At 36.3% G+C, this 72,089-nt stretch overlaps 5 protein-coding genes across 5 annotated transcripts in view; 3 read left to right on the forward strand and 2 right to left on the reverse strand.

Moving 5' to 3' along the window:
* The first annotated feature begins 12,198 nt into the window (after nt 1-12,198).
* On the forward strand, nt 12,199-13,559 carry LOC131650558 (uncharacterized). The gene is made up of 2 exons (XM_058920262.1): nt 12,199-13,324; nt 13,429-13,559. Exons 1-2 carry the CDS (start codon nt 12,199-12,201, stop codon nt 13,557-13,559), a joined length of 1,257 nt encoding a protein of 418 aa, XP_058776245.1.
* Nucleotides 13,560-17,316: 3,757 nt separating this feature from the next.
* LOC131650559 (uncharacterized) lies at nt 17,317-18,765 on the forward strand. The gene has a single exon (XM_058920264.1). The coding sequence runs from the start codon at nt 17,317-17,319 to the stop codon at nt 18,763-18,765; it is 1,449 nt and encodes a 482-aa protein (XP_058776247.1).
* Nucleotides 18,766-21,044: 2,279 nt separating this feature from the next.
* LOC131647325 (uncharacterized protein At5g39865-like) lies at nt 21,045-23,098 on the forward strand. The gene has a single exon (XM_058917229.1). The coding sequence runs from the start codon at nt 21,580-21,582 to the stop codon at nt 22,861-22,863; it is 1,284 nt and encodes a 427-aa protein (XP_058773212.1). The 5' UTR covers nt 21,045-21,579; the 3' UTR covers nt 22,864-23,098.
* A 40,384-nt stretch (nt 23,099-63,482) lies between these two features.
* On the reverse strand, nt 63,483-66,345 carry LOC131650560 (uncharacterized). The gene is made up of 4 exons (XM_058920265.1): nt 65,553-66,345; nt 65,147-65,350; nt 64,141-64,998; nt 63,483-64,060 (listed from the first exon to the last, which is right to left on the reverse strand). The coding sequence occupies exons 1-4, from the start codon at nt 66,343-66,345 to the stop codon at nt 63,483-63,485; spliced, it is 2,433 nt and encodes an 810-aa protein (XP_058776248.1).
* A 3,546-nt stretch (nt 66,346-69,891) lies between these two features.
* LOC131650561 (uncharacterized) overlaps nt 69,892-72,089 on the reverse strand; it is a 2,423-nt gene continuing 225 nt past the window's right edge. Inside the window, exons 2-11 of the mRNA XM_058920266.1 lie at nt 71,829-72,089; nt 71,649-71,739; nt 71,438-71,565; nt 71,269-71,359; nt 71,033-71,189; nt 70,770-70,933; nt 70,545-70,665; nt 70,293-70,463; nt 70,117-70,191; nt 69,892-70,041 (exon numbers count right to left, since the gene is read on the reverse strand). The exon at nt 71,829-72,089 is cut by the window's right edge and continues 7 nt beyond it. Of these exons, the coding sequence (XP_058776249.1) occupies nt 69,892-70,041; nt 70,117-70,191; nt 70,293-70,463; nt 70,545-70,665; nt 70,770-70,933; nt 71,033-71,189; nt 71,269-71,359; nt 71,438-71,565; nt 71,649-71,739; nt 71,829-72,089 (1,409 nt within the window). The remainder of the gene's footprint in view (nt 70,042-70,116; nt 70,192-70,292; nt 70,464-70,544; nt 70,666-70,769; nt 70,934-71,032; nt 71,190-71,268; nt 71,360-71,437; nt 71,566-71,648; nt 71,740-71,828) is intronic.

Consider the following 72,089-nt stretch of genomic DNA (forward strand, 5'->3'; position numbering starts at 1 on the left):
TAAAGAAATGAAACATGAAACTAGCAAGAAGGAAAGACAAAACTTATTTCTTTGACTTCTTCATCATATTTTCGGTACGTGAAACATTTCAACCTTTCATGTTACAGGTTGTTGTTGTTGAGATTGAGATTGAAGTTTTTATGTTGTCATTTTTGTTGTTAAGATGAGATTAAAAGTTTTATGATGTTGTTTTTTATATATGTAAAAGGTTTAGTATTATTGTTGTTATTGATATTAAAGGTTTTATGTTGTTGTTTAGATTGAGCTTGAAGGTAATTTTATGTTGTTGTTGTTGTTGAGATTGAAGGTTTAATGTGTGTATAATTTAATATAGGTGTAGATTTATTACAATGTGACTTAGCAATGTTTTTATTTTATAATGTAACTTGGCAAAGTTTTGGACTTCGTAAAATTTTCATTCAAAATTCATCAATTTTCAATGATTTTTCTTTATTTATCAAAGATAATAGATTAAGTGTGGGGTATGAGAATGAATTGGTTGAATTTCTTGAGTATTCTGATAGAAAACTTCATAAAAATAATTTTTTTTTTTTTGCCATTTTGGTTTTATGTTGGAATACAATTTTTTTTTAAATAAATTAATAGTCAATTATATATGTTGTAATGGAATTAGTCAAAATTATATAATATGAACATGGCATGCTGAAGTGGATAAAAATCAAACAGCGTCACATAGAGATGAAGTTGATGTAGATCTGGATGATCAACTAAAAGATATCATTTGTGATGTTGGAGAAGATTCTCATAGGAAAGCTCGTCTGTATGATATTTATGTATTGACAATGAAGAGTCGTTATATATGGGATGCAAAAAATTATACAATTGTCAGGTGTGTTAATACTTTTTATTCTAAAGGTAAAAAGTTGTGTGCATGTAAAAATTTCACTAAAGTGTTTAAATTTTCGAAAGAAATGCTTCTACATTGCTACTATTGGATCATAAATATCATCTTTTCTATATAAAAATATTTAAATTAATAATAAATTTTTTTTCATATACAAATATTATTTTTATTTATGCATCATTTAGAAAAATATCTGGATCAATAATAAATTTTTTAATATAAAAATATTTAAATCAGACTGTGCCTCTGGATCTCGTTCTTGTAGTTGTCTTCCTATTATGTCTCCATTTGAAGGTGTATGCACACAGGGACTTAGAGTTGACATGAAGACTATTGAGGAACACTCTAACTTATGTAAATCTCATGCTGATTGCACCAAGAAGGGAAGTGGAAACTTTTGTGCTCGTTATACTAATCCTAATATTGAATATGGATGGTGTTTTGCCTCTAAATTTGAAGCCGAAGACGTTTTCTTAAAGATGTCCTCAACCTATAAATTCACAAAAGATTTCTTGAAGAATGTTGTCACTGCTTGATATTAAAATTTCACTAAAAAAATTCCACCAAATCAATGCTGTTGATACCCTTGTTGGAAAAAAAAAAAAAAAAGCATAGAGAAAAAAGAGCACCATTATAATTACACAAAAAATTAACGTGAAAACTCTTAAATTAGATAAAAAACCACGACCGTTTTCAAATGACAACTAGAAAACAACACTATGTGAAAATTATTATAACAAATAGACTATTCTCAACCACCCCAAAGTCTCAATACACCTGCACTCTCTAAAACAAATATTTAACTACCCCTCACAACACTCTAAAACAAGAATATACAGAAAAATATAAAAATTCAAATACAATTTTAAAATGCTTTTGATTATTCTATCTTGTAATAAAAAATTTAAATCTTATATATAGCTTCTACTCACTCTTCTTTCATAAAACGAAATGGTGTAGAACTTTTTCAATATATATATTTTCAACAAATCTCAATAATTTAATATTTTTTTCACTACATTGCGTGTCATCGATAGAATTAACGTTTTGTCGAGTTTATAATGATTTATATCCGAAGACAGAAAGTTGTTTTGAATCCAAATAATTTAAGAATTTTGAGGAGAAACTTTCAATCAATTGTGGATTTTTTTACCACTATGCCACATATATGAAATTCAAATACAAGAATGCCACGAACTGGAAAAAAAATACAAAAATGCCACACTTCCAGTTCAGGTCCGGCCAGGCCTTGGACGGACTGGAAAAAGTTTTTTTTTGTTAGTTGGGGTACGGCCAGGGGTGGGCCGGACGCAAACTAGACCCTTTTTTTTTGTTTTATTTTAATTGATTTAAATGAATTATTAATTACAATAATTTTTTTTTATTATATTTAATGATTAAAATACAATAAAAAATTAAAATAAATAATATAATCAATAAAAAGATAATTATTTGCTAATATTTATTTTATTTCAATACATAAACGGGTACAAGGAAAAAAAACCTATTTTTTTTTGCTTTCGTTGGACCATATGACCCCCTGTGAGACACTTGGTGGGTTTCGTTGCTCTTGTACTCTTGCGTAACGGTTGGTCATTGTTTGGTGGAGGTTGCCTTTGTGGAGAATCGTCGCTTGAAAGATCATCGTTTTGATGCGACGGACCATCATCCATAAACCTAGCCAGTTGTTCTTCAGTTATTGGTGGTAAATTAAGTATTTCCTCATCGGTCATTTCAACGATTGGTTGATTTAACGCCACAAAGGTTTGTGGCATTTGTGCTTGAAAGGGTGGATAGTAGGCATTTGCAGTGTCAAAAGTATATTGTGGTTGGGAGAGTGAAGGGGCGGAGGAAAGCGGTTGAGATTGGGAGTATGACTGGTCGAAGTCGGGTTGAGGGATTGGGGTGTGATGTAGTGGTGGTCGAAGTGTTGATTGTTGTTGATATTGTTCTTGGTGATAGTAGTAGTTTGTTTGGGGGGTTGAGGTGTAAGGACTTGGAATTTGAGATGGTGTGGCAAAAAATGTGTGTTGTTGTGTGGTTTGAGTGTGTTAGTATGTTTGTGGAAATGAAGATGTTTGTTGTTGGAATTGTGTTTGTTGGAATTGTGTTTGTTGGAATTGTGTTGTTGGTTGAAATTGTGGTGTTGGTTGGAATTGTGGTGTTGGTTGGAATGATTGTGGGTTTTCTTGATGTTGATGAAAGGTGGTGTGTGGGCCTGTTTCTTGTGTTGATGAAGAGGAGGCATAATGACGCGGGTCTGCCAAATACGATTCTTTCGACAAATATATTAATGGAATATTTCTTAACCATTGCATATATTCATCGGTGTGGCGTAAAGTAGTACTCATGTCACCTGTCATTATTAAGTTTTTTCTATCTTTCCACTCGTTGTTCTCATGAATGTTCAAATCAGTATAAGCAGCATCCCTTACATCCTTCTTCGTTATTGCGTGGTGATCTTCAAGACATCTCGGGGGTTGAGGGATGTCTTGAGTAAATCCAAATTGAAGCCTAACCCTGTCAGCATGATGCATTTCCACCATATGAAAACAAATAATATAGGTAGTTGCACTCCACGCCCGAGCTTCTCGTTGAACACAACGTGGATATTTTGCGTAAGGCCTCCACAAAAACTGTAAGACATAAATAAATATAAGAGTCGTATTCATGTAGAGGAAAAATTTAATATATGGTTTGGTAAAAAACTTACATCTCCAACGACCATGTGATCCAAAATGAAACGATATCCATCTAGATAAGTATTCGGAGATGCGAAATACTCCATACCTCGTTGTGCAAATCTTGCATATTTAAAAAGTAAAATTAGAAATATGCGTTAATTTAGTGGTAAAATAAATATATGGAATAAAGAATTTACCTAACGGCGTATGGATAAGATGGAGCAATTTCACTCCTTGGAGCAAGTCGTGGAATGCGATAGTAGGCCCACACAGCGAGAAGGAGTGGGCAGCCTGCAACACTCTTGACGTCTACACGACATGCTTTGCACATCTCCCTGTAAAGGTAACACAAACACGCAGACCCCCAACTATATTTGCCGCATTCATTAAGATCTTTGACAAATTTGAACCAAGAAGAATGCAACACATTATGAGATTTGTCAGGAAATAAAACTGCAATCATGCTTAAGATATATAATTTTGCATGTAAAATATTTTGCTCCTCGGTTGGTTGAGGAATTTTTTCTAACTCATCCAACTCGTCGTGGATCCATGTCAATTTTACCGAACCCTTCACCCTATCAGGTCCATCAAAAGGTTCTATGCCTAAAGCATCGACACACGCATAATTAGGTCCTTCAGTTTCACCTATTACAGCCCTCCCATCTATGCGGAGGCCAAACAACATACTTACATCCTCTAGCGTTATTGTACATTCACCGGTTGGCAAATGGAACATGTGTGTCTCGGGCCTCCATCTCTCAAGCATCGCAACTACGAGTTTGGAATCGACACTTCGAAAGTTGATTTTGGCGACAACTCCAAAACCGGCTCTATCCAAGTAAGGCTTGATAAATTCACTTGGCTCCCTATCGAATAGATGATTATGTAGTCTAAACCTTTTAGAATCATCCTATAAAAAATGTATCCTTTTGTTAGTATACAAAAATAATAAATTGTGTAACTTACGTATAACAAATACTAGTAAAAAAACTTACATATGCAGCCACATTCGCCCTTGTTCCTCTATGTGTTTCTCCCAAAGTAAGCAAATCAGACATGTTGTGTGATTGTGATACTGGTAAGCAAATTGTGTGTTTCAGATGAATATGCAACTCTTAAATTTGGAAGAAGTGATGACTTTGGAGTGACAATGAGAGGTTGAATTTATAGTAAAAGTGGATGCATTGTATAGACCAATGGATTAACAAGTGTAGTGCATGCAAAGAAGGTGCAATCTATTATCCAACTTTCATAATGACTCATGCATGCTACTACTCTATTGATGGGATAGAACAATGGCTGAAGTGACAATTGCATGCATGCATGCAGCAAAAAACGAGCCACGTTTGGGTCCGGCCACCCCTTGGACGGACGTGAACTAGTCACGTTGGGGTCCGGCCACCCCTTGGACGGACGTGAACTATGTTTCGTCCTTTGCCTGGACCACTCCCCCACGTGTCCACTTTTGCCATGCATGGTTTAAATACCCCTTTAACTGAAACATGTAATTCAAACACACATTCAAACACACATAGAAAAATTATAGTTTCATTGAATGGCTCAGAGAAACATAATCGTTTCAGTGCACTACAACGGTGTTATCAGTAACGATCTAACCAACGGTTTTTCGTTTAGCAACACAGAAACAAAACGTTTCAAAGTGCATTGTAGGTCCGATTTTATGCATTTGAAGGAACGAATCGAAACAAAATTGCAACTTCCTGTAAGTGAAATTATTTATCGACTTCCGTTGTTTAATGGAGACAACGGTATCATTTTTTACGTCATGAAACCAATAGAGGACGACGATGGCGTTAAAGTGATGTTCGAATGTCACAATTCGTTTGCTCCTCTTCACGATGTCGAGCTATATGTTCATATTGTTAGTCCTCCCATTAACCAATCGCAAGAGTCGCATTCGCATCAATACGGTATGAGCCAACCCACTGATGAAGAGCCAACACAAAACAACGAACCGTTTATACCTAACGAAGATGTGGATGAGTACAGTGACGATGAAATACAAGAAGTGCGATGATCGCGACTTTGCGTGTCTATTAGTCGGGATAACTGCAAGTGCACAGTCGTGTCGTGTAGTTTTAAAAGATATCGAATCCACAGGGACTATAAATCGACCTACCGTTATCTAAAGTTACTATGTAAAGCTAAGGCTAATGATATTTGGGGTTTTTTATTAAATGGGGAAACTAAAATCTTAAATCTAGGTAAAATATAATAACAAACGGATATCAGTATGTATTTCATCTAACTTAGGTGATCCGAAGTTCCATTGGCCAGATTCTAATTAAATCAAAGATCTTTACTAACTATGTTATTTAAAAATCCTCCTCTCAAACTTTCGCTCTATTGATTCAGACTACGATCCTAACTCTTAATGTACGCTTTCGCCATCCCACCAGATTTAGAAACGCTTTTTGGAAATAACGTAATTAATAAAATGCTTATTTTATGAAGTCGTTATCTACTTAAATCTCCTAATCTCAAACTCTCGCTCTGTTGACTCGGAACATGCTAATATCCCTAACGTATGCTTTCGCCATCCCGCTCGGGTGTAAAAACACTTTTTGGAAATAAATAAGTTCTAATTAGTTTTAATACGCTTTCGCCATCCTTAAAACTAATGTCCTATGTCTACTATCCAGTTAAAGATCTCAAACTTTCGCTCTATTGATTTTAACCTTTGACCGTCTTAACCCCTCAAACTTTCGCTCTATTGGTTTTAAGACTTACTAATTAAATTAGACATACAAACCAAAAACAAGTGATATTTAATCAACCATAATTAAGCCAATTTATTTCGGATCCCTACGGTTAAATTATTTTACATACTGACATCTAAATAAATTAGCCAGACATATTAATATGGTTAAACATGCATAAATAAATTTGGTTCATAATGATAGGCATATTAATTGGCATATAATATATCATGCAAATAAATATGAATGAAGGCGGTAAATAATAAACCTGAATAATGTAAATTGCAATTGAATCTTCGAGTACTGAACTTCCACCACAAGTTGGCTGGATCGTTCTTCAGAATTTAAACGGTAATTAAAACAAGGAAGTAAAAGCGATAAATCTAACGTAAGGGTAGATTTATAAAAGGTTCACAACAATTTCCGGTGTAGAAATTGTTGTGAGAAAATAAACTATTTGAATGAAAGCAGGAAGAAAATAATAAGCACGGTACAATTCCGGCAGCACTTCGTTGGCCGGAAATTGCACACCCAGAACTGATGTGACTGCTTCTATTTATAGGGGAGCTTCTGCCGTTGGAATGCGTGGAAATAGGGAACTCCTTGGAGACGTGCGTCTCCACTTCTTCAGGGCGACCCAGCACACGACTTGAGACGTGCGTCTCAAGTGGAGGAAATGTAGGAGGGCTTGGAGACGTGCGTCTCCTCATTGGTGACGTGGCATAGATCGTTGGAGACGTGCGTCTCCACTTGCTTGTGTGATTTGGGCCACGCACAATTTATTACTTCGTGGGCTGACTTTGTGTCTTTGGGCCTTTGGGTCTCCTTTAGCATGGTTGAGCCTTATTTGCACCCCCTTTTCATTTCAGCACTATTTTTCATCTTTTAGGCACAAATAGTAGTGATTTTAGCTCCATTTCTTTCCTTTTCACAAATAGTCCTCAAAACGAACATAAAACCTAAAACAATGAAAATACCAGCATAATACCAACATAAAGCAACATAATTAAGATAAAATAGGGAAATAATGTATGTAAATCAAGCCAAATATGTGATACGTTTTCGTGTTATCAAATACCCCCACACTTAAACCATTGCTTGTCCTCAAGCAATCAACCACACGGTAAAAGAAAATGATTAAGCAAGATTCGAAACAAAGGCATGACACAACTCCTAATCATATTTGTGATAGGCAAATGTTACATTGATAAGTAATAAATATCAACACAAAGGATACCGTAACGACACAATATTCAAAAACTCCCTACTTATACAAAACAATTCGAATTATGCCATTATAACTCAACCTATATCTCTCGTTTTTCCTTTCACTCTTTTCATTCAAGCGCAATCACATTAAGCCCGTTATCCGTACACGCACATAGTAGGGGAAATCGGTTAGCGACTATGATCCTTTTCTTTTCTTTAGCACGGGGTTCTGGTTTTTAGTGGTGCAACCCCATTTTTCCCTACTGCGGTTGCGGGGGATCGAACCGTAGTCCACCCTACCAAGCCCAGTACCAGTGACCTCTAGGCCAACCAACAGTGAGTGCTAATTATTAAATCCTTATTGGCTTAACAACCGTTGGGCTAAATGACCGGGTGAGGGTCACCTAACTTAGAAGGCTATTCTTCAATTAAATCATTTTAAAAACAGGATCATTCACTTATATTCATCGACTCCCTACGTAGTTTGTGCTTAAGATGGTGCCGACTGCTAATATAAACTACTTAAGAGCTACTTTGAAAACTTGAGCCTAAGGTCTCGACATAATGGGCATCCAAATTGATATCACATAATGAGGGGGTTTTGGGTGTCAGGACGGTATCGATGTTGTTGAAACATCTCCAAGTCTTTCTAACAATGCCTAAAGTGTGACAACCTCTATACTTTCAGAGTGTGTATGCCATGCGTCAAAATTCAAAAAAAAATTTTTTGGAGGTTAAAATTTTCAAATTTAGGGGAAATTCGATAACAACAGAAAATCATATATAAAGACTTGACAACATAACTAGAAAACAATAAAACAACAAATGAAAGCGGTAAAGCTTCTCCCCCACACTTAAACCAAACATTGTCCTCAATGTTTCGATCCAAAGTGGAGAAGGAAAAACAGAACCTGTATGGATGCTACCGGCGGGCTATCACAACCAAATCTGCTCCGCGTCCGGAGGAAATATCTTCTCTTATCATGCTCATCAATGGTGTCACCACCAGCAGCAACACTCGTAGGAATGTGCGTGGAGACCCATTTATCTTTGAGATGATCGTCTATAGATTTTTCGCCTAGATATGGCCGAGACGTGACAAGTGATCCATATCTTTATTATCTGCAAATTCAAACGATAAAAAGGAAAACATTAAACTGAAAACTCGTGGGTTGCCTCCCACGCAGCGCTTTGTTTAACGTCGATAGCTCGACGGCTTAAGAGTGCAAGCACTCAAGGTGGTTCTCTCGAGAATGACTCCTCGGTTGAACTTTTAGTAATCGTCGTTTTCCATGGCCACTTATCAAGCCATCTCACATATCCCTCACCTTTTCTTTTCTTTCTTCTGTGGGGTGGTTCATTCTTTTGAAATCGTGGTGGAGGTTCTGGATCTATCCTAAATATCAGTTTTTCAAGTTCGGGCTTAGTGATATTATCGACCACCTCAAAGGTTAACCTTACCCTCTTATCACTAATGATATCCTTAGTTTCATGGTCGTCTAAATTTCTCTTTTTATGCAAGACTTCAAATAAGGGTGCATTAGTGTGGATATTTTCCAATATCTTCACATACATTATGGATTTGGAGTCTACCTTAGCTTCCACAAAACTTTGCGGGAAAGAAATCGGTGGGGTATAGGGAAAAGGAATAATAATAGGTGCTTCCCTCTCTACCTCTTCTACAACCTCCCTTTCAGTTTGTCTTGGTGGATTTTTCTCAATCTCCACTCTTTTCTCACTAGAAATCTCTTCAACCACATTATCACTCTCTTCAATCTCATAATCACTCTCCTCAATCTCATTATTACTCTCCTCAGGCATTTCAATTTGTTCTTCACTAATGGTTGTGCCAATATACTCCTCAAGTAAGTCTCCTAGTGGCTTTTGTTCAAGTTGGGCGATTTGAGTATCTAACGCCATGTTGTGAGTTGCGAGGGATTCAACCATAGTTGTCAGTTGCCTAAGGGTTTCATTGTTTTGAAGACTTTGTTTGATAAACTCTTGGTTTTGGACGGTTTGGGTTTCTACAAAGTGCTCCATCATGGCTTCTAATCTAGAGTGAGTTAGCGTCTCGTCGGAATCCTCCATTGATATTTTGAAGTTAAAATTATGGGATTCTTGAGGTTCTTCAAAGGGAGCTAGCGTTGCATTTTGTGTTTCCTCAAAGTGCTTCGTCATCATAGATTCTAGCCTAGAGAGAGTTTGTGCTTCAATGAATTCCTCCATTAAGATTTCGAGGTTGGATTTATGATAATCTTGTGACTCCTCGAAATGTTGGGCGTTGTGATCGTAGAGGAAATTCGGTTGATGATAAGTTTGAGTTGCATTGAAATCCTCTATTGATGTTTCAAGGTTAGAGTTATAGGATTCTTGTGGTTCCTCGAAGTAGGTTAGCGTCGCATTTTGTGTTTCCACAAAGTTCCTTGTCATCATAGATGTTTCATTAAAATTTTCCATTATCATTTCGAGGTCGGATTTATGGGGTTCTGGAGACTCCTCAAAATATTGATTATGGTGATCGTAGAGGAAATTCGGTTGAGGATGGGTATGGTTGGGATTATAAAATTCTTGTGGTTCCTCAAAATGTTGGGATTGGTGATTGTAGAGGGAATTCGGTTGAGGATAAGCTAGTGTCGAATTGTAATCCCCAATTAATGTTTCGAGGTTTGGATTGTAGGTTTCTTGTGGTTCCTCGAAATGTTGAGATTGGGAGTTGCAGAGGTAATTTGGGTGAGAATGAATTGGTGGCGCAGCATTGAAATTCTCCAATAGTATTTCGAGATCGGATTTATAGGATCCAGGTGATTCCTCGAAATACTGGGAGTGGGGGTTATAGAAAAAGTTTGGGTGATACATAGTAGTAAATGAAAAGAAAGAAAAAAAAAATGCCTTAGTCTCTACGGTGTAACAGCGAGTTACGATATCGACTTGAATAGTCCCCGGCAACGGCGCCAAAAACTTGATCGCGACTTTGCGTGTCTATTAGTCGGGATAACTGCAAGTGCACAGTCGTGTCGTGTAGTTTTAAAAGATATCGAATCCACAGGGACTATAAATCGACCTACCGTTATCTAAAGTTACTATGTAAAGCTAAGGCTAATGATATTTGGGGTTTTTTATTAAATGGGGAAACTAAAATCTTAAATCTAGGTAAAATATAATAACAAACGGATATCAGTATGTATTTCATCTAACTTAGGTGATCCGAAGTTCCATTGGCCAGATTCTAATTAAATCAAAGATCTTTACTAACTATGTTATTTAAAAATCCTCCTCTCAAACTTTCGCTCTATTGATTCAGACTACGATCCTAACTCTTAATGTACGCTTTCGCCATCCCACCAGATTTAGAAACGCTTTTTGGAAATAACGTAATTAATAAAATGCTTATTTTATGAAGTCGTTATCTACTTAAATCTCCTAATCTCAAACTCTCGCTCTGTTGACTCGGAACATGCTAATATCCCTAACGTATGCTTTCGCCATCCCGCTCGGGTGTAAAAACACTTTTTGGAAATAAATAAGTTCTAATTAGTTTTAATACGCTTTCGCCATCCTTAAAACTAATGTCCTATGTCTACTATCCAGTTAAAGATCTCAAACTTTCGCTCTATTGATTTTAACCTTTGACCGTCTTAACCCCTCAAACTTTCGCTCTATTGGTTTTAAGACTTACTAATTAAATTAGACATACAAACCAAAAACAAGTGATATTTAATCAACCATAATTAAGCCAATTTATTTCGGATCCCTACGGTTAAATTATTTTACATACTGACATCTAAATAAATTAGCCAGACATATTAATATGGTTAAACATGCATAAATAAATTTGGTTCATAATGATAGGCATATTAATTGGCATATAATATATCATGCAAATAAATATGAATGAAGGCGGTAAATAATAAACCTGAATAATGTAAATTGCAATTGAATCTTCGAGTACTGAACTTCCACCACAAGTTGGCTGGATCGTTCTTCAGAATTTAAACGGTAATTAAAACAAGGAAGTAAAAGCGATAAATCTAACGTAAGGGTAGATTTATAAAAGGTTCACAACAATTTCCGGTGTAGAAATTGTTGTGAGAAAATAAACTATTTGAATGAAAGCAGGAAGAAAATAATAAGCACGGTACAATTCCGGCAGCACTTCGTTGGCCGGAAATTGCACACCCAGAACTGATGTGACTGCTTCTATTTATAGGGGAGCTTCTGCCGTTGGAATGCGTGGAAATAGGGAACTCCTTGGAGACGTGCGTCTCCACTTCTTCAGGGCGACCCAGCACACGACTTGAGACGTGCGTCTCAAGTGGAGGAAATGTAGGAGGGCTTGGAGACGTGCGTCTCCTCATTGGTGACGTGGCATGGATCGTTGGAGACGTGCGTCTCCACTTGCTTGTGTGATTTGGGCCACGCACAATTTATTACTTCGTGGGCTGACTTTGTGTCTTTGGGCCTTTGGGTCTCCTTTAGCATGGTTGAGCCTTATTTGCACCCCCTTTTCATTTCAGCACTATTTTTCATCTTTTAGGCACAAATAGTAGTGATTTTAGCTCCATTTCTTTCCTTTTCACAAATAGTCCTCAAAACGAACATAAAACCTAAAACAATGAAAATACCAGCATAATACCAACATAAAGCAACATAATTAAGATAAAATAGGGAAATAATGTATGTAAATCAAGCCAAATATGTGATACGTTTTCGTGTTATCATGCGATATGAAGATCTTTTTGGTGATGACAATGACCCTGATATCATTGTGTCGTCGCAACCGAAAAATGCACAACCGATTAACATGTACGCCCCACCGGATCACATGCGAAATATCTGTTTAGAAGAGGCACAGTCTGAATCAATATTTGGTTCGCACAAAACAAACTATAATGATGTTGATTTATATGAGGGAATGGAGTTTGAAGATAAGGAGGAGTGCATTGCTGTTATACAACATTGGCATATCACCAATAATCTTGATTATTGGGTGTACAAATCTGATAAGAACATATATGTCATCAAATGCAAGAATCCAACTTGCCCATTCAAATGTAGAGCATCAGATCGCAAGAAGAACTCCAAATGGACGATAGGTAAGTTGAGTGGACCACATGTCTGCACAACCACTTCAATGTCTCAAGACCACAGACAACTTACCTCAGATATTGTCTCTCACTGCATCAGAGATCTGGTTAACACCGACCCATCAATTAAGGTAAAGCTCATAATCTCTCATATAACTGGAAAGTATGGTTATAATATATCTTACAGGAAAGCATGGATTGCAAAGGTAAAGGCCATAGAATCCCTGTATGGAAACTGGGAGACATCTTACAATGACCTTCCACAATGGTTATTGGTAATGAAAACATATCTGCCTGGAATGATAATAGACTTGGAAACGTTACCTGCATTTTCAAACGAAGGAAGCCAGTTGGGTGATAAGATGATATTCCATCGTCTATTTTGGGCTTTTCAACCATGCATCCATGGTTTTGCTTATTGCAAGCCAATTGTTCAAGTCGACGGAACATGGTTGTATGGAAGGTACAGAGGGACATTGTTGATGGTTGTGGCGCAGGATGGGAATGGTAACATTTTTCCAATTGCTTTCGCTATTATCGAGGGTGAAACCAAGGATGCTTGGAGTTTTTTCCTTCGCAATCTAAGAAGCCACGTGACACCCCAACCCAATCTATGCCTAATATCAGACAGACATCCATCGATTAAAAGTGCCTATGATGATCCTGCAAATGGATGGCAAAATCCTCCGTCTTCACATGTCTATTGCATTAGGCATATCGCGCAAAATTTTATGCATGCGATTAGAGACAAGGAACTACGTAAAAAAACTCGTCAACATGGGTAATAGTCTAATTGATCTTTGTGAAGTAATTTTTTCAAATGATCTTTGTCGGTTTCTTGACATGTTTATTATTTGTAACAGGATATGCATTGACGGAGTCAACGTACAACTACTATAGAACCGAAATTCGTCAGACAAATAGAGATGCTTTGGAGTGGATTGAAAATATCCCCAGGGAGAAGTGGGCAAGGGCGTTTGATAGAGGGCAATGATGGGGACACATGACGACTAACCTTGCAGAAGCAATGAACTCTGTGCTAAAGACAACCAGAAACCTTCCAATAGCGTCTTTGTTTTCGGCCACATATTTTCGGATGGGAGCATTATTTGGTCAACGTGGACATGAATGGACAAATAGGTTGACATCAGGCCAAACTTTTACAGACAAGTGTATCAAGGGGATGACTGAAGAAGTCAACAAAGCAAGCAGTCATAATGTTTATCAGTTTGACCGGGAGAGGTTCTATTTTATGGTGGCCGAAAGAATAAACCGCAACGGTGGTCGACCAACTGGTACTTACGGTGTTGATCTGCGAAAAAGAACATGTGATTGCGGAAAATTTCAAGCATTCCATTTGCCTTGCTCACATGTGATTGCAACATGTGAAAGTATACGCCAAGACTACACCATTCACATACCCGACGTGTTCAAGATTCAACATGTTTTTAAAGTCTATCAAGAAAGCTTCCAGATCCTCCCACATCAAGACAATTGGCCGCAATATAGAGGAGCTACTCTTTGTCATGACGAAACTATGCGTAGGAAAAAAAGAGGCCGCCCAAATAGTACTCGGATTCGAACCGAAATGGACGACGTGGAAAAGGAAAAGAGAATGTGTGGGATATGCCGTGAAGTAGGTCATATCCGAAGTAAATGTCCAAATGTAGTAGGCCCGTCCAATAGGCCTCCTTAATGTTTACTACAACTAGCTTTATGAATGTAATATAATGTCTTTTTAATTGAGTTTGCAACCATCAATGACTAAAACAACGTTTCACACTAAACATAACTAAGACAACATTTCACATTACTAAATAAAGACAACGAAATAAAGACAGCCACAAATAAAACCAAGCACACAGGAAACAATTAAAACGACCTCACAGGAAACAAATAAAACATATTCTAAGAGATTACAACCATCAACACAATATCATGTGGTCCTAGCATCATCATAAGGACACCAGCGTCATTTTTCACGGCTCTCCAAGAACGAGTTACTACTCCATTTGGGCCTTTCTCTGTGACCTGCCTTTCAATTTTCCTTATCTTTTCACCCTCGAGAATGTTTCCGTCTAACCATCCGAAGTGCCTCTGTAGATGCTCGAAAGTTTGGGTGTTCCATAGTTTGATCTTCAGCGGAGGCTTTGTTGCTGAAAAAATAATGTTGCATCTCTCTTCATAGGTGGAAACGTTGGAAGGGGTTCAGAAGACATCTCCAATAGTAACACTAAACCTTCAATTGTAACTGGTGTGAGTGCAAATGTGGCTGTACAATCTTATTTATAGGCAAAAAAATAATAATAAAATATATGTCCTCGTCCATCTATTGGCCGGACCTACACATGGTCGGCCATCTATTGGCCGAACCTACACATGTTCGTCCAACCCGTGACTTACTCATATTTTTAATAATTAAAATATTATTTTTTTTAATTTTTTATTATATTTTAATCATTAATTATAATAAAAAAACAATTTTTATAATTAATAAATCTTTAAATTCAATTAAAATAAAAAAAATGAAAAAAAGCCCTAGTTTGCGTCCGGCCCACCCCTGGCCAGACCCCAACTAGCAAAAAAAAACCTTCTCCAATCCGTCCAAGGCCTGGCCGGACCTAAACTGGAAGTGTGGCATTTTTCGTATTTTTTTTCAGTTCGTGGCATTCTAGTATTTAATTTTCAAATATGTGGCATATGGGTAAAAAAATCTCAATTTTGTGTATAGAAAACTTTGGCAATATCAATGTTGTGGAGAAACTTCTAATCAATTGCGTAAAATCATTGATATCAGTTCTGAGAGCAAAGTTCTTACTAAAAGAGTAAATAAATATTCCCTCCGTTCTTTTATAATTGTCACTTTTGTGAAAAAAATTTGTTTTTTTTAAGTGTCACATTTCAAAGTTCAAGAAAGTATTTTTGTTGTTTTGTCAAAATTACCCCTAATCATTATGATAGAGAGGGAAAAAGTTAAATAAAGTGTTAAAAAGTTTAGAGTATTACTGAAAAAGAATAATCATTTCTTAAAAAGTAACAATAATCATTGGTTGTCTTGGTATGTGAAAAAACTTAAAAAATAACAATTATAAAAGAACGGAGGGAGTACTGTAGAATCTTAGATTGACATATCTTCAATAAATCATATTTGCTCTTTTAAGAGAATGGGCGACGACATTTGAGACAATGTGTCAGTAAAGATCTTTGAGATAATTTAAAATCTAAAAGTTACTTAGCAATGTCAATATGTCTACATATTAGTTAGAGTAACTTATGAACATTGAATGTGAACGAATCCTCTTAGAATATTTACAGGACATTTTCCAGACTTCCTCGCCGTCGAACGTGGAGGATATTTGTGGGACGGTTGCCGGAAAGCTGTCAGCAGATAATATCTTGTGGTGTGGTCGTGATTTTCAAGCTGATGAGGTGAAGTTAGCGCTTACACAGATGTTCCCAACCAAAGCGCCTGGTCCTGATGGTCTTCCTGCTTTGTTCTTTCAGAAGTTCTGGCATATTATAGGGACTGATGTTACTCGGTGTGTTCTGGATGTTCTCAATAATGGGGCGGATCCAAGCATTTGGAATGCGACATTCATCGCCCTAATTCCTAAGACCAAGAAACCTTGTTGCCCAGCGGATTTCCGGCCCATTAGTTTGTGTAATGTGATAATGAAGCTTATTACAAAAACGATTGCAAATAGGTTAAAAGAGATTTTGCCGGACATAATTGATGAGGAGCAGAGTGCTTTTGTTAAAGGGCGGTTGATCACTGATAATGCGTTAGTAGCTATGGAATGCTTTCACTGGTTAAAAAGAAAGACAAAGGCAAAAAAGGTGCAATGGCGATGAAGCTGGATATGTCCAAAGCGTATGATAGATTGGAGTGGAACTTTGTTACTCAAACCCTGGCTGCTATGGGTTTTCCGGCTCATTTTGTCTCTCTCATTGGTCGATGTATCTCCTCTGTTAGCTATCAAATCCTCATCAATGGATCCCCGAGCAAAACTTTTATTCCGAGTAGGGGTCTCCGTCAAGGGGATCCCCTCTCCCCTTACCTGTTTGTTCTTTGTGCAGATGTTTTGTCCGGCATGCTGAAGACGGCGGCGAGTAACAAACATATTCATGGCCTGAAAATTGCAAGGAAAGCGCCCACTATCTCACACTTATTTTTTGCGGATGATAGCTTGCTATTTGCCAGGGCAAATTTACAAGAAGCTGACTGTATCCTAAAAATTCTCCACCAATACCAGCAAGCTTCTGGGCAGGTAGTGAATTTTCAAAAGTCTGAGGTTTCTTTTAGCAAAAATGTGGGCCATGAAGCTAGGGTTTCTATCTGCAATAAATTGGGCTTTCAAGGAGTGGATCACCATTCCAAATATTTGGGTTTACCTGTTCTGTTTGGTAGGTCTAAGAAAGTTGTTTTCTCTATGGTGGTGGACCGTATCTGGAAGAAGCTAAAAGGCTGGAAAGAGAAATTTCTGTCAACTGCAGGAAAGGAGGTTTTAATAAAAGCAGTCGCACAAGCCATTCCATCATATATCATGAGCTGCTTCAAACTGCCCGAAGGAATTTGTAGAGAGATTGAATCTTTGATGGCGAAATTTTGGTGGGGAACTAACGATGATAACAGGAAGATTCACTGGATGAGCTGGGGTAGGATGTCGTCGATCAAGAGTGAAGGCGGAATGGGATTTAGGGGTGTGCATGATTTTAATCTCTGTTTACTAGGAAAATAGTTTTGGCGGTTAATGCAGGGAGGCAACTCACTTTTTGTCAAGGTGTTCAAAGGCAAATACTTTCCTAGGGGTGATGCGGCTAACGCAAAACTTGGTTTTTCTCCAAGCTATGCGTGGCGTAGTATCCTTAGTGCCCAAGAGCTGGTTTCAAAGGGATCTCGTTGGAGAATTGGAGATGGATCGCAAGTGAAAGTGTGGTCGGATAACTGGATTGCTCGTAACCCAGGTTTTAAACCTCTCTCTCGGCCTACTTCTTTTGATGAGGATACCAGAGTTTCGAATTTTATCGACCATGACCTATGGTGCTGGAATTCTCATGCCCTGGCCAGAGTTTTTTCGCCTGCTGATATCCATAACATCAGTAGCATTCCTCTTTCTCGTAGATCCCCTGAAGATGCGTTGATTTGGCATTTTTCTGCTGATGGGGTGTATTCTGTTAAAAGCGCATACCATGTCCTAAACCGTGAGCGTGTGGCAAACATCCTTGGTCCCTCTGTTAGCAGCTCTATATGGAGAAAGATATGGAAGGTCCCGCTCCCTTCAAAAATTCGATACTTCCTTTGGCGGCTTGCTAAGGACATTCTTCCTACCCGTTCCAACTTACAAAGGAAAGGTATCCTTCTCGAAAATCTTTGTCCTTTCTGTTCCTCCTGTAGTGAAGATGTGGGACATCTCTTCTTACATTGTGATTTCGCGAAGAGGGTGTATTTCTCTCCGCCGCTGGGATTTCGCCTTCCATCTGAGGTGAATATATTAGATTGGCTGAATGTTATTCTGTCAGGAAAGGATCTGTTCATCTTGCAGCTCCAATGCGTTGCGTTGTGGAAAGTTTGGCATGCGAGAAACCTAAGAGTTTTTGATAACAAAATCCATGATCCTGCAAGAGTGGCGGTGGAAGCTGGTCTTCTGGTGGAGGACTACAACGCTGCAAATTTCCCGAGGCGCTCCGCTCCTGTTAATCACATAAATCGTCTGCATTATGCTTCAGCGGATCTAAAACTTGTTAAGGTAGATGCTGGCTGTTTTGAGAATGGTTCTATTTCTATGGGATGTGTCGTTCTTAATAGAGATGATAGTGTTGTGATGTCTGCCTGCAAGCGGTTAGAAGTGAGTGTCTCTCCCTGCATGGCGGAAGCAATGGCGGTCAAATGGGCTTTATCGTTAGTCCAATCTCTGCACTTTGATAACTTCGTGATACAATCTGATGCCCTGCAGGTTGTTAACTGTATTTCTGGTCTGTCTGTCATTGCGGACATCGTCCCTATAGTTGCTGATTGCAAATCTTTACTTGCTAGTTTTAAAAATGTGGTTATCTGTTTCAATAGTAGGGACTACAATTCTGAGGCTCACCACATGGTGGGGATAGGGAGACTTCATGGTAGTAAAACTTGGTTTGATTGTATTCCACAATTTGCATCCATTCCCTCTTGTAATCTGCCGGCTATTTTGCCGTTTCTTTAATACAATGAGGAGTTCATATCAAAAAAAAAAAAACTTATGAACATTGAAAACTTAAGCAAGCAAGCATCACTATGTTTCCATTCACGTTAAAAATATACTTAGAATTAACTTTTATTATGAATAGAAGGTTCGAGATGACCAATATAAAAAGATAAAATTAAATCAACAGTTTTTAAATTATTTTTTTTAACAGATTGGTCCTTAAATATTTTGGTAACAATTTGGTCATTTAAATTATCAAATCAAAAGTATCTACGAGAAGAAAATACAATTAAGATATTCATTGATATACTCCATTGAATTATCATTTTACTTTGTGCATTTTGATATCATTTTATATATTTTAGTTGCACACGTTTTTTTAATAACTTGAATGATCAAATTATTTAAAAAAATTTAAAGATCAATTTTTAGAAAAAAAAATTAAACGACAGTTTTAATACAGTGGTTATACTCTTCGATAATCTGAGAGGCATACCGAAGCTATCTCAATACCTTTATAATTTCCAAAAGACATATCGAATATAGTTTGGTATAGATTCAATGATGAATGAATTTACAAAAATCAAATCAAATCAAACAAACTAATTTTTATTAGTTTAAATAATTTTTTTTTATAAAAAAACCTAAATATAACCGACAAGTTAGAAAAATAATTGTATCTAGAAAATCTTGTAAGTTGGATCCAGCCACCAACCTCTGCTCACGCGTGAACACTCGTCAATGAGAGCAATATTTCTCTGCAAAATTAATTAAAAAAAAAAACAAATCATTTTCAATTCTTTTCGATCGTTGTACACGCGCTAAAAACCGCGAATGGTAGTTATATTGCCGCCCGCAAATTTTAGTTAATCAAACTCGTATTTGATTTTGTACTCATAAATTTAAAATTAATAATATCAAAATTATTTTAATATAAATTTAAATTCTAATCATAATTTTAGTCTTTTTGTTTTGATTTCCCATATTTTTGTGGTGTATTTTTATTTCTCGTCTTTGTGCGGGTATTTTGTTTTTCCGTTTTTGTGCGGTGTTCATTTGTTTCAGGTTGAAAGATTAATTTCGATCTAGTGCAGATTCAATCAATGACTTTGGTGCCGTCAACGCTACAGATCCGAAAGCATGAATATTTCGGACATCTCAATACAGTCAATACATTACTATTTGTAGGCATATGCAATAATTTGCCATTTTATGCTATTAACATGGATGCTGTGGATTTGTTCGCAGATTCATCCTTTTTGTTTTTGGCGATTTTGAATTTGTATTGCAACGTTGTACTCTATCGATTTGAATGAATGAATATCATTTATTTTCTGTCAAAAAAAACTTATCTTATTTAGGAAATTAATTTTTCAATTTTAAATAACAGTATTAATTATCCTATATTAATTTACACTTAAAATTAACTACGTCTCTATTTTTAAGTGATGTCATACAAAAATATTTATAGAATTTCCAAATTAATTAAATAAATTGTATATAACATTAAAAACATGCATTAATTTTGAAGTAATAAGTGTGAATGAAGTAAAATATTTAAAAACTTTAACGAAAAAATATATAATATATCATTAAAAAATAAATACGCTATCAATTTTCATTGTCAAAAATAAAAAGAAGAATAGAACTATTTAAATTTTAAATAAAAAAATTTACATAAATGTATAAAATTTTGTTCAAAATTTGACAATTAAAAATATGTATTTTACAACAATGATAAGCTGAAAAATTAAAGACTAAATTACCTCGATTTTTAAATTTATTTAATTATAATAGGTAAGTTTTTTATGGTTTTTTAACTACATGTGTGTCATTTATGTTAACTAACGTCTGTGTTGTGTTGTTGATTTTTTTCTATTTTATTTTTTTATTAATTTTATTTTAACTTTTAAAATTTATATTGAATTCGTTTTTTATCCAAAAATTATGAAAAAAATTTTAAAAATATTTCTTCTCATAATTTTGTGAGATCCTATAATTTTAACAAAAATTCAATTAACCCGATCCTTAAATTTTAACAAGGATCCTTGAAAAAAACGAAAATAACTTTGAATGATTAATTAAATTAATAAAGATTTAAATATCACCGACAATATAAAAATTCATTTTTGTTTATCCTTTAACTTTAGAACTTTTTAAATATGTTTCACTAAAATCAATTCAACTCACTTCAGCTTAACTTTAATTATTAAAAATAACATAAGAATATGTTTCGCCCATAAACAATAAATAAAATTAAAAATGTAACATAAAAGAACAACGATGACATGACATAACATAACAACGTGGGTGGAAGTAACCGAGAGAGTTTCCATTGAAGTTTCATTTTCTTGAGGAGAGAGAAAGACAGTGAGATATAGAGAAAGAAAGAGTGTTATCTTATCATAGCATAACATAACTCATTCTCATGAACCCAAATTTCATCTCTTTCTCATTTATAGTTCTTCTTTTGGTTTCTACACACCCCTTTTGTCAGAAATTGCATTCTCATCATTCAATTTATCATTATTTTCTCTCATTAACAATCTCTTGATAGAGATAGATTTAGAAAATGTTTGTTAAGAATTGAAAGATGATGATTGATTGATCCCCTACCCACTTTATTTGACTTTGGAATCAATTCAATTATCATCCAATAATTTTCCCTATCAATCTTTCAATTTTTCTTTGAGTTTTTGGGTCATTGAGCTTTTGTACATTTTCATTTGGCATTTTGTTTGGTGTTTTTGATTCCACAAACCAAATCCTCAAAGTTTGTTTTTTTATTGTGTGGTTCACTTTTTTGTGTTGATCAATTTCATATTTGTGGTAATGGGTTGTGTAAGTTCCAAACAAAAGAGATGTAATCATTGCAACATACCTTATTGCTCTGTTTCTAGAAGCTACACAATGCATGTACATCATCCACCTCAAAGCAAAGGAGATAGTTATCATCTCGTGGCATTGACATCAACGACATTGGGTTCTTTGGAGCTTGTATCTCATAGTCAAAGCAATGGTTTTGTTCCGACCGCAGGTTCGTTGCACGCAGACAATAAGCAGTGCAACGAATTTGAGGTCGGGACAAATTTCTTGTTTTCTGGTGGAAAGGTTAGTGAGAGCTTCAAAGAGGAGGAGGAAGAGAATGAGGCCAAAACATGGTCTAGTATGATTGTCGAGAAGTTGCCAAAATCTATTGTCAAGAATCATGTCACAAAACCAACTTGTGAGTTTGATGAGAAGGAGACTATCATCAACACATGGGAACTAATGGAAGGTCTTGAAGAGACAACTCCTTTACAATCACCAAATCACTTAGAAGATTTATCTTTTGAGGTTGTCAATGTTAATGGCAATGTTGAACCACAAAAGACTAGTATCATGGAGAATGATGATGATGGCATTGATTTACACAAACCCAAGTTGGATCCAATGATTGAGTTGGAGGGTTCAAATGATTCAAGTCTCAAGGTTAAAGTTATAGATTTTAATGATCTTAAAGTTGTTTCTTCGTTCAAGGATTTATTTCATGAGAAGCAAGAAGTGATGGATAAGAAGATATCCTTTTTTGAGGAAAAGAAAATCAATGATGATGTTTTTGTGGATTTCAAGGTTTCCTCGCATGGGAAGAAGGAAAAAGTTGTCTTGTATTTCACAAGCCTACGTATGGTGAGAAAAACTTATGAAGATTGTTGCAATGTTAAGATAATTTTGAAAGGATTAGGCATAAGGGTTGATGAGAGAGATGTTTCAATGCATTTAGAATTCAAAGAAGAGCTCAAAGAGTTACTTGGTGAAGAGTATGGCAAAGGAGGATTACCAAAGGTGTTTATTGGAAGGAAATACATTGGTGGAGTTGAGGAAATTCAAAAACTTCATGATGATAAGAAGCTTGAGAAATTGCTTGATTGTTGTGAAAAGATTGATGAGATAAAAGGATGTGATAATGGTGGATGTGAAGTTTGTGGTGATATAAAGTTTGTTCCTTGTGAAACATGTTATGGAAGTTGTAAAATTTACTATGAAGATGATTGTGAAGTTGGAGAGTTTGGATTTCAAAGGTGTTCTTATTGCAATGAAAATGGACTAGTTAGATGTTCCATGTGTTGTTTCTAGTTCAATATTTTGTTTTGACATTTAACTAAGATACTTAGGATCAATGTTTGAGTTGTGTTGTGTGTTCTATGTGTGATTTGTTTATAACTAGATTTTTGTGGTATAGTTAAGTTTGTATTTAGTTGATTATATATAAGACAATATCAAGCATATAGAAGGGTGAATCATTATGTATGATCGGTTTATAGTGTATACTTTTTATTTTCCATTTTACATAAAACAAAGATGGCTTACAATTTCATTTCTTGCAATATATGGTTACATGACAACAATTGCAAGAGTATAGTTTCATTTTAAGTTAAACATTCAAAAATTTTAAGAAGTTATCTATTTAAAAATATTAAAATATAAATATGAATCACCTTATACATTCAACATTTTTTCTATTTCTAATACACATAAACTCCAACATTTTAAAATTAATAATTTTGATTTTTGGCAAAGTAACACAATATACTATTTGAAGGTTCACTTAATGTTAAGACATTTTGGAAATTGTTAATGTTATGTTATGATTGTTGCAGGGTGCCCAAGTTGAGGTACCTATGAATTTATGGAATATAAAAATTAAAGTTCCATATGCTGCCATTTGCAAAAAGTTGTATCACTAAAGTTTAGTGATGTAAATGATTTGTGACAATGAAGCTATCCTTTTTTGTGCACCTACTTATTTAGAACCCCCCTTTTAATGATGTTCATGTAAAAGATGAAACTAAGAGAAAAGCCACCAAGATTCTTTACTTCGATATTTTCTCTACAAAGTGCATGTATAGTTTTTCTTTTATTTACAAATTTATTAGAGCACTACTCTTAACTCATAGAAAATTTGAGTTTTTTTTATAAAATTAAAATTTGACTTAATTTATCTGTATAAAATTGGTTTGTAATTTGGAAATTTCGGCCACTTATAAACATATATTTATGTTATATATTATTCGATATGAAATTTTTAAGATAATCTCACACATTTAGGATTGAATATAAAAAAAACGTACATATAAATAATAGATGGTTCGATATCGAAAACCTAATAATAGATGACCAAATAGATTTTAAATCAAATTCTCATAACAATGATAGAATTATAATTTGTCCAAATTTATCTTTACAACAATTTATAAAGTAAAAATCGTTCTTATTTTTGTTGAGAATGTAGCAAGTGTGAGTATTGTGGGAAAATAGTACCACATTGGATAGGAAAGTGGAGACTTGAACATTAATAAGTGGGACAATCCACTCACCTATCACTTTAAAATTTTGGATGAATGAAGTGGTATGTCTCTCACAAAGGTGTATTGCTCAAGGAAAGTCCCACAAAGTAGAATGCTCCTTGCTCGACCCTCTAATTGTTGCGCTAACAAATGGAATCAGAGTCTGGTTCAACTCATACTTGGTCTCACTGGTGCTTCAAACTTCCGTGGTTCGAGTAAAGATACCGACTTACTTGTGTCGAAATGCCCAAGAAGAGGTGTCCCGTTGAAATCAAAATACTCAGAAAGAGGTGTACTGAAATGCCCAGGAAGAGGTGTCAACGGTGGTACAAGTTTATATGTTCAAAAAGAGTTTCCACTTGTGAGGGAGCATTGTGGACTCACTTGCGAGGAGTGTTGAGAAGAATAATAATTCAAGTGTGAGTTGGAGTCTCACATTGGTTATAAATGTGAGGAGTTAAGCATTTATAAGTGGGATAGCCCATACACATATCATCTTAAGGTTTTGAGTGAATATATGGTGTATGTCTCACCTCTGTGTTGCTCTTGGCCTAAGGTTGATGCTGAACTTCAACTTAAGGAGGATCACTCACACTTGAGGGGGAGTGTAAAGAATGTAACAAGTGTGAGTAGTGTGGATAATAGTCCCATATTGGATAGAAATGAGGTGACTTGAGCATTTACATAAGTGGGTCCTATCATCTTAAATTTTTTGTGTGATAACCGATACACCTACCACCTTAAGATTTGGGATGAATATGTGGTGTATCTTTCACTTGTGTGTTGCTCTTAACCTAAGGTTGATGTCAAGTTTCCACTTAAGGGGGGGAATTGTGGACTCACACTTGAGGGGAGTGTAGAGAATGTAGAAAGTGTGAGTAGTGTGGATAATATCACATTGGATAGGAATGTGGTGACTTAAACATTTATAAGTTAGAGAACTCACTCACCTATCATCTTAAGGTTTTGGTTGAATAACTGGTGTGTCTTTCATAAAGGGTTGTTACTGAAAAGGAGGTCTCAAATTGTATCAATGTCCCTAGTGAAAAACTCCTCAACACTTTGTAGAGAATATAGCAAGTGTGAGTAGTGTGAATAATATTCTCACATTGGATATGAATGTGGTGACTTGAGCATTTATAATTTGGAGAACTCACTCACCTCCCACCTTAAGGTTTTGGGTCAATAAGTTGTGTGTCTCTCACAAAGAGATGTTGCTAAAAAGGAGTCACACATTGTATCAATGTTCCCTAGTGACAAAACTTCCCAAGCCTTTGATTTCGAGAAAGGAATTGTCTTACTTGTATCGAAAGTCAACAGCGTCACAAGGGTGGTGAGTAAGAAATATTCCGTTGAAGATTGTCAACGACGCTACAAAGGTGGTAAGTAAGAAACGTTTTGTGTGGTACAAGAGTTTGTGGAAGTAAGAAGAACTTTCACTTGAAGGGGAGAATTGTGGACTCACACTTGAGGGAGAGTGTTGAGAATGTAGTAAGTGTGAGTAGTGAGTGAAAACAGTATCACATTGGATAGGAAAATGGAGACTTGAGCTTTTATAATTGGAAAAACTCACTCACTTATCACCTTAAGGTTTTGGGTGGATAAAGTGATGTGTCTCTCACAAAGGTGTGTTGTTCAAGAAAAGTCAATGCTTCTCGCTCGACCGCCTATTGTTGCACTAACAAATTTAAAACACATTTTCAATTCATATATTATTTCATATAAGACTCTTAACCATTTTCAATACATTTGTTTAAATCTACAATATATTGTGTGTATGAACATAAACAGGGCCAACCCAACGTAATGTGAGGCCTAAGGCGACTATTAAAACGATGTTTTTTTTGTTTATCCACTATAGTAAAATATTTGATTTTTAGAAGAAAATCTAAGATTTTTTACGACTAACTTTTTTGGTATCTACAATAAAACTAATATTAATTTTGGTAGTTAAATATTAATTTTTTTATCAAGGTTGAATTATTTTTCAATACAAAATTGAATACGAAATTCTCCTTATACTGAGTTATAAAATTGAATACAAGATTTGAACACAATATCTTTTAAATAAAATATCATTTAGTTAGCAACTAAGCTAAACAAACATCTATACACAACTTTTGTTTTCCAACAAATATACTGAATTTTAATTTTTTGAGGCATAAAATACCTTTAAAAATAATAATTTTTTTGAGGCCCAAGGCGAGGTCCAAACTCGCCTTACCTTTGGACCGGCCCTGATCATAAATGATGAATAATCTATTTCTATAAACTTGATATTATATTAAAATTAAATTTAAATCCATAAAATCGGTTTGTATAGAAGTAATATATTATTCATAAACTTTGGAATAGGTTGCATCACAAGCGTGTAGATTCTTGCGGAAAATAAAATAGTTATGTATTCAGCTTTATGTTGAGAAAAGAAGTTAGACCTTCTTTTTCATGTTACTCTATACAGAAAAAGTTTGTTGTAGCTATATAGCTGTTAAATACTGTTTATTTATGATAAAGAATGCAACCACAACACGGCAATTTTAGTAAAAAAATGGATTCCAATTTTCTTCAAGTAATATAGATGGAAAAAAACAGAGGGATCCACACATGTTATACATCAAACCAAGCCTTAGACTAAATTCATGGATATGCATGTCTAACTAAGCCCCACAAAGATATGTATTAAAATAACTTTATATATATATATATATATATATATATATATATATATATATATATATATATATATATATATATATATATATATATATATATATATATATATATATATATATATATATAAACCATTCATTAAATTGTAAGATTACGTATGTTGGGTTTGTACAACAAGCTCAATGTGACCACTTATGACAATGGGTCACTATTAATATAATAAATTTTAAAATTGATTGATGTTAATTTAATACAAAAAATATATTTGATTTTTTTATTATTATATCATCATTTCAGATGTTAAAATAAAAATATCGATGGTAATTATGTGAGAACATATTATTCCAAGACGAAATTGAATATATGATATATCACTTATTCATGTTAAAAAAATAAAAATTTAATCACTAAACTATTAAATAAATAAAAAATATATATCATTATATCTATTTTAAAGAGATGTCGTCATTTATTATTGAAAATTTAAACAATTTTTAAGTATTTATCTATCATAAACCACTTATGAAATTTATCTATATAATAATTTGTTTAAAATTAATTGATTTTAAATTAATATATTTTAGTTTGTCCTGTTTGCCACAAAGTTTGTTTAGATACATTTGGAGAACACTTAGTGGCATAATTTTAATTTTAACTTTGATTTATCAAATAAATTTGTTTTAAACTAAAAATTTTAAACCTCCACAATTCACACCCTTCTTAGGTATGGAGCTCCATGTCCAAAATGACTCCAGTCTTGAAGTCCGCGCCACTGCAGCTATATATGAGGTATTTTTCCGCTTTAGATATGATAACTCTCACCCCTTTTTCTTTTATAAAATGTGCCTCATTTTGTACGTACCTGTAGAAATGACGACTACTTAATACTCATTATGAATCTCTTTTTTGGGAAAATTGAGGATGACATCGCTTCTAGCATCACATGTAGCATGCCACCCTAAAAGGTTGATGTTTATATTCTCGAAAGGATTGTGATGAATGACATACTTGTAGTCCTTCTACCTCCACGTTCTTTGATTGACCTATGTAGATCTATAACCTTGTGCAGATGAGTGGTGAGAATGATGAAATGAATATATATATGTGTGTGTGTGTGTGTGTGTGTGTGTGTGTGTGTGTGTGTGTGTGTGTGTGTGTGTGTGTGTGTGTGTGTGTGTGTGTGTGTGTGTGTGTGTGTGTGTGTGTGTGTGTGTGTGTGTGTGTGTGTGTGTGTGTGTGTGTGTGTGTGTGTGTGTGTGTGTGTGTGTGTGTGTGTGTGTGTGTGTGTGTGTGTGTGTGTGTGTGTGTGTGTGTGTGTGTGTGTGTGTGTGTGTGTGTGTGTGTGTGTGTGTGTGTGTGTGTGTGTGTGTGTGTGTGTGTGTGTGTGTGTGTGTGTGTGTGTGTGTGTGTGTGTGTGTGTGTGTGTGTGTGTGTGTGTGTGTGTGTGTGTGTGTGTGTGTGTGTGTGTGTGTGTGTGTGTGTGTGTGTGTGTGTGTGTGTGTGTGTGTGTGTGTGTGTGTGTGTGTGTGTGTGTGTGTGTGTGTGTGTGTGTGTGTGTGTGTGTGTGTGTGTGTGTGTGTGTGTGTGTGTGTGTGTGTGTGTGTGTGTGTGTGTGTGTGTGTGTGTGTGTGTGTGTGTGTGTGTGTGTGTGTGTGTGTGTGTGTGTGTGTGTGTGTGTGTGTGTGTGTGTGTGTGTGTGTGTGTGTGTGTGTGTGTGTGTGTGTGTGTGTGTGTGTGTGTGTGTGTGTGTGTGTGTGTGTGTGTGTGTGTGTGTGTGTGTGTGTGTGTGTGTGTGTGTGTGTGATCATAGATAGTCATTGGGCTTTTTCCTCTTAGGGCTCATCACTTGGGTATAGTAAATGCGCTTTCTTTTCTGGGACAACTTGTCCAATTTGTTAACACAATATGACAACAACACAAAATCAAAGTAAAACAATAAATAACACAAGAAAATTGGTAACTCAGTTTGGTACAACCGCTACTATATTTGGAGGGCTTCCCACCAAAGAAAGGAAATTCACTCTTCTATAGAATTAGTACAAAGTGTCTTAGATGAACAAGTCCTTTGTTCAATGTCTCTCTTCTTAAATCTACTCTAGTGTCTTTCTATTTAGGACTCCCTCTAAATATGAGAATCTCCTATCACTTTCTCTCGATCACTAACCATAGTGATTAACATCTATAAACATAATGATGAATATTGAATTACAACTCAATTAAACAAATCAACTACTATGACTAATATATGAATGTAGGCACTAGTGTGGTTTACAAGAAACATAAACAAAAGACTCAAATAAAACCTAGCACAAAGATATTTAATCTTAGCGCACACACTTTCAAACATGAGGAATGGGTCCTTAAATAATAATGCAAATCTGGGATTTTCTCCTTTGGATATCAGCTGTGATCTCGTTCAGAGCTACAGTTGATTAAGTTGGATTTGATTTCGTCCACAAAAGCCTCTGACAAAAGATATGATTTGTTTTTAATTTAAATTCAGATTTAGATCTCCATTTAAATTTATTTTATCTTCAACTAAATTGTCAAACAAATCACAATCGCACATTGCTAAAAGATAGCAACAAACCTGATTGAAATCTAATCATAAAATTCACTCCAAACTACAATAAATTTGGCCTTCTGTCAAGGGTCGTGTGTGGCACACATGCTGGAACATCGTGTCCCACATGTGTCCTTTCTTCACCAAAATATCTTGTATACTCCATGTTATTTTGCATGATGCAACTAATCCAAAAAGAGCAATTATACCCTCCCCCCTTTGGCAAAATTAGTCAATACATGCAATCACTCATGATCAGAAAATCATGCATGCAGACACAATTCGTAGTCACAATCAAAAGTCAAAAGATACTACTAACACCCACTGAGATCAGCAGACACAATCATACAAGGTTGAGGGCCAGATGCCAACCAGATGCTTCAGCATATTTGCACGAATAATTAGATATGAACAGTTAGTACCAATCATATCAACTTGTTAGTACTAAGCACACCAAAGTCAATCAGCAGCATATTAACATAACCCATACACCACATATCAATAATTAATAGTCACACCACTCCATTATACACCATTACTCCCCCCTTTTTGCCACAATTTGGCAAAGCTTGCAGTCAGCACAGTGAGAGAACAATGTCAGTCATGAGTAGATAAGCATCAACACTCATGAAGATAGATATTGAACATAATTCCAGGATATATAGCCTTTGTTATTTGTAACAAAACCAAAAGTAAAAAAATATTATAGACCCATACAAATAAGTCTAAAGAAAACCAATAGGGTCAAAAATAGCAAAACAACTTCAACTTGATGACATCAGTCTTCAGAGTTGGATTCTTCTTCACTTGAGGATTATGAGTGGCTTAATTCTTCATCACTATTAGATTGTTCTTCATTTTCCTCTTCATTGTTAGCCTTTTCTTCATCCTCAAATTTCTTCTCCTTGGTCAACACTTTGAATAACCCATCCACATTCTTCTTCCTGATTATACTTACAGTAATTATCTTATACAAAGCCTTTGATACTTCCATTAGCTCAAGTAACATATCATTTCTTGTGTCTTTGGTGTTAGAACAAGATTTGTTCTGATCAATATTCTTAGTTTTGATGATAACAAGCATATGAATTTTGTATGAGATAATTTGGTACTCTAATACTATGCAATTTCCATTTCAGGAATTATATAAAGAGTATGCACAAAATCAGCGCAAGAAGCACTGACTCAGAAGGTTCAGCATGCAACATCAGAACATGGTCTGGCAAGACATCAGAAGATGGTCAAGCAGAATCACAATGTCATACCCCAAAATTTGCCCACATTATTTCTCCTATTCAAGTTTCAAATCCATATGCAAAGCTCCTAGACAAATTCTTCTACACAAAGGCTCTGAACTAGGGTTCGATTAATTCAAGAGGAAATCACTGAATCAATGGTTTCAAGGCATCTCATATGACTCAAATAAGGACCTTTAAACCCATGTTCACATTTTTCTCACTTTTATCTACATTTATTTGAATTTTATTCAATTAAATTGCAAAATAAATTAAATAAAATATGAGATAAGTGAATTAAATCATATGGTTTTACCTTTAATCACCCAAAGGCCCAAGATAAGTCCCATGAGGGTCCAAATTCGTGCTAGCATGGTCTTGTAAAGAAATAGCCAAAAATAGAAGGATTTAAAATTATATTTTCTTAAAATTTTCAAAGAACTCCATAAGCAAAGGCCCAAGCCCTAAACTTGACCTAATTAATCCTTATATATAGGTTATATTGCAGCCACGAAAGGGAGGAGGGGAGCAAAGAACCCTAATGGAACTTTCAAAACTCAAGCGAGTTAGGGCAAACGAAATTTCCCTCCTCAGCAAGCTTTGGCCTTTCATAAGCATTCCATCAACCTCCTGAGGACGCAAGGGGTTCGTCCCAACCATGCTGGAGGTCAGAAACACGTCCAAGCTGCGCCACTAAGGTTGCACCGGTTTGTTCAAATTTTCGAAACTCAAATTGATATCTTATATGATTTAAATGATTTAGGTACGTATATTCATGATTAAAATCGTATTTAGGATCAGTTTGAACCATTAATATGAAGTTTTGACGTAGGAATGTCCTTCTGCCATTGTTAGGGCACAAAGGTCCTCATTCTTCGTGTTCATATTTACCGGCCGTTTCATGGAAAACTAACATGCCCATTGAACTCGCAGCATGCGATTTAGGGTAACTGGGTAGTTTTCTGCCTTGGTCACGTTCTGTTTTGCAGGTTGCGGGATCGCTTCTCGCCGGAGAAGACGATCGGTGAAGCTCCGGTCCGGTGGTTTCATCATTTGACCAGTCTCCAGCATGTGTGGCAGTACGAGGCGCGCTGATTGGCTAGTCAAAGTCAATGATTCTCTCTCTCCTTTCTGATTCGTTCACGCTGCAAGCAACAGGGGGCCCACATCTGATTGTTTTGAAATTTTAAACCAAAAACTTGTTTCGTTCATATTTAATGATTATTTGTGGTGTTTGGTACATAGAACGCAAAGTGACTGAGCGGAGAAGGAGAGGGATTAAGGCTTTGTTGAGCAAGGTCATGAGTTCGATACTCACCACTGGCAGTATTTTTCCAAAATTTATTTGCATGTTTGCATATCCAGTTCTGGTGCGCCTAGCTCGTTCATGACCACGATGCACCCCCAATCTCCTCCGTCAGATGCCCATACGCCCAGATCCAAGGATTTCAGAAGACACTCCCTATGGTGTACTCTCACAGACCTACCACACTGGATCAGAGCTAAGATTTCCACCTTTTTTATTATATATATAATTAATTGTTTTTTTACTTATATCAATTGTTTCTATAATTATAAATCATTATTATTTATTTCTTTTTTTCTAAAAATCATATAGATAAATAAAAATCATATAATTATGATATTTAATCGAATGTTCGACTTTTGTTACAAAATAACTTTTAATTATTATTTAAACATCAAAATTATTCAATTATTTCAAATTAGGATTTAGGTTTTACTTTTGGTATAATTTTAAACCTTAGTCTGTAGGTTTTAACCTTAGGATTTCTTTGACCTTTGCCCCTGACTCAAAGTCTTATAAACCTTGTGGGTCACAATAAGTTTTCTTGGATTTGAAAACCTTTCAGGGTTTGTAAACCTTTTTAGGATTTGTAGATCACTCATACACTAACCTTTTTTTGTTTTTGTTCAAGGATTGATCAAGATTCTTCCGACTACGCGCCAGGGTTATCAAAAAGCTAAGTTCTGGTCCCTCTTATTTATTATTTAAATTATTTTTACCTTTTATGGCTTGAATTATAATTGGTTTCAACTGTCAATGAATTACTCATACACTTACCACTATTATTTTCCTATTAATTTTCAGAATTGATCGAGGATTCGAGGAAGATCAAGGCATTCAAGAATTTTTGTTAATTATTGTTCTCTCTTATTTTTTGCCTTAATTTTCCCCATTTTCCCCATCCCCGCAGGTGTTTATTGTAATAGCGTAGGACCTTTTAATTTCTGCCTTTAATTTTGTTTATGTTAACTGCGTGGTTAGTAATCATAGGGAGTGCAAGATTATTAACTGAACTTATCATCACTAATTACAAGATAACTATCTGAATTCAACCACATGATTGTTGCACCCACACACCTTTAGGGTAATCCCTCTTGTTGCCTTATACTGTTGCCTTAATTGTTGCCTGTTGCCTCTAAGTGTACTAAATAGTCAAGTCCCCTCGATTCCGAGGATACCTAAGCAAAACAAATGTTACTCTCAGTTCATCATCATAAGATCATGGTCCCTTCGAAGTTGCCTTAACAAGTGATCTTGTCCCTCGATGTTGCCTCGGTAAAACATGATGATTGTCCCAAATTGCTAAGGTATCTTCGCATGATGCCTAAAAAGATTAATGACTATTATATCCTTCCCTTAGACTACCTACCCTCTTTATGGTAGGGACAATCCTATGGAGAACGATACTCTCGATGACCCTTAAACATCCAAATGAAAGACTTCCTACCCTTTATGGTACGGATAGACCCTTTCGCCTCGAAAAGCTAAAAGAACAATTTTTTCAAACTTAGGGTAAGTAGCTTTTAATTGCTTGCTCGATTCAAATTCAAAAACTATTTTCTCACTCTTTTCAAATCAAATTCAAAAAGACTACGCTTATTTACAAGCTAAAGTTCTTATTCAAAATTTCTATTCATACACTGTTTTTTTTCAAACAAATCAAACAAACAAAGTGAGCTTAGCAATTAAGAGCCCATGGATAACCATGGATGCAAAGGGTGCCTTACACCTTCCCTTTGTATAACTTACCCCCCGAACCCGTTTTCTTTCAAAAGGTCTTTCCTGTTCTTTTAGCCTTTCCTAATTGGATAAAATAAAAGTCGGTGGCGACTCTTGCTTACCGCAACATTTCGATTAAAAAGTCAGTTCACCGTATTACAGAACTGGCGACTCTGCTGGGGACGCTTTCGAATAAAAGAGGGGTTACCTTAAAGCTAGGATCACTTCAATTTGTTTGATTTGTTTGCTTTATTCTTAAAGGTTGTTTTGGGAATATTACTTGTGTGAAAGATCCTAACCCGGATCTGAGTACCTTAGGTAAATGGCATGAGATCAAGGAGACTGCACAGCGTATACTGATGTGGTTGATATGATGGTCATCGTTAGTGTGACACATTGGTTTGTCCTGGTGTTCCTTGGGATCCAACTCGAGGAAACACTTGGCTGCTGCGTGGTGTCATCAAGCACTAATTTGCCCCTAGAACCCTAGTGGAACTTGACTTTAGCCTATTAGGAAGTAGCGAGATGGCTGGCTTTGGTTCCGACTGAAGTTGGTTGATACTCGAAGCTACACTCATATGGACTGGACTTTCGGGACCTTCTCGGTTGGTGATTCGATTACCGAACTGAGATAAGCGCCTTCGAGAAAGGTCAATGATATGAGCTCCCTAGAACCCGATCTTTATATAGGACAGGCTGAACCAACTAAACTTCAGTGGGGAGGGTACTTACCTACGAACTTCAAGCAAGCCTCTAAACCTAAGGGCACTTGTGTGACCTTTTTGTGTTTGCTACTAACCTCTGTTTCCTTGCAGGTTTTTGTTAAAGTACTTGTTTGCCCTCACTATTCTATGTTGTGCCTAATGAGCTGCATTCACATAACATACTAACTGTTGTTTCCTTGTAGGTTTTGTTGAAGGACGTGCTTACCCTTACTATATCACACTATGTCTAATGCATTGCATCTGCATGACATCATAACATCATAACTAACCCTTTCAAGGATCCTAGGGATTTAGGGCGCACAATTTCAGGTACTCTTATCAAGGACTAAATTCCTATCAAGGGGCAAGAGGAATAATTTTCCTCTAGCCACATACCTTCCGATTCAAAGGTGTAGCACCTAACAAGGGGCAAGAGGATTTACTTTCCTCTAGCCATGTACCTTCAAATTCAGAAGTTCCCGAATCAGAGGCGATGACCCACTCGATATGGTGAGCTCGATTCTCAAAGAAGGACGTTCCAAAACAAAGTCCAGGATTCTTCAGACAAAGACGCAACCAAATCATTTTCTAAATGTTGCTAACTAAATTTCCTATAGATCCTTGAAAACATTTCATTTGCATTCATGACATTGCATATTTCTAACTTTGTTTTCAGGTTCCGCCATAACAATCATTCCTCTCAGATATAATCGAGCTGGAGATTCATCCTGACAAGCCTTTTTACATTCCAAAACTTCGTCAAATAACTCATTGACTCTAACAAGCAAGCATTCCCTATCAGATATGGTCTAATGTATGACCCGTTCCGGTATCTTCAGTCAGATATGGTCTAGTGTATGACTCGTTCTGGCATTATTCATCAGATATGGTTTAATGTATGACTCGTTCTGGTATTCCCCTTTAGATATGGTTTAATGAATAACTCGTTCTGATATCCTTCTTCAGATATGGTCCAATGTATGACTCGTTCTGACATTCCAACAGATATGGTCTAATGTACGACTCGTTCTGCTATTCCTCAACAAATATAGTCTAACGTATGGCTCGTTCTGATATTCCTCCTCAGATATGGTTTAATGAATAACTCGTTCTGATATCCTACGCCAGATACATTCCGGAAGCTCGGACCCCGGATACTCTGAATCTCTACACCAGTTCCACAACAACAAAGAAAGCCAGACGTACCCAAGCGTCAATGCACCGAGATCAATATGTCATTGGCTCAAGCATTACAACATCTATTGAAGATCGAATTGATTACTCTGAGGGACCCTCCTAAGAATGCTAACACCTCCACTCCTGGCTATAAACTCAATACAAGGTGCGCGTACCATTCCAACATTCCTGGACATTACACAAACAATTCCCGGACATTACACAAACGATTGCTGGATATTGAAGAATAAGATTCAAGATATGATTAATGAAGGAGATATCAAATTCAACCCTCCTGAAACCCCTGTGGTGATCACCGCTCCTATGCCTAGTCATGACAAGATTGATTGACGTCTCGACGGACGAACTTTTGGATCATCAGATCTACTTTCATTTGCAAATTCTTTCCTGTTTGTTTAAACATTCGACTCATGATAGACATTATCTGTCTTAATAATCATCATCAGTGCATTGCATATGTTTGTCTTGAATAAATTATTTTGCTATCACTCATTTAAATTGCATCTTTACTTTGCATATGTTTTGTGATATTCAACTCGTGCTAAGTTGTATACCTTTTTAGGGAGGATGACGAAAAAGATACCGCAACCTCATACAATATGCTTTTGAACGGACTATGTTGACGATGTACAGGCATTGTTTCAATTCCTAAACAGTGGAGATATAAGGATGTTAATCCCTCGTCAACCCCTTTTCAGCCTAAGAAGTAGAAGTTTATTTTTTGCACTAATTAAAACCCTTGATCATAACCTGGGGCAGGGTAGTTCTCAGTTAATTTGGTTGTGCATTCTATTTTAAGAGAATCATTCAGTACACCTTTCAACAAAGGTTTCAATCACAAGCGTTCGTCCGCACACATCAAAGAAGTGTTGGAGATGCCAATTAAAAGACAATGATGATTCATCAATCATTAAGTAAGGCAGTCAATATCTTTCAAAAAGAAAAAAAAATGAAAAAACATATATACAAAGAAAAGCCTGCTAAGTCAAAAATCAAAAAGATGACTTAGGCAAAAATCAAGGCATCCCGCTGACTGTAAGCTCAAAATAGACAGTTCAGGCAAAAGTTAGGGATATCAAAAAGACAAAAAAAAAAAAGAGAGAAGAAGTCAATAAATTCTTGAACAACACAATGTTGTGAATACCAAAAGAAAGAAGTGACTGCCATCTCAAAAGTTCTCTTCGCTTGTGAACCATCATCATTATCAAAGGTGCAAATCCAAAAGTCTCTTGGAACCTGAATGCATAAGTTGAATTAACTGAGCTTAAGACTGAAGATCATCACGAAGAGGGGTGGGTATAATCAAATTTTGAGCCTTTATCCTTTGTTTCTTAAACCGTGAACCAAGCCACGTTACAACCCTTGAAAGTCCTAATTGAAGCATGGTTAGTTCGAAAGCATACTGTTACCAAAAAGGTATCCCGACTCCTTAAGGTTTGCTACAAATGTTGACTTGACACTTCGTCTTTTACAAACATCACATTGTTACAAACAACATGTTTTTACAAATATCACGCTTTTACATCTTTTGTTTTAAGGGTTTTTTAAAAAAAAAAAATTTAAGGCAAACGTATGCATTGCATCTCATGACTTCATTATTAAACAAATTCTGCTACATAATTTCAAATATTAGCATCAGAAAGAACTTGCAACAGGGTACAATTAATGATCGAAAGTTATCCCGACATACAATATTACTCCAAGAAGCAATGTCTCCTACGTATACAAGGGGCATGACACGTTTTTCCCAATCAATCTGGGGCAATCAGGTCAAGATTCCAAGAATCTCTCAAAAAGCCAAACAGTCAGGGGCATCATCCTAAGTGTACGATTACTAGGGGCATGTCACTTACAATATACACTTCATAAAGTCCTCGCGAGGTGAATCTCTTCAAGTTCCTACTAGCTGGGGGCAAAGTACACAAGGCATGTTCAACGCTTCGATCAATATTTATAGGTGTTTTCCAATCAATCAAATCCAGGAATGATAGTTACTATAATACTGGGGGCAATGTTCAAGGCATCCATGCCTTCCCACAGTGCCGATTTCACGAGATCATATCCCCACAGAGCAACTCTCAAGAAGATATCTTCAAACATACTCGTCCCGACAAAGACATGACTCCCCAACAAAGTTTACATCTTCAACACTTTGCTCTTCTCCAACATGGTTTACTAATATCTTTCATCCCCTGTCCGGGTCCATCAAATTACTGATCATCCCCAAGCGGAAACCATGAATCCCCAGCTGAGCATCCTCAAGAAAAGATCGGACAATAAAGACACAAAGACCTGGAGATTTATTTTCTCGACGAAGATAACATAAATCATACTCGCATACCACATGACACAAACATACATCGCATACATCACTGCATAACAAATCCATAACATACGAAGTTTCTCATTTATTTTGAGATACTCATTACATAAACACATGCATCATGACATAAGAAAACTAACCTCTACTTTTCAGGATACTACTACCTCTATATCAAGAGTTAAGTCGACACCTTTGACGGTTCCTTAATATATCAAGAGTTAAGTCGACACCTTTGACGGTTCCTTAACAACACACTTCAGATATAAGTCGATACCTTTGACGGTTCCTTATACAATCTATCTACATATCTGAGTCGATACCTTTGACGGTGCCTCAATGATATGCTTCAGGGTTAAGTCGATACCTTTGACGGTTCCTTAACAACCCACATCAAGAGTTAAGTCGACACCTTTGACGGTTCCTTAACGACATACTTCAGATATAAGTCGACACCTTTGACGGTTCCTTATACAATCTATCCGCATATCTGAGTCGATACCTTTGACGGTGCCTCAACAATATGCTTCGAATTTAAGTCGATACCTTTGACGGTTCCTTATACAATCTATCCGCATATCTGAGTCGATACCTTTGACGGTGCCTCAACAATATGCTTCGAATTTAAGTCGATACCTTTGACGGTTCCTTAAATAACCCAACACAGATTTGAGTCGATACCTTTGACGGTTCCTCAACATTCAAAAGAGGGAAGACAGCAAAAGCAGAAATTGCGTAACAATCTACACTCTAACAACTATCAGATGGCATCTACAAGCCCATCTCCGACAAAAGTCCCTACTTCAAATAGGGCAAATTTCTTGGTATTCTTGTGTTCAATCATCTCCAACCTTCAGATACCGACTGGCATACAGACCACTCTACATCTTCAGGTTTAAGACAATTGAACAGGGGCAGCTGTCATACCCCAAAATTTGCCCACATTATTTCTCCTATTCAAGTTTCAAATCCATATGCAAAGCTCCTAGACAAATTCTTCTACACAAAGGCTCTGAACTAGGGTTCGATTAATTCAAGAGGAAATCACTGAATCAATGGTTTCAAGGCATCTCATATGACTCAAATAAGGACCTTTAAACCCATGTTCACATTTTTCTCACTTTTATCTACATTTATTTGAATTTTATTCAATTAAATTGCAAAATAAATTAAATAAAATATGAGATAAGTGAATTAAATCATATGGTTTTACCTTTAATCACCCAAAGGCCCAAGATAAGTCCCATGAGGGTCCAAATTCGTGCTAGCATGGTCTTGTAAAGAAATAGCCAAAAATAGAAGGATTTAAAATTATATTTTCTTAAAATTTTCAAAGAACTCCATAAGCAAAGGCCCAAGTCCTAAACTTGACCTAATTAATCCTTATATATAGGTTATATTGCAGCCACGAAAGGGAGGAGGGGAGCAAAGAACCCTAATGGAACTTTCAAAACTCAAGCGAGTTAGGGCAAACGAAATTTCCCTCCTCAGCAAGCTTTGGCCTTTCATAAGCATTCCATCAACCTCCTGAGGACGCAAGGGGTTCGTCCCAACCATGCTGGAGGTCAGAAACACGTCCAAGCTGCGCCACTAAGGTTGCACCGGTTTGTTCAAATTTTCGAAACTCAAATTGATATCTTATATGATTTAAATGATTTAGGTACGTATATTCATGATTAAAATCGTATTTAGGATCAGTTTGAACCATTAATATGAAGTTTTGACGTAGGAATGTCCTTCTGCCATTGTTAGGGCACAAAGGTCCTCATTCTTCGTGTTCATATTTACCGGCCGTTTCATGGAAAACTAACATGCCCATTGAACTCGCAGCATGCGATTTAGGGTAACTGGGTAGTTTTCTGCCTTGGTCACGTTCTGTTTTGCAGGTTGCGGGATCGCTTCTCGCCGGAGAAGACGATCGGTGAAGCTCCGGTCCGGTGGTTTCATCATTTGACCAGTCTCCAGCATGTGTGGCAGTACGAGGCGCGCTGATTGGCTAGTCAAAGTCAATGATTCTCTCTCTCCTTTCTGATTCGTTCACGCTGCAAGCAACAGGGGGCCCACATCTGATTGTTTTGAAATTTTAAACCAAAAACTTGTTTCGTTCATATTTAATGATTATTTGTGGTGTTTGGTACATAGAACGCAAAGTGACTGAGCGGAGAAGGAGAGGGATTAAGGCTTTGTTGAGCAAGGTCATGAGTTCGATACTCACCACTGGCAGTATTTTTCCAAAATTTATTTGCATGTTTGCATATCCAGTTCTGGTGCGCCTAGCTCGTTCATGACCACGATGCACCCCCAATCTCCTCCGTCAGATGCCCATACGCCCAGATCCAAGGATTTCAGAAGACACTCCCTATGGTGTACTCTCACAGACCTACCACACTGGATCAGAGCTAAGATTTCCACCTTTTTTATTATATATATAATTAATTGTTTTTTTACTTATATCAATTGTTTCTATAATTATAAATCATTATTATTTATTTCTTTTTTTCTAAAAATCATATAGATAAATAAAAATCATATAATTATGATATTTAATCGAATGTTCGACTTTTGTTACAAAATAACTTTTAATTATTATTTAAACATCAAAATTATTCAATTATTTCAAATTAGGATTTAGGTTTTACTTTTGGTATAATTTTAAACCTTAGTCTGTAGGTTTCAACCTTAGGATTTCTTTGACCTTTGCCCCTGACTCAAAGTCTTATAAACCTTGTGGGTCACAATAAGTTTTCTTGGATTTGAAAACCTTTCAGGGTTTGTAAACCTTTTTAGGATTTGTAGATCACTCATACACTAACCTTTTTTTGTTTTTGTTCAAGGATTGATCAAGATTCTTCCGACTACGCGCCAGGGTTATCAAAAAGCTAAGTTCTGGTCCCTCTTATTTATTATTTAAATTATTTTTACCTTTTATGGCTTGAATTATAATTGGTTTCAACTGTCAATGAATTACTCATACACTTACCACTATTATTTTCCTATTAATTTTCAGAATTGATCGAGGATTCGAGGAAGATCAAGGCATTCAAGAATTTTTGTTAATTATTGTTCTCTCTTATTTTTTGCCTTAATTTTCCCCATTTTCCCCATCCCCGCAGGTGTTTATTGTAATAGCGTAGGACCTTTTAATTTCTGCCTTTAATTTTGTTTATGTTAACTGCGTGGTTAGTAATCATAGGGAGTGCAAGATTATTAACTGAACTTATCATCACTAATTATAAGATAACTATCTGAATTCAACCACATGATTGTTGCACCCACACACCTTTAGGGTAATCCCTCTTGTTGCCTTATACTGTTGCCTTAATTGTTGCCTGTTGCCTCTAAGTGTACTAAATAGTCAAGTCCCCTCGATTCCGAGGATACCTAAGCAAAACAAATGTTACTCTCAGTTCATCATCATAAGATCATGGTCCCTTCGAAGTTGCCTTAACAAGTGATCTTGTCCCTCGATGTTGCCTCGGTAAAACATGATGATTGTCCCAAATTGCTAAGGTATCTTCGCATGATGCCTAAAAAGATTAATGACTATTATATCCTTCCCTTAGACTACCTACCCTCTTTATGGTAGGGACAATCCTATGGAGAACGATACTCTCGATGACCCTTAAACATCCAAATGAAAGACTTCCTACCCTTTATGGTACGGATAGACCCTTTCGCCTCGAAAAGCTAAAAGAACAATTTTTTCAAACTTAGGGTAAGTAGCTTTTAATTGCTTGCTCGATTCAAATTCAAAAACTATTTTCTCACTCTTTTCAAATCAAATTCAAAAAGACTACGCTTATTTACAAGCTAAAGTTCTTATTCAAAATTTCTATTCATACACTGTTTTTTTTCAAACAAATCAAACAAACAAAGTGAGCTTAGCAATTAAGAGCCCATGGATAACCATGGATGCAAAGGGTGCCTTACACCTTCCCTTTGTATAACTTACCCCCCGAACCCGTTTTCTTTCAAAAGGTCTTTCCTGTTCTTTTAGCCTTTCCTAATTGGATAAAATAAAAGTCGGTGGCGACTCTTGCTTACCGCAACATTTCGATTAAAAAGTCAGTTCACCGTATTACACACAACATGGGTCTATGGAAGCATCAGAAGAACTTGAGATCAGAAGCAGAAGCACTTAAGTTCTCATGGTATCACGCTCAGAAGCACTTCAAGGTCAGAATACAAGAAGATGCTCTGCACCAAGTTGTTTGACTCTGATGATATTCAAACGTTGTTTACACAAACATCAGATCAGAAGCAAGTACAAGATGGCAGGCTACGCTGATTGACAAAAGGAACGTTAGAAGCTATTAAAGGCAACGTCAGTAGACACAGCGAAAGCAAGGCTCGAGGTAGTTGACAAAAGAGTGAGACATTAAATGCAATGTTGTACGGATTACGCAAAGCATTAAATGCTCCCAACAGTCATCTTCTCAAGCGCCTATAAATATGAAGTTCTGATGAGAAGCAAGGTTACCTACTACCAATTCTGAACTAACTTGCATAAACGCTGTTCAATTCAAAAGCTCTCAAACTTCATCATCAAACTCACTACATTGCTGTTGTAATATTTTTAGTGAGATTAAGCTTAAACTTAAGAGAAAATCACAGTTGTGATAATAGCTTTATTAGAAGCATTGTAACTCTTAAAAAGAATTTGTTTATATTAAGTTGTAAGAACTAGAGTGATCAGGTTGTTGATCAGTATACTCTAGAAAGTCTTAGAGGGTATCTAAGCAGATTGTTCCTAGAGTGATCAGGTTGTGATCAGTATACTCTAAAAGACTTAGAAGTTGTCTAAGTGGAAAACCATTGTAATCTTGTGTGATTAGTGGATTAAATCCTCAAGTGAGGTAAATCACTCCAAGGGGTGGAGTGGAGTAGTTTAGTTAACAACAAACCAGGATAAAAATCATTATGCAAATAGTTTTTATCTTACAAGTTTTAAAGCTACACTTATTCAAACCCCCCCTTTATAAGTGTTTTTCTATCCTTCAATTGGTATCAGAGCGCCGGTTCTAAGGTGCAAGCACTTAACCGTGTTTAGAAAAGATTCAGGAAGAGAAAAACGCTTCAGTAAAAGATGGCTGGTGAAGATCCTAACCCCACATCTACATCTAGCTCTGCTGAGCAATACAATGGAAATGGTAACAATGGTTATACTAGACCACCAGTATTTGATGGTGAAAACTTTGAATACTGGAAAGATAAACTTGAAAGTTACTTCCTTGGTCTAGATGGTGAATTATGGGATCTTCTGATGGATGGTTACAAACATCCAGTGAAAGCTACTGGCGTAAGGCTTACAAGACAAGAAATGAATGATGATCAAAAGAAGCTTTTCAAAAATCATCATAAATGTAGGACTGTTTTGCTGAATGCTATCTCTCATGCTGAGTATGAGAAGATATCTAACAGGGAAACTGCCTATGATATATATGAGTCATTGAAGATGACCCGTGAAGGAAATGCTCAAGTCAAGGAGAACAAAGTTCTTGCTCTAATCCAGAAATATGAAGCCTTCAAGATGGAGGACGATGAAAACATTGAGAAGATGTTCTCAAGATTTCAAACGCTAACTGCTGGATTAAGAGTTCTGGACAAAGGCTACACTAAGGCGGATCATGTAAAGAAGATCATCAGAAGCATGCCCAGAAGATGGGGTCAAATGGTGACTGCATTCAAGATTGCAAAGAATCTGAATGAGGTTTCTTTGGAAGAGCTAATCAGTGCCTTGAGAAGCCATGAGATAGAGCTGGATGAAAATGAGCCTCAGAAGAAAGGTAAGTCTATTGCATTAAAATCTAATTTTAAAAAATGCACAAACGCTTTTCAGGCTGAAGAAGTAGATTATGAAGAATCAGAATCAAAAGAAGAAGATGAACTGTCCATGATCTCCAGAAGGGTAAACCAACTCTGAAAGAGCAAGCAAAGGAAGTTCAAGAGCTTCAGAAGTTCAAAGAAGCTTGAAAGAGGAGAATCTTCTAGTGGCAGAAGATCTGACAAGAAGAAGGTCATCTGCTATGAGTGCAATGAGCCTGGACACTTCAAGAATGAATGTCCAAAACTTCAGAAGGAGAACCCCAAGAAGAAGTTTCATAAGAAGAAGGGTCTTATGGAAACATGGGATGATTCTGAATCAGAATCAGAATCAGACTCTGAAGGCGAGCAAGCTAACTTTGCACTGATGGCCACAGTGGATGATGGATCAGAATCTACATCAGAATTAGATTCTGAAGAGGTATTTTCTGAACTATCTAGAGAAGAGTTAGTTTCCAGTTTAACTGAACTTCTGGAACTCAAGGCTCATCTTAGTATTAAATACAAAAGACTGAAAAAGCAATTTGAATTTGAAACTAAGAAGCTGGAAGTGGAAAATTCTGAACTGAAGGAAAAAGTTTTAAAATTATCCAAAGATATTGGATCTCCTTCTGAATAAGAAAAATCCATTCCTAGTCTCAATCATATTCTGAAAGAATATAACTCGAGCTTCAGAAAGTTCCTATCTAGAAGTATTGGCAGAAGTCATCTTGCTTCTATGATATATGGTGTTTCTGGAAACAAAAGGTTTGGTTTTGGCTATGAGGGTGATACCTCACATAAATTTGAACCTGTTGATGATTTGAAAATCACATACAAGCCATTGTATGATCAGTTCAAATATGGCCACTCACATGATATCAGGCTCACCTCACATGAACAGAGTTTTCACACTACACACACCAAGAAGCATGTGACATAACCTAAAAGATATCATGCTGCCAAACCTAAAGAATATCATGTTGTTCCTCCTGTTACTTATCATGCTAAACCCAAGTTCAATCAGAACTTGAGGAAAACTAACAAGAAAGGACCCAAGAAACTGTGGGTACCTAAGGAGAAGATAATTTATGTTGCAGATATCCTTAGCTCGCGACACATGACGGGAAGAAGGTCTATGTTCCAAGACCTGGTGCTTAAATCTGGTGGAGAAGTCAAGTTTGGAGGAGATCAGAAGGGCAAGATTATTGGCTCTGGAACCATAAGTATTGGTAACTCTCCTTCCATAACTAATGTACTTCTTGTAGAAGGATTAACGCATAACTTATTGTCCATAAGTCAATTAAGTGACAATGGTTATGATATAATCTTCAATCAAAAGTCTTGCAAGGCTGTAAGTCAGAAGGATGGCTCAATCCTATTTACAGGCAAGAGAAAGAACAACATTTATAAGATTGATCTTTCTGATCTTGAGAAGCAGAAGGTGACTTGCCTTATGTCTGTTTCTGAAGAGCAATGGGTCTGGCACAGAAGATTAGGTCATGCTAGTTTGAGAAAGATTTCTCAGATTAACAAACTAAATCTGGTCAGAGGTCTCCCAAATCTAAAATACAAATCAGATGCTCTTTGTGAAGCATGTCAGAAGGGCAAGTTCTCCAAACCTGCATTCAAATCTAAGAATGTTGTCTCTTCCTTAAGGCCGTTAGAACTTCTGCACATAGATCTGTTTGGACCAGTCAAAACAGCATCTGTCAGGGGGAAGAAATATGGATTAGTCATCGTAGATGATTATAGCCGCTGGACATGGGTAAAGTTCTTAAAACACAAGGATGAGTCTCATTCAGTGTTCTTTGAATTCTGCACTCAGACCCAATCTGAGAAGGAGTGCAAAATCATAAAGGTCAGAAGTGATCATGGTGACGAATTTGAGAACAGATTCTTTGAAGAGTTCTTCAAAGGAAATGGTATTGCCCATGATTTCTCTTACCCTAGAACTCCACAGAAAAATGGAGTTGTAGAGCGAAAGAATAGGACTCTGCAAGAAATGGCCAGAACCATGATCAATGAGACCAATATGGCTAAGCACTTCTGGGCAGAAGCAATAAACACTGCATGTTATATTCAGAATAGAATCTCTATAAGACCTATTCTAAATAAGACTCCTTATGAATTGTGGAAGAACAGAAAGCCCAACATTTCATATTTTCATCCTTTTGGATGTGTGTGTTTCATTCTGAATACTAAAGATCATCTTGGTAAGTTTGATTCTAAGGCACAAAAATGTTTTCTTCTTGGATATTCTGAACGGTCTAAAGGCTACAGAGTATACAATACTGAAACATTGGTTATAGAAGAATCAATCAATATCAGATTTGATGATAAGCTTGGTCTTGAAAAGCCAAAGCAGTTTGAGAATTTTGCAGATATAGATATTGACATATCAGAAGCTGAAGAACCAAGAAGCAAATTTTCAGAAGCTAAAAGTATCAGAAGCAAAGGGTCAGAAGATCAAGTTGCTGCATCTTTAGAAAACTCAGAATTTCTGAAGAGCCAACAGCCAGAAGATCTTCTAGACTCACCTTAGCTCACTCAGAAGATGTGATCCTTGGAAAGAAAGATGATCCTATAAGAACAAGATCATTCCTTAAGAACAATGCAGAATGTCAATTAGGTCTTGTTTCTTTGATCGAGCTAACTTCTGTTGATCAACCTCTAGAAGACCCAGACTGGATAATTGCCATGCAAGAAGAACTAAATCAGTTTACAAGGAATGATGTATGGGATTTGGTTCCTAGACCAAAAGGATTCAACATCATTGGTACAAAGTGGGAGGATACGAGAGCGCTTTTCTAGAAAAAGCGCTGCTATAAGGGGGCTACAAGAGTGCTTAAGAAGTTTCAAAATCGTTGTCGTTACCTACGCAGCGCTGGCTTTGGCAGCGCTTTTAAGCGCTCTAAAAGCCCCAAAAAAGTGCTTTAGAAGCCCTCCCTCGTTGTAGTGCAAGGAACTCAAAATAAACCACTACCCAAATTTTTTGGCCATTGGGCTACTATCCATGTATGAATCAAAATATACTTTGATATAACTCAACATTTGACTTCATTGTAAACTAGGATGAATGTCGCCATATCCATATAGCAGATCCAAAAAGAACCTTTAGAAAAATCTTCGCTCCTAAAAGACAAAAAGTACACAGATTGGTATGATCCAAACCCAAGTGAAACAAAAAAACCAAACCACGTTGTCACAAAAAACCAATGGAAAGTATGAATAAAAAAACCAAACCCTTCAAATTGTTAGACTAGAAGTTACAAATTACTCCCTCTGATCCTATTTACAAGAAAAACTTTTTTTTTGATAATCTATATCTTTTAAACTCTTTTCAATTATTCTTTTATTTTTTTTATCACTTCAATTATTCTTTTATTATGTCTCATATATTTTACATAGTTTTTTTTTAAAAGTTCATGTTTTATATAAGGTCATTGTTGTTTATCCAATAAATCAAAAGAAAATCGAATGAAACCAAACAAGAGTTAGTCAAATCCAAACTAACATAGAGAAGAGTATCCGTAAACATATATGATCAAATCTTTGATCTTCAAGTACATAAAGTATCAGATGATATACCAAAAACAATTTAGCTATTTAACATAAAAATATTTTATCCAATAAAACCTATCATCAAAATAAAAAAAAAAACACACATTTCTAAACTTTTGAAAACTCAATAATGAAAATTCCATGTAGTTTAAGGAGAGTTGAAACAAGCCTTAGACAATGTATTAACAATCCAGATGACAAAGTAGGGAATACAAAAGAAAAAGAAAGTAAGGTTTTAAAAATTTAACTTATAAAAATAAAAATTACAAAAAAAATGTAATAAAATATAAATGAACTAAACTATCTTTAGTCCAATCAACTATCTATCCATTAAAGAAAGATGCCTACATACTACCAATATTACCCTTCATTTAAAAAAAATTAACACTTCCAAAAGGTTAAAATTGTAAAAACATAATCTCACAATTAATTCACCTCTCATCACCTAAATGCTACCAAGTGTCAAGTTCTTATTTAATACTTTTTCAACTTTCACTTTTTTCTCCACTTCTCACTCTTTCACTCACCATTTCTCTTTCCTACACTTTTCCGTTTTCATTTTAATTTTTCTCTTTCTCTTTTTATTTTTCTAAGCATAAATGAATAAATAAATTGAATGAAGAGCAACACAACAAATTTTATTCAACCGAAAACATAATTATTTTATAATTATTAAAAAAAATTATTTTTAAATTTCAAAATTCTTATTTTTCTCACGAGCCACTATGAGCAAAATATCGATTTTATTATCTTTATTTGAGATAGAGAATTTTTTTTCTCACGGGCTACTATGAGCAAAATATCTATTTTATTTTAACTAACAATTGTCATTATTTGAGACATAAAATTTTATTTTTAAATATCAAAATTTTTAATATTCTCATAGACTATTATGAGTAATATACATATTTTATTTAAACTAGTGCGATACCCGTGCATGCGCACGGGTACGTGTTGGTGCCGTGTCATTTGGGTCAATTAATAGTTATTTGTCTACCTAAAATTTTTGAAAATATTTTTGAGGGTTTGATAAAGATTTCTTTGAATATATTTGGATTATGCATACCTATTAAGCTTCTTTTTTTTTTTTAATTGTATTTAATCCTGGTAATAATAATTTATTGTGTAAAATATTAATTAGTGTAGCAAAAATGTAAATATGTTGTATTTATAGTATTTAATAAAATGGAATGCATAAGGTACTACATGATGAAGGGTCCATGCATCACAAATATATCACGTGTGTTATAATTGTTAAATAATATATTTAATGAATCCCAACAGTTATAGAAAGTTTTTGGAAACATAATAGGATACCAAGAGTCAGTAATGGTACACTGCATTTTGTCTCTTTTGTTTACAGACTTTAGAAGTACTTCCGAAATAGAAGGTTCTTAGGTTGTTTGTCATTTTCGAACCGTTTTGCTTACTACTTCGTAGAGCACAACAATGGCGAGGTCTGATCGCAAAGTTGAAGATGAAAGGTACTTTCATGGTGTTTTTTCCATTTCTAACAGTGACACTTCGTCTTTCTTCTTGCATGTGTGTTTTGGTTCTCGATTTTGTTATCCCCGTTAGTTTTAGAAGGTCTGTAATATATAATCGGTATTAGAATATGGTAGTTGTTCATGCATTGTTTTTTATGGTACCCATTTGTGTGCTGGGTGTTGTGTTTTATGATAGGTATTCGAATCTGGTAGTTGTTCATGCATTGTTTTTGTTTGGTACCCATTTGTGTGGTTTTGTTGTTTTTGTAGATTTACCGATTATCCAGTTGCTTGAATCACATTGCTAATAATGTTTGGTATGCATGCAGTTGCTCATCTAAGAAGGTTGTCAGTATGTATGATTCGAATTAAAAGAACTATATGTTGACTACCTTTATGATGAGGAAGAGCATGAGGAGAAGACTGAAAAGAGGTCTAAGTCGATCTCCTTTGAAGATTTTTGCTCTATTGTGGAACCTGTTTTTGTTGATAATACTAAGGATGGCGGTGATGACATCGCAATGAATAATGAAGGAAAAGTTGTTGTTGTTGTTGGCAAATCAGACGTCCATACATCCGCACCTGGTGATTTCAACTGGTAAATCATTTTAAATGAGTGAGTTTTGAATTTAAAGGGTTCCTATTTTCTTTGTTTTTGTATGTTTTGATATTGTATTTATGTTATCGTGATTGTTTTTCATATGTAGTTGTTTAGAAGCCGATGGCGGGCAGGGAAGTAGTGAGACTGTTGCCGGAGAGGGTTTAAAGGCCAAATCGAGGAAGGCTAAATTTGTGTAAGTATTCTGTTTTAGGACATTTATTTTGTTTATTTGAAAGACCGCCATTAATGTTTTTGATGATACTCCAGATATGTTAGCTCAAATGAGGAGTATGAAGGTCTGTTTGAAAAATATAGTGTAAATCAGATGAAAGTTGTCAAATTATTGAAGGATCCTTGTGTCGATGGCCGTAGCTCTGATTCGGAGAGTGATGAGTTAGGGGATGAAGGATATGATTTTTACCACAGTTGGAAGGTTGAGGTTATAGACGGACAGAGCATGCAGACTAATGTGCAGGTAATACTTTAGTACTGTGAGTTTATATGTGTTATGATATAATCGATACGGTCAATGATTTTACAATTATATGTTTTCGTTGCAGTCTTTTCCTGCCTGTGTTTCAAAACACTATCTGTTGTGGAATCAAAGAGGCATTGAGCTTATAGATGAAGATACTCGGAGGAGTTATTATGTGGAGATTGGCTGGCCAACGCGAAACGAAAAAGGCGTTTAAGAGGGAAAATTTATGGCTGGAGGATGGCACGAGTATGTGAAGAATAGGGATGTCCGAACTGGAGATACCTTGTGGTTCACCATAGAGAATCCTCCGAGACGGCTATATGTTACGTTGGTCAAGGGGTAGGGTGTTTTGAATTTGGACTTGTAATATTGACTGTGTTTAGTTTTTTAGTAATATGTATGGCCTGAACAGTATGGTTGGTTTTATAGTTGTTCATTTTTGGTGTGATACAGGGGAAGTTTCTGTTTTTTTTATCTTCCCAGGAACAATCATATAACAATTGTGAATGAAGTTTTTTTATGTATTAAATGATTAGATACATGTGTTATCCTTATGGTAGTGTTTTTGTTTTGAATGAATTATATTATTTACTGAAGTTCCGATAGATTATTGTTTTTGAGTAATCTAAAAAGAAGTTCTAATAATACTATTACATTTATCTGTGATATTTTTATTGACGTAATACTGGAAAGATAATTTGGTAGTTTGGGAATTATTTTAATGTTCTAAAGATTTTTATATTGTTGTAGTTATTTATTGGGTGTATTTATTAGTTTTAACATAACGTTTAACGTTTGGAATTAAGTTTCTATTGAAAAGAATTATGACATTAAGTATTTCGGTGGTTGTTGTTAGAACAAGATTTGTTCTGATCAATATTCTTAGTTTTGAAGATAACAAGGATATGAATTTTGGATGAGATAATGTGGTACTCTAATACACTGCAATTTCCCTTTCAGGAAATATATAAAGAGTATGCACAAATCAGCGCTCAGAAGCTTTGACTCAGAAGGTTCAGCATGCAACATCAGAACATGGTCTGGCAAGACATCAAAAGATGGTCAAAGCAGAATCAGAACATGGGTCTATGGAAGCATCAGAAGAACTTGAATTCAGAAGCAGAAGCACTGAAGTTCTCACGGTATCACGCTCAGAAGCACTTCAAGGTCAGAAGACAAGAAGATACTCTGCACCTAGCTGTTTGACTCTGATGATATTCAAACGTTGTATGCACAAACATCATATCAGAAGCAAGTACAAGATGGCAGGCTACGCTGACTGACAAAAGGAACGTTAGAAGCTATTAAAGGCAACGTCAGTAGACACAGCGTAAACAAGGCTTGAGGTAGTTGACAAAAGAGTGAAACATTAAATGCAATGCTGTACGGAATACGCAAAGCATTAAATGCTCCCAACGGTCATCTTCTCAAGTGCCTATAAGTATGAAGTTCTGATGAGAAGCAAGGTTGACGGTTGCTGATAATTAACTTGCTGAAACGCTGTTCAAATCAAAGCTCACAAACTTCATCTTCATAAAATCTCACTACATTGCTGTTGTAATATATTAGTGAGATTAAGCTTAAACTTTAAGAGAAATATCACTGTTGTGATTATAGCTTTTCAGAAGCATTGTAATACTCTTAGAATTTGATTACATTAATTTGTAAGTAACTAGAGTGATCAAGTGAGATCAGGATACTCTAGGAAGTCTTAGCTTGTGTCTAAGCAGTTGTAACTAGAGTGATCACGTGGTGGTCAGGATACTCTAGAAAGTCTTAGCTTGTGTCTAAGCAATTGTTCCTAGAGTGATCAGGTTGTGATCAGGATACTCTAGAAGACTTAGTCGTGGGTTAAGTGGAAAACCATTGTAATCTGTTGAGATTAGTGGATTAAATCCTCAAGTGAGGTAAATCACTCCAAGGGGGTGGACTGGAGTAGTTTAGTTAACAACGAACCAGGATAAAAATAACTGTGCAAATTGTTTTTATCGTTCAAGTTTTTAGACTACACTTATTCAAATCCCCCCTTTCTAAGTGTTTTTTTATCCTTCAATTGGCATCAGAGCGCCGGTTCTAAGGTGCAAGCACTTAACCGTGTTTAGAAAAGATTCAGGAAGAGAAAAACGCTTCAGTAAAAGATGGCTGGTGAAATTCCAACAAACCCACCTGCATCTACATCTGGCTCTGCTGAGCAATATAATGGTAACAATGGTTATACTAGACCACCAGTATTTGATGGTGAAAACTTTGAATACTGGAAAGATAAACTGGAAAGTTACTTTCTTGGTCTAGATGGTGAACTATGGGATCTTCTGATGGATGGTTACAAACATCCAATGAAAGCCAGTGGCGTAAGGCTTACAAGGCAAGAAATGGATGATGATCATAAGAAGCTTTTCAAGAATCATCATAAATGTAGGACTGTTTTGCTGAATGCTATCTCTCATGCTGAGTATGAGAAGATATCTAACAGAGAAACGACCTATGATATATATGAGTCATTGAAAATGACCCATGAGGGAAATGCTCAAGTCAAGGAGACTAAAGCTCTTGCTCTAATCCAAAGATATGAAGCCTTCAAGATGGAGGATGATGAAAACATTGAGAAGATGTTCTCAAGATTTCAAACGCTAACTGCTGGATTAAGAGTTCTGGATAAAGGCTACACCAAGGCTGATCATGTAAAGAAGATTATCAGAAGCTTACCCAGAAGATGGGGTCCAATGGTAACAGCATTCAAGATTGCAAAGAATCTGAATGAAGTTTCTTTGGAAGAGCTTATCAGTGCCTTGAGAAGCCATGAAATAGAGCTGGATGCAAACGAGCCTCAGAAGAAAGGTAAGTCTATTGCATTAAAATCTAATGTTAAAAAATGCACTAACGCTTTTCAGGCCAAAGAAGAAGATCCTGAATAATCAGAATCTGAAGAAGACGATGAACTGTCCATGATCTCCAGAAGGGTAAATCAACTCTGGAAGAGCAAGCAAAGGAAGTTCAGAGGCTTCAGAAGTTCAAAGAGATTTGAACGAGGAGAATCTTCTGGTGACAGAAGATCTGACAAGAAGAAGGCTATCTGCTATGAGTGCAATGAGCCTGGACACTTCAAGAATGAATGTCCAAAACTTCAGAAGGAGAATTCCAAGAAGAAGTTTCATAAGAAGAAAGGTCTTATGGCAACATGGGATGATTCTGAATCAGAATCAGAATCAGACTCTGAAGGAGAGCAGGCCAACTTCGCGCTGATGGCTACAGAAGATGATGGATCAGAATCTACATCAGAATCAGATTCTGAAGAGGTATTTTCTGAACTATCTAGAGAAGAGTTAGTTTCCAGTTTAACAGAACTTCTGGAACTCAAGGCTCATCTTAGTATCAAATACAAAAAGCTGAAGAAGCAGTTTGAATTTGAAACTAAGAAGCTGGAAGTGGAAAATTCTGAACTAAAGGAAAAAGTTTTAAATCTATCCAAAGATAGTGGATCTCCTTCTGAAACAGAAAAATCCATTCCAAGTCTCAATCATATTCTGAAAGAATATGACTCGAGCTTCAGAAAGTTCTTATCTAGAAGTATTGGCAGAAGTCATCTTGCTTCTATGATATATGGTGTTTCTGGAAACAGAAGGTTTGGTTTTGGCTATGAGGGTGATACCTCACATAAATTTGAACCTATTGATGATCTGAAGATCACATACAAGCCATTGTATGATCAGTTCAAATATGGCCATGCACATGATATTAGGCTCACTTCACATACACAGAGCTTTAACACTGTTCACACCAAGAAGCATGTGACACATCCTAAGAAATATCATGCTGACAAACTTAAAGAATATCATGCTAATCCTCCTATTAAATATTATGCTAAACCCAAGTTCAATCAGAACTTGAGGAGAACTAACAAGAAAGGACCCAAGAAATTGTGGGTACCTAAGGAGAAGATAATTTCTGTTGCGGATATACTTGGCTGCAAAGAGGACAAAAAGGAAAATGTCATGGTACCTGGACTTTGGGTGCTCGCGACACATGACGGGAAGAAGGTCTACATTCCAAGACCTGGTGCTTAAACTAGGTGGAGAAGTCAAGTTTGGAGGAGATCAAAAGGGCAAAATCATTGGCTTTGGAACCATAAGTCTTGGTAACTCTCCTTCCATAACTAATGTACTTCTTGTAGAAGGATTAACGCATAACTTATTGTCCATAAGTCAATTAAGTGACAATGGTTATGATATAATCTTCAATCAAAAGTCTTGCAAGGCTGTAAGTCAGAAGGATGGCTCAATCCTATTTACTGGCAAGAGAAATAGCAACATTTATAAGATTGATCTTTCTGATCTTGAGAAGCAGAAGGTGACTTGTCTTATGTCTGTCTCTGAAGAGCAATGGGTCTGGCACAGAAGATTAGGTCATGCTAGTTTGAGAAAGATTTCTCAGATTAACAAACTAAATCTGGTCAGAGGACTCCCTAATCTGAAATACAAATCAGATGCTCTTTGTGAAGCATGTCAGAAGGGCAAGTTCTCCAAACCTGCATTCAAGTCTAAGAATGTTGTTTCTTCCTCAAGGCCGTTAGAACTCTTGCACATTGATCTGTTTGGCCCAGTCAAAACAGCATCTGTCAGAGGGAAGAAATATGGATTAGTCATCGTAGATGATTATAGCCGCTGGACATGGGTAAAGTTCTTAAAACACAAGGATGAGTCTCATTCAGTGTTCTTTGAATTCTGCACTCAGATCCAATCTGAGAAGGAGTGCAAGATCATTAAGGTCAGAAGTGATCGTGGTGGCGAATTTGAGAACAGATTCTTTGAGGAGTTCTTTAAAGAAAATGGTATTGCCCATGATTTCTCTTGCCCTAGAACTCCACAACAAAATGGAGTTGTAGAGCGAAAGAATAGGACTCTACAAGAAATGGCCAGAACCATGATCAATGAAACCAATATGGCTAAGCACTTCTGGGCAGAAGCAATAAACACTGTGTGTTATATTCAGAATAGAATCTCTATAAGACCTATTCTAAATAAGACTCCTTAAGAATTGTGGAAGAACAGAAAGCCCAACATTTCATATTTTCATCCTTTTGGATGTGTGTGTTTTATTCTGAATACTAAAGATCATCTTGGTAAGTTTGATTCTAAAGCACAAAAGTGTTTCCTTCTTGGATATTCTGAACGTTCTAAAGGCTACAGAGTATACAATACTGAAACATTGATTGTAGAAGAATCAATCAATATCAGGTTTGATGATAAGCCTGGTCTTGAAAAACCAAAGCAGTTTGAGAATTTTGCAGATATAGATATTGATATATCAGAAGCTGTAGAACCAAGAAGCAAAGCTGCAGAAGCTGGAAGTCTCAGAAGCAATGGATCAAAAGATCAAGTTGCTGCATCTTTAGAGAATCTAAGGATTTCTGAAGAGCCAATAGTCAGAAGATCATCTAGACTTGCATCAGCTCATTCAGAAGATGTGATCCTTGGGAAGAAAGATGATCCTATCAGAACAAGATCCTTTCTAAAGAATGACTATCAGAAGTAGTGATCAGAATTAGAAGATGTACAGTCTTTTCAAAAACAACACAGCTGTCATCTATGAGTATCTGAAAATGAACGCGTGTCTGTACGGTCAGTACAAGCGTGCAGTTGAAAAGACGCCGACCTAGGTAACTGTGTTAAATCATTTCATTTACCATGTTCTCTCTCTCCTAACGTCACTCATCATTTAATGCAATTGATTTCTTTTGATTCTGTAACTGTTCATTCTCAAAATTTTATTGTACTCTTTTTTTCTTTCTCAAATCCGTCTCTATAAATTCTTTTCAAATCATATCGATTATCTTTTTCGCTCCCATTCTCTCTTTCTTCTTGCATTTTTTTTAAAAACCTTTTAGTCTCTTCTAAAAACCCTAAAACGAAAACCCAGAATTTGTTCTTCTTATTTGTTCGTTCTGCTTCAATGGCTGCTTCTTCATCTCAAAATGTTGGTTCATCTGCTCCTCTCCATCTTCAAGAAGAAGAAAATCAGCAACTCACTCCAGTCGTTGCGTGCTCCATTCCTAAGGATGAATGGGAAGTTCTATGTGAACTCATGGTTGATTTTGATAACATTGAAGAACACCAATTTCATCTCAAAGAAGATATAATTTTTCAAGGATGGACTTCATTGTTCGCTGAGTTCTGTGGACCAATCTACCCAGATCTTGTCAAGGAATTCTGGGTGCATGCAGTTGTCGCTCCTAAATCCATCTTGTCTTTCGTCCATGGAAAGTTTGTGGTAGTGACTGAGAACATCCTAAGAATGATGTTTGATCTGAGAAACCCTGAGGGGTCTTTTGAAATCGATCAAAGGGCTGATTGGGGAGTTGTGTTATCTACTCTCTACTTAGATGTAAATGAAACAAAGCATGTCAAGGACATGAGACACCTCTACAAAATCTGGACCAAGATTCTTCTTGGGTGTTTCTATCACAGGAAAGGAACACATGCTGCAGACTTCGTCAACAATGAGCAAAAATACATTCTGTATTGCATTGCCACTAAGAAGAAGGTTGATGCTATCTACATTATCTTCAACCATATGTGGAAGGCTGTGAGGGATTCCAGAAATGCCTTCAGAGAAAAAAACTGTACTACTATTCCTTTTGGTAGAATCATCACAAATCTTCTGGTTCATTCCAAGATTGTTGAGAACCTGGAATCTGAAGGTATTATCAAAGACCTTGCTGTCACCTCTAGGAGTTGCCTGAATGCTCTCACTTTAAAGAAGATGAAGGTGATTAATACTATCATCAAAACTCCCCAACCTCTTGCTGGAACAAGAATCAGAAGAGAACCCGTTCTAGCTGAATTTAAAACCTTCTTCAATAGTGAGGTACCAGGAGTCAGAACTAGGTATCTGAAGTCACTAAAAGAAGATGAAGGTGTTAAAGGTCAAGAACTAGGTGCTCCTGCTAAAGTAAACCGCAAGAAGGAAGGAAGGACCAAAAGAAAGTTTGATCATCCTTCTGTTAATCAGGTGAAGGTTGTTCAGAAAGTTGCCGCTACCACTGAGAAAGAAGTGGTTCCAGAAGAAGTAATTGCAAAGGTTGTTAAGGCTGTCTCAGTTGAATTTGAGAAGAATAAGAAGGAAGCTGAGAAGAAGAAGAAGAAGTCAAATAACAATGCTGAGATTGTTAAAGTTGTTGAGAAGGAGAAAGTCAGAAAAAGGAAGCTAATAATTTATGACTCCGATGAAGAAAAGGTTGCTCAAGAGGATGTGAATCAGCAGGAAGCTCTGGCGACCGTCAGAAGGAGAGAAATCTCTCGCGGAAAAACAAAGGTTGTTGAAGAGCCGAAGGGTAAGAAGCAGAAGAAGCTTGAGGTTGTGGTCAAAGCTATTCAGAAAGCATCCAAAGGTATACGTCTTTCTGAAACCGATTCTACTCCTATTTCAGAAGTTGCACCAATAGCGGTTGCCCCTATCCCTGAACCAGAAATAGCCCCATCAGAATCACCTATAAACATTCATGTTCTTACACCTCCATCTTCTTCTGTAACCATTCCTTCTTCTCCACCCACCATCAATCCTGTTTTGGATATACCACCCCTTCAAACTCTCTTTCCACCTCACACAAATATCTCCATCTCTCAACCTTCTCCCCATGCCAACTATGAATCCATTCCTTCCACCTCTCAAAACAACCAAAGTGGTTCTGATCTTCCAAACTTTGCATCACATGAGCAACTACTCCGTGACTGCAACTACACTCCAAAGCCTCGTCCTGAAGCTGAACTGGTTGTGTTAGAGTCTGATAATGAAGCAGAATCTTCTTATAGGTTGGATAGAGAGCCTCAACCCTATTCTGTCCCTAACCCTGTTTCTTCTCGAACCATTATAAGATACCGCCTAGTCTACCCTATTGGTGTAATTTTTGAAAAGGTAAAGAGGAATCTCAGAAGTATCTTTGATACCCTCAGAATTGCTGAAAGTTCTGGCTTGAATGACGTTGCTATGCGGAAGTTCTGGAGAATCTTACGCGGAGAAACAAATGCATACTTTATAGAACTTCAGGAAGCTTGCGTAGAAGCTGCTCCACGGCCTCGTGGAATTCTGAGAAGTTATGAAGACTTCTGGTTTGCTCGTCTCGGGGGGAGACATATCTTTGAGGAGTAGCGGTTTGTGGATGAATTGGAAGAAGCAAGACTGGCTGCTGCATTAGAAGCAAATCCTTGCATAGAAATTATGGTTTGGAAACCTCATTTCTTTGTCTTGGTTGGAGACTTCTAGACTCTCTTTGACTTTCTGAGGGAAAACCCTTCTAAGAAAGACCCAAGCTTGGTCATTCCAGAAGTTGTTGACCCACCAGAAGTTGAAGGTCCTTCTGCCCCTAGGAATCTAGCTGCCATTCTTCAGGCACTTGAGAATGGAGACTCTGAGATTTCGGCTGCAGAATATGAAGATGCTTCTATGCAAGAAGCAGATGTAGAAGATCATGTTGCTGAAAACAGTTCCTGTTGAGGAAAATCCTGGAAATGATCTAACAATGGAAGCTACAGATCACAATGCCATCCATGTGGATAGTAGCTGTGAAACTTCTTCCGATGAACCTTCCCGTCTTGCAAGGACTCTGGAAGTTATTCAGAAGATCCAGGATGAGCAAAGCTCAGTTAATGCTGAGTTTAGAGCTTTCATGGAGAGGCAGAATGAGCACAACAATGGGGTTCAAGATATGCTGGACAAGATCTTGTCGAAGCTAGGGTCATCTTAGATTGAGTCTTTGTTGTTTTGTTTTTTCTGTTTTTGCTTTGCTGCATCTGTTTTATGCATCTTCTCCTGCTTATCTTCTTGTACTTCTGTACTTCTGTCTTCTTGAGCTTAAATGAAAATTATCTTTTTCTTCCATCTGTTTCCTTTTGTTTTTCATCTTAATCTTTTATTTTTTTGATGTTATGACAAAAAGGGGGAGAAATATGTGATAAATGATCTTATTTAATTTTATCAGTTGCTAGGAGAAAGGCCCCACATTTCTAACAGAACTTGCAAAGTTCTATGTTTTAAGTTTTGTTGTTGCAGGAATTAAAGATTTCTCTTTAAAGCTCAACATAAGAATCAACGAGATGAGGAAAAGCAATTCTATAAAGAATCAAGCTCTTGGATTCTTGAAGCAAGCTGAGAGCTGTGAAGCTTCAGAATCAGAAGCAAGAAGGAAGAATGTTCAGATATTCTGATGATAGAATATGCTCTGAAACATTATGTCTATTTGTTCTCATACATATTATGTGGCTCTGATACATATTATGTGTTCTGAAACATATTCTATTTTCTGACTCTTTCATGCTGACTTTTGTCGTTTAGCTTTGTTCTGCAACATTTTAGGATGTCGAGATGCTCTGATGATGCTCTGGTACATTCAACAATGTTCTGATACAATCTAGCATGAAGTGATGTAAGAAGAAATTCAAGCTCTGAAGCTGTCCTAATGGAAGCAAGAGTCAGAAGCTGTGAATGTTCTGAAGATCAAAGAAATTCAAGTTCTGAAGCTGTCCGATGGAAGCAGGAGTCAGAAGCTGTGAATGTTCTGAAGATCAAAGAAATTCAAGTTCTGAAGCTGTCCGATGGAAGCAGGAATCAGAAGCTGTGGATGTTCTGAGGATCTAAAGAAATTCAAAGTTCTGAAGCTGTCCTATGGAAGCAAGAATCAGAAGTCATGAATGTTCTGAAGATCAAGCACATGTGAACGTCTCTACTGAAATACTCAGGGAAGTCTCTTTTATTATTAAAATTCTTCTAGTACTTATTTCAGGGGGAGATTATCTATCTCAGGGGGAGATTATAAATCTCAGGGGGAGACATATTCACATGCTTATTCTTTAGCTGTGTAATTGTCTTTAGCCGTCTGCTCTTTCTGATCGCAAATTCATATCATTTATATATGTTTTTGTCATCATCAAAAAGGGGGAGATTGTTAGAATAAGATTTGTTCTGATCAATATTCTTAGTTTTGATGATAACAAGGATATGAATTTTGGATGAGATAATGTGGTACTCTAATACACTGCAATTTCCCTTTCAGGAAATATATAAAGAGTATGCACAAATCAGCGCTCAGAAGCTTTGACTCAGAAGGTTCAGCATGAAACATCAGAACATGGTCTGGCAAGACATCAGAAGATGGTCAAAGCAGAATCAGAACATAGGTCTATGGAAGCATCAGAAGAACTTGAATTCAGAAGCAGAAGCACTGAAGTTCTCACGGTATCACGCTTAGAAGCACTTCAAGTTCAGAAGACAAGAAGATGCTCTGCACCTAGCTGTTTGACTCTGATGATATTCAAACGTTGTATGTACAAACATCAGATCAGAAGCAAGTACAAGATGGCAGGCTACGCTGACTGACAAAAGGAACGTTAGAAGCTATTAAAGGCAACGTCAGTAGACACAGCGTAAACAAGGCTCGAGGTAGTTGACAAAAGAGTGAAACATTAAATGCAATGCTGTACGGAATACGCAAAGCATTAAATGCTCCCAACGGTCATCTTCTCAAGTGCCTATAAGTATGAAGTTCTGATGAGAAGCAAGGTTGACGATTGCTGATAATTAACTTGCTGAAACGCTGTTCAAATCAAAGCTCACAAACTTCATCTTCATAAAAGCTCACTACATTGCTGTTGTAATATATTAGTGAGATTAAGCTTAAACTTTAAGAGAAATATCACTGTTGTGATTATAGCTTTTCAGAAGCATTGTAATACTCTTAGAATTTGATTACATTAATTTGTAAGTAACTAGAGTGATCAAGTGTGATCAGGATACTCTAGGAAGTCTTAGCTTGTGTCTAAGCAGTTGTAACTAGAGTGATCACATGGTGGTCAGGATACTCTAGAAAGTCTTAGCTTGTGTCTAAGCAATTGTTCCTAGAGTGATCAGGTTGTGCTGGATACTCTAGAAGACTTAGTCGTGGGCTAAGTGGAAAACCATTGTAATCTGTTGAGATTAGTGGATTAAATCCTCAGGTGAGGTAAATCACTCCAAGGGGGTGGACTGGAGTAGTTTAGTTAACAATGAACCAGGATAAAAATAACTGTGCAAATTGTTTTTATCGTTCAAATTTTTAGACTACACTTATTCAAACCCCCCCTTTCTAAGTGTTTTTCTATCCTTCAGTTGTAATAGAGGAATGGTCAGGTGGGAGTAGTAATGGGCTTTTAGTGTCATTAGTGATGAATAGAGTAATATATTACTTCTTATGACGTAGGAAACGTTTTGTTGGTTTCTATACGTTACGTTGTTTCGGTTTTTAATATAAGGTTTATGCCCTCAAAGGTTTTACGCCTAGTTTTTCAGAAGTTTGGTTGAGGAATGAGTGAAATGGGTGAGAACAGTTCAATGATTTCTGGTGGAAGGTGATTTCCTGCGTGTAAATTTGATTTGTAATGTAGACGGGATAATCAGCTAATGTTGATACACGTTTTGTTATTTCTATTTGCATGTTCAATCGATGATTCACGTTTTATTCGAAATTATATACTGATTCTGAATAGTCTTTGTTTAGCAGGAATGCAGCAAAGATGGAATTTGATGAAACATGGGATATGCTGAAAAATGAAGTTCTCATAAAGAGGGTGTTGGAGGAGAGGCGGATTCAAAAAGAATGGAAGAGAAGTTGGGAAATGCTGAACATTGGGAGTGAGGTGAATGGGACGGCTGGCAGTGGTCGTAGAATAAGTGCTCGTTTATGGAGCCAAATAACTGGGAAAGAGGTTGTCGTTGAAAGATCCACTGATGGGAAACATGATAACAGTTTGGCGAGTGGAGATGTGGCTAATAGGAGGTCTTCTCCTGTTACGATTGCAAAAGAAAAGAGGAGCAGGAGGGTGGAATCCATTGATAAAAAGGAAGAGGATGGATACAAATACTATTCCTGGTGTAAGGTTATTGATTCTGTCAAAGTAGCTTCTGAAAATATGCTTGTAAGTATATTAAGTTAGTTATGTTTGGGTTAAGTTTTTTCAAACACTCTTGTTTTTGAATTTCCTCTACTTCTATTTAAGTTGTATGGTTAAAGATGATATATTATATGTTATTGTTGCAGCAATTTCCTCAAGAAGTCGTCCGCAACTGCTTGGACAAGCGCTATACGCGCGTCTTATTTCGTGATTCTGACTTCAAAAAGGTATTCAAGTGTGAGCTTCATTATTCCAAGAGAGAGTATTGCGTTGAGAGATATCTTTGGAAGGGTTGGTGCGATTTTGTGAAGGAAGGAGGCATTCAAGATGGTGACCGGCTGAGATTTGCAATATGTGACAAACCTTGTTCATCAGTGCAACCTGGGACACAAATGGTAGCTGTGGCAGTGGTCAACCGATCCCGGTGTGGATAATTGTGGTTAAATTAAAGAGCAAGATGGCAGTTGAAATATGAGTGTGTTATGTAATGATAGTTTTAGTAATGATGGTGTGACAATAGTTATGTATTAGTGGTGGAGTTGTGTTTGTTTTATGTTGTTCGAAGCTTGATGTAATTTTAACATGTTTCTTTATGTTTCATGTCAGTTGTTGGATAAGTCCTATAATATGTTTTATGTAATATTAAATTTATTGTGTGGTTATTATATTAATAGATGTGTTTTATAAGATAGTTTTTAATGAATGTTTATAACCGAAATTAAATGTGAATGTTACAATATTGATAGCATATATGTTTGTTGTTCTATAAAAAGACCAAAAACCGCATTGAAACAGGTATACTTTGCAGTGTTTTGAGTATCATACAAACACAAGTTGTGTCTTTGGTTTCTACTAAATGGATAAAACAGGAACTCTCATTCATTCCAGACAGATTGACTGTTTTTTAATTGCGAAAGTATGTTCACAGGTATGTACAGCAGTTTCTTGAGTAATTAAGCATTGGTCTTATGTTGTTTATTATGTTAAAATTATCTCCACTCATAAATTAAGTATTGTAAATTTCAAGATGTATCCTGAAATTGATCCAGAATTCACACTGAATTACAATGACGAATTAAACAAAGTTTGGACAGTGCTCAACAACCAAGGTGTCCACCATGAGTTGATCTTTAATAAAGTTGGCGATCATCCGATGATAATAAGTGGGTGGTGCTTGTTAGAAGCATATTATGCTTTTCCTGCGGGCATTATTGTTGAATTTGGTTATTATTGGTACAATAATTTTGGAATAAACTGGTTTAAAGAAGTGGGAGATTGGGTGGATTTACCGTACTTTCACAGCCAATACACATTTGATGACAACATTCATTCTTTTGTTGTTACAGTTTCTCAGTCTTCATTAAATGAGGGAAAATTAGTTTAGTAACTTATTCTAATACTTTTCAGTTTTTTGGGTTAAGGTTTAATGAAGTAATTGTGTGATTTAACAGTTTGTGTTTATATTGCAGAAGTTGGGGTTAAATACTGCAAGAATCCTGGGAAGTTGTGGGTATGAAGCCCTTGTTTTGTGTGGGGACAGCGGTATGTCCACAACAATGAAACTGTCAAACATTCATGATCCTTACAATACTGAGTTAGGTCCTGGGTGGGATATGTTTTGTAGATGTCATAAAATCGATGCCGGTGAATGTATTGTATTTAGAGTTGATGTTCGATGTCGTTGTGCAATATGTTACGTTTATAGGTTTCCAGGATAGTATATTGCAGTAACTGGCAGCTATGACTATAATTGCTTTTGACGTTTTTTAGTGTTTATCTGTCAGTAAACCTTAAAAGGGATTGAAATTTAAGAATCAGTATAATACAAGCAACAAATACAGGAATTATATATTGTCGAAGATCTCCTTGTAAACTACAGTTGTAGTTGTTGTTTTAACTTTTGCATGTTTATCATGTATTAATATCTTGATTCCTTGTTTTGTTGTCACTCTTGATAGTGCAACATATATTTGTCCATGTGTAAAAACATCCCTTGGTAGGTATAGACCAACAGTATCCAAAGACTGTCCTTGGGATTTGTTAATTGTCATGGCATATGACACTATAATGGGGAACTGTTTTCTGTTGAGCTTGAACGACCATGGTGATTGGGAAGGTGACATATCCATTCGTGGGATGTAAACCTGATTACCACAGTTCTTTCCAGCTATTATTGAAGCTTCAATAACATGTGTCCCCAATTTTGTTACTATCAACCTTGTTCCATTACATAGTCCTTCTGACTGATCAATATTCCTCATGAGCATAATTGGTGTTCCAACCTTTAACTTTAAATGATGGGTAGGCAAACCAGATGTACGCAGGGAACTGAGAAATTCTGGAGTTAGGATATTTACCACTGTGTCGTCATTGATTTCGGACTTATCAACAGTATTGGAGCTGTAGTAATCCCGCATGTCTCCTGTATGAAGAATATAATGAGTTAAGTGAAATTAATATGAAAAGTTGATTTTTGTAAAGGGTAGTGAGAGAGATGTAGACCTGGGATTAAGTCAAGGATATGACTGTTTATTTGTTCCACAATTTCTAATGTTGAAGCCAGAATTGCTCGACCCCTAAGGTATTGGATTGAATGAAAATTGTGAATAAAGTCAGGATATGTAGAATCAACAATGGCGACGATCGGGTCTTCGAATTGTGTTATCAACAGGTCAGGTGGAATTTCAAAATCTGTCACACCGTCATTGGGCTCAGATACTTTTCCTTCGCCAATTCTTAACAACCATTCCGAAAACTGTTGCATTTCTTTTTTATCATCTTGGGTCAGACCGGATTGCAGGCGCATGTTTTTGGTTAATGTTAACACTTGAACAGAATTCCATATGTAAGACGCATTTATGGCAGAATGTACAATATCCGAACGGCTACCTCGAGGGACAACAGGTAAAATCTGCCTGAAATCACCTCCAAAAACAACAACTTTTCCACCAAACATCTCCTTTGAGTTACCGTATTTAGACATTACGTCTCTGAGCGTTCTATCAAGTGCTTCAAAAGTATGCTTGTGTGCCATTGGAGCCTCATCCCAAATAATTAGTTTAGTTTGTCTAAGAAGGTCTCCCACATCATCATTGTACTCAATTTTGCAAGTAGAATTATCTAGCGTTGGCACTGGTATCTTAAATTTTGAATGTGCAGTTCGACCTCCTAGCAATAATAATGACGCTATACCACTGGTTGCGACTGTCAGACATATATCATGCTTTGACCTTAATGCTGCCGCCAGTGTTATCCACATGTATGTCTTACCGGTCCCACCGTAACCATGTAGGAAGAAGACTGCACCATTCTGCGACTCAACTGCGCGCATTAATTTTTGATACATAGCTCTTAGTTCATCTGGGTCAAGGTGATCAGTAAGGTCTTTCACAAAATTGGGTTTCTTCAATAGCATAACTACCGATATAGTTATTATGAATCTCTAAAAGATCAACCAAACAAACAGTAGTATTATAAAATTTAGTTAGTAATATTTTCAATGGTTTACCTGTAAGTCCACCAAAGAGATTTGTGAATTCTGTCTTTGTTTTTGCAATGTCATAATTGCGTTCGTCATATATCAGTCTATTACCTAATTGTTGCAGAACATATCCATCTGGATAAGGGATTGGTTTGAAATCTTTTAGTGTCCTTTTATTTTCTTGAAGCAGCTTTTCTATTTCAATCAGGGTCAAATGTTGCAGTTCGGCTTCTGTGAGAACCAATTCTGTTTTTCAACATTATAAAGAAGAAAGTTAGGCATTGGCTAATAGAAGAGATCAATTTGCTTGTAATTATATATATATATATATATATATATATATATATATATATAGAGAGAGAGAGAGAGAGATAGATAATATAACTGCAACAATAATTTAGTATATATTGTTTAAATTTAAACTCTTAAAAACCTGTATTTAAAGCCAATTGCCTTTGAGCATGTAGGACACCATCAGATAACAGCTGCCATGATTCCTTCCAAACATGTGCTGGGCGATTAACAGCGCCTGACAATAGCATCACCACAAATAGTTTTCGGACAAAATGTCCAGAGCCCCATTCACTGGCCTCTTTCAGAGCACCAATATATTCTTTGTCATCTTCCAGAAATCCCATGGCGAAGCATGCATCTCTAAATGTTTCATACTGGGTATTACCGACCTTGCGAATTTCTTCATAACTTTTTGGTCCCTTGGCTACTGTCAACATCATCCGCAGGTAAAAAAGTTCACCTGTTGTTGGTGGAACCCATATCAATCTCCCAATGGTGAATCCCTTTTTGCGGGGCCTCCACTCCCTTTCTTTTTTGTGGTAAACAAATTTAGATACAAATTGACCATAAGTGAGTGACTGTGCCTCAGTATACTTTGAGTTTGCAGATAGCCAACCAGTAAACATGGAATCAGTAACACTTGCATTCTCCAAAACATTTTCCATTCGATCGTGATCAGTGTAGTAAACAGCCTTTTCGCCTACCAGGTGATAAAACATACGTTCAACTGCCGGTCTTCTACCATGAATGTGAAAAGAGTAAATTCTCCAGCATGCTTCACATGGTGAGATATATCTGCAATCTAAGTATTGTTTTATTTCATCAACCGATTCATTGTTCTTGGTTGACACCGAAGTTGTTATTCTGTCATAGCCTTTGCTAATGTATTTGAAAAGATATTTGATTGAAGTGCTCTGGTTACACCATTCCATGTTTATATGTGCGTTATATTTGAGGAGAAATCTTTTGTTATAAGGTACCACATGACGGTTGTCCAATGTGATACCATTTTTTTTCAATAATGTGGGTTTTTGATCTTCTCCTATAGAGGGGATAACCTTCTGCATCAACAATAGTTTCCTCGTTAAACTTCTTTGGAAAGTATTTAGAGCATTTACCATTTTTCATACAGGTTGATGTCGTGCGCGCCACTCCATATGGCCCGTGCATCATGTTAGATTTAACCAACGCATACAACCTCGGATGAACAGCAGGGTCTGGTATTTCAGCACAAATGATGTTGTCAATGTCCGATGGTGTGGGGTATTTGCTCTGAGGATGTAAGAAAATCAAAATATGTGCGTGTGGCAATCCCCTCTTCTGAAATTCAATAGTGTACATAACTATAAATGTACCAGTTAGTTAATATGTAATTTCAATTTAGGAAGTAGATGTTAATTACTTAAAAGAACATAAAAAAGCATACTTACATGCCAAAACTTTCCCTAGAACATGCTTTTTTGTTATATCTGCAATGAGTTCGTCAAATTTGATTTTGAAGACTTTAGTAATAATATCTGGTCGATCGTGTGGTTGTAACCCAGTTTCGGACAAGGCACGGATAATTTCTGGCCATGTTGGATTGCAAGTAAATGTAATGAATAGGTTTGGAAAACCCAATCTACTTGAAATTGCCATTCCGTCAAAATACAGTTGATCCATATATCTTTTTCCCCCAACAAAAGATGACGGCAAGACAACTCGCTTTCCCCGCTTTTGTTGTTGTCTGCCATCATCGTTATTGCATTCATCTGTCAACCTGTTATATTTTCCCACTCTTAATTTTGATTGATTATTTCGCAACCAGTTCAGCCTTTCAGATTCCATCATACAGTAACCATCGACCAAGAACTGTTAAAACAGACGGCGTGAGTGTAGAAAAGTTTTTGCCTCCTCGTTACGGTCTTGTGACCTGTATGAAAGCCAGTCCTTGATGCTCTGACGATTTTGTCGGGTAACCTCAGTTTCGTGGCGATATCTATGCAATATATTTTTCCTATAACCATCTTCACCATACGCAAATATGAGAGGGTATTGATATGCCAAATATGCTGGATGAAACTCATCAATACGTTGCAAACCACCGTTACGTGCTTGAATAATAATGTCCCTATTACAAGCAGAATCAATGTCTCCCACAATTAGTGCAACAACTTCTGAAACCGTTGGTCTGTTATACACGCGTCCATCGTCAGGTCTATCACATATAACCCTCAGTTTTAAGTCTAAGAATGCATTATCGTCCAGGACATCCCTCGCCATTCTAAAAACTTTAGCATGAATATTGAACTCATATAACATGATCTTCAAATTATGAACAGTGTTCTCGTCAATTTCAGTATTGTCTCTGCGCATTTTATACGACGTTAAAAATAAATATAGGTAACGATCACGAAGACATTAACTATTTATGGAATATTAGAAATACCTGAAACACTTCATTCTATTAGTAACTTCATTATCTGTGTCATAAATATATAGCTGAGCATATTGCGGACGGGCTCCAATTTCTGGTAGTAGAGTACCTATTCGATGACAGGTTTGACCGTGCAGTCTCAAAGTTGGTGGTCCTCCTTTCTTTGAATATGTGGTGTCAAATTTCATTCCAGGAGAAGTAAACGAAAACATTGAGTTGTATGTTCGAATATTATTTCGATAATTTTTGCTCTCGGTATATGTTTTGTTAAACAGCAGATGTCTCAACAGTGGGGGTGGCTCTTCAAGTAAAGGTACAACAATTTTACCACCGCGACAACAACGATGGAATGTTGGAACATGTCCCTTTTTGGTTTTACTGGCACGTTCTTGAAGCCACATGTGTGCATGACAATATGTACATTCCCATATTTGATCCCCTATATCAGAATATTCTGCAGATTTAGAAATTAATATAGTGTCATTTGTGATCTAAATATTTGATATGCCGTTGAAATGTTTATTCTTTGTAACATTACCTTGTAAATTTGAATCTGCTAAGGGTGCTTGTTCCATATCATCCTCAGAGTCTGAAGTATTGGATGAGCTGCAATCATCCTCGGAGTTAGACAGTGGCACTTGGGAATATTGTGTTTCAGGTTGTATGACAGAAAACTTCCTATTCTCCAATATAAGCCTTCTTTTCTTGCGAGCATCAATTGATTGAGCTCTATCTTGTACATTTGGAATAGAAACTGGGGAGACTGTACTTGGGGATGGGGCACTGCTGGGATGACCACATGATGATTTCTTATTTTGCAATATCAGCCTTCTTTTCTTCCTTGCATCACTTACATCAGTTTTATCTACCAAGTTTTGAGAATGATCTGATTCAGTGCATTGTGCATCTCTCTTCTCCTTCATTCTAAGTCTTCTACTTTGTCTAGCAATAGAAGAGTTAGTATGACTGGTTTGTTCATTAGTTTCTAGCATATTTCCTAAAGATAGCTACGATGCCAGTAAGTAGTTCTAAGAAGAATATGAGTGGACCAATTATATAGATCAATTCCAATTACAATATTAAACTGTATGGATTCTACAATATAAAACTGTATGGATTCACATTACTCAAGTGATAACAGCTGTTATGAAACAAACAGATATAATATTAATGGGGTATGTCGGAAAGTTGATTGGGATGAGGCAATAAGTGAAGCATTATCTGCTATATACGTTATACAATGCAAATGGAAGGTCTTGTCATTATAATTTCAAAACGTTATGTACAATCTTTATATTACCTATTATAACAGTCCTTGTTAATGAGAACATGAATGGACATTAACATATTTCAAACTCGCATGTGTACCTTTATTTAAATCAGTAGGTGATCCCATTCAATCCAATTGCCACAGGTGCTCAGATAAATGTCAACAAATTTAAGAGAATACATACAATGTCATATGCGTAGATATATTAATTTTTATTATTTATAACATTCAACGGAGCATTTGGTCGGTGCATGTTAGCTGTGTTGATTTCTCAGCATAATTGCAAGATCCATTTCATGTTAGGAACTTTTTAATACGTTTATGACATTCAACGGAGCATTTGGTTGGTGCATGTTAGTTGTGTTGACCTCTCAGTAAAATTGCAAGTTCATTTTCATGTAAGCAACTTTTGAATAAGGTTGTATGTGTCTTTTACCTGTGTTGTCGTAACCAATATTGCAAATTGTGGTTGTTATTAGTTTTGACAATATGTTTTTACAATAGCATGTAATGCTAGTTTGGATATTGGAGATGAGTAAAAAACAAAGTATATCATAGCAGTTGAATAAATGATTAAGAAAAACCAGAAAAGTCTTATATTAAGATAACAGAAATAAAATTACATAGTTCTTAACAAACCAAAAGAAACAGACTTACAAGTCTGATTTGTTTATGTGGCAATACAAACAAAAAACAAATAAAGTGGAAAGGAAATAAAACATGTCCACACCATAAAACAAAAACACACCAAAACATACATAAAATTATGCAGGAATTACTAATCTATCTTCTCTATTTTATAATTTTCTTGAGCTTGTTTGATGAAAGTTCTCCATCACATGTGGCATCCGAGGTTGTTGACTCGCTTGATGCGCCTGGAAAGTGTCTTTTTCCAGTAGGAGTAAGTGGATCTGTGCTGTGCGTCGAACTCACATCAAGATCCTGTTACATAAGTGAACAAACATCACACAATATTAATATTCAACAGTACATTAAAAGTGGAGTACATTTCAATACAGTAAACGTCCTTACGACGACAAAATTAGGTTCGGATCGAACAGTGGTCGTTGCTTCAACACCGGGTTGTTTCATCTACAAATCATTCAAAAGATATTACAAAATCATAATATGCGCAAAGTCAGTTTATAATGATTTTAAGTTGCATAACACATGTAAAGATTAAATTCAAATACTTCATCTGTGTCAAACTGATCAGCAAGCTCTTTCACAAAAGGGTCATTCTTCAATAGCATAACGACCGAGGCATTCTTCCACCGTGGTTTCCACTTAACTTTGAAAGCCATCTTGCAATCCAACATCTGATCCAATGCCAGTGGGAATTCCAAGGGATCATTAATGCCAGCCTGTAGGAGATGGCAAGGCAAAGATTAGTTAACTCTGGCATAATTGTCTGTGTTTTTCCAACAGTATGTAAACGGAAATACCTTAATCATTGTATGACGCAGCTGAGAAGCAGACAATCCCAAAAGTAACTCACACTCTCGGTCCCAAAATAGAAAGTTACAGCTATTCCCGGCATGAGTAGCTTCAATCTCAATCTTATACCTACATTCGCAGTATACATAGAGCACTCAAAAAGGTCATGTTCAGTACCTTGACGATCACACATATAAATGAAATAACATAAAACATGTGACAAGTATGTCAACCTAAAAATCTCTGCCTCAGTGAAATGTCCAGCCTCACACTCAAACGGAGCTCTGTCACCACGCGCAATACATGAGCAAGCATGACAACCACGATAATACCAGCCATACGGAGAGGCCACCAGCATTTTAGTGTCTTCAACAGTCGCACAAAATGTAATCTGCAACTATGGAACCAAAAGATAATACGATACACAGTCAAATGCAACGGAAAAATGGCAATATATACTAAATCAGAATAAATGGCCAACAACTTCCAAACATACAGTTCTAAGTTTTATGATATCCCCAATAGGCATTACAACAGCCTTTGAAAGCAATTTCTGAACAGGAGTCAACTGTTGATTTTCAGAGTTCTGTGCCGAAAGCTGGGAATTGGAACCCTCCTGGCCAGACAACGTAATCATGGAATCCTTCGGAAAGCTGTCAAATGAAGACAGTAATGTAACAATCACATTGCATAAAAATGAAAACCACACAAGAGCAAATCCAGGGAGCATACCTTTCTGTAAACTCTTTCATCGGCAGCAAATCAGTATTCAGACCAAGCACGGTAACATTAAACGTGTTTGTCACGGACAGTGGAAACTTTCCTATACAAATAGAATGTTACATAACTTTCTATATCAAAATACAAGGATATCTAACACCAAACTTGATCAATTACTAACCCTGTTCCTTGACTTTAGCATATTGGATCATGACAAAAATAGGACCAGAATCATCTCCGCGCTCCTGCTTGAACTTCATGAATTGTTCAGCATAGGATTCCCAAAGCGTGCAATTGATAGTATTCTCACTGAAGAAATAATACAAACAATGTCATCTACATAGTCACATAAGATATGTTCGATAAATTATACAATAAATATAAATACAAACCCCCCGTCACGCAGCATCATGTTAATCTGCTGCTTCCGGGCACCTGATGTGGTCTGTGAATACCCAATACTTTCCACCATACCAATGACATCTAAAACACATACATCCAAAAAAACCTTAAAATGAAACAACACATAAAAAACAAATCCAGTAAAACAGAATACAGATAAAATATTCTACCTATTAGCACATCCTTGTTAAAGTTGCCGTTTATTATATCAGTAAATTTAGTAAACACCAGCGGCTTTGGAGGTATTTCCGCGTTGTTATCATCCGTAACTGTAGTGCCAGCAGTAAACTTCAACATAAACTTATGAGACGAAGGTCTGAAAGCCGCAACATTAGCCTGAACCTTAAAATTGGAAACGGTGTAACTATGATCCAAGACCATTTTTTTAGAAAATAGAGATACATGAGGTGCAGGAACAACAACATGTATGT

This window comes from Vicia villosa, linkage group LG2, assembly GCF_029867415.1.
Source record: "Vicia villosa cultivar HV-30 ecotype Madison, WI linkage group LG2, Vvil1.0, whole genome shotgun sequence".
Classification (NCBI taxonomy): domain Eukaryota; kingdom Viridiplantae; phylum Streptophyta; class Magnoliopsida; order Fabales; family Fabaceae; genus Vicia; species Vicia villosa.

Bases quoted from the DNA above. Each gene is read 5' to 3' on its own strand.
- LOC131650558 (XM_058920262.1), top strand. From the start codon at position 12,199: ATGCGATATGAAGATCTTTTTGGTGATGACAATGACCCTGATATCATT. The intron at 13,325-13,428 runs GTAAAAAAACTC...TATTTGTAACAG, and splicing joins GATTAGAGACAAGGAACTAC to GATATGCATTGACGGAGTCA.
- LOC131650559 (XM_058920264.1), top strand. From the start codon at position 17,317: ATGCAGGGAGGCAACTCACTTTTTGTCAAGGTGTTCAAAGGCAAATAC.
- LOC131647325 (XM_058917229.1), top strand. From the start codon at position 21,580: ATGGGTTGTGTAAGTTCCAAACAAAAGAGATGTAATCATTGCAACATA.
- LOC131650560 (XM_058920265.1), bottom strand. From the start codon at position 66,345: ATGGAATGGTGTAACCAGAGCACTTCAATCAAATATCTTTTCAAATAC. The intron at 65,351-65,552 runs GTTTTTAAGAGT...TGGTTCTCACAG, and splicing joins GCAATTGGCTTTAAATACAG to AAGCCGAACTGCAACATTTG. The intron at 64,999-65,146 runs GTAAACCATTGA...ACCTTGACCCAG, and splicing joins TCTCTTTGGTGGACTTACAG to ATGAACTAAGAGCTATGTAT.